The following is a 71,882-nucleotide window of genomic DNA, read 5'->3' as shown; positions in this document are numbered from 1 at the left end:
TTTCACTGTTTGACCCGTCACATTTGAACCTGTATAAAGAGACACACTGGTCAAATAATTTCACCATTGTCAATCCCAACGGTTGTGCCAGGATTGTGCCCATTGTGCTCTCCATAACTGACCCAGATCAAGTTTTTACATCGGATTACATCGAATATACAGCGCAGAAACTGGCCATTCTGCCCAACCAGTCTATGCCGGCGTTTTTACACCACTGGAGCCTCCTCCTGTCTTTCCTCATCTAAATCTATCAGCATCACCCTCTATTCCCTTCTCCCCCATTTGCTTGTCTAGCCCCCCCCCTTAAATGAATCTGTATTGTTCGCTTCAACCACTCCGTGTGGTAGTGGGTTCCACATTCTCATCACTCTTTGGGGAAAGAAGTTTCTTCTGAATTCCCTGTTCGGTTTCTTGGTGCCGATCTTATATTGATGGCCTATAGTTACGCGCTTCCCCACAAATGTTAACAGCGCACTTAGCACTGGACTGTTGCCACCATCATTTAAAATAGTAGGCAGCACAAAGTTTGCGTGCTGCCTGAATTAATTTAAACGGGTGCTGGTTAATGCGAACCCCCACCTGCGTTTTTGGGTGCTTTCAAATTTTTAGCCCAGTGATTTAACGGGAGCTTTAATTATTCAACCAATTAGAGCTGTGCTGATTAGGCCTGCGTTTCCATCGATGTGTGGAAGTAAATTACCTGTGACAACCTGGGTCTCCCCTCCTCCATCAACAACCTGGGCCTCCCCTCCTCCATCGACAACCTGGGCCTCTCCTCCTCCATCGACAACCTGGGCCTCTCCCCCTCCATCGACAACCTGGGCCTCTCCTCCTCCATCAACAACCTGGGCCTCCCCTCCTCCATCGACAACCTGGGCCTCCCCTCCTCCATCGACAACCTGGGCCTCTCCTCCTCCATCGACAACCTGGGCCTCTCCTCCTCCATCGACAACCTGGGCCTCTCCTCCTCCATCAACAACCTGGGCCTCCCCTCCTCCATCAACAACCTGGGCCTCCCCTCCTCCATCGACAACCTGGGCCTCTCCTCCTCCATCGACAACTTGGGCCTCTCCTCCTCCATCGACAACCTGGGCCTCTCCTCCTCCATCGACAACCTGGGCCTCTCCTCCTCCATCAACAACCTGGGCCTCCCCTCCTCCATCAACAACCTGGGCCTCCCCTCCTCCATCGACAACCTGGGCCTCTCCTCCTCCATCGACAACCTGGGCCTCTCCTCCTCCATCGACAACCTGGGCCTCTCCTCCTCCATCGACAACCTGGGCCTCTCCTCCTCCATCGACAACCTGGGCCTCTCCTCCTCCATCGACAACCTGGGCCTCTCCTCCTCCATCAACAACCTGGGCCTCCCCTCCTCCATCGACAACCTGGGCCTCTCCTCCTACATCGACAACCTGGGCCTCTCCTCCTCCATCGACAACCTGGGCCTCTCCTCCTCCATCGACAACCTGGGCCTCCCCTCCTCCATCGACAACCTGGGCCTCTCCCCCTCCATCGACAACCTGGGCCTCTCCTCCTCCATCGACAACCTGGGCCTCTCCTCCTCCATCGACAACCTGGGCCTCTCCTCCTCCATCGCCAACCTGGGCCTCTCCTCCTACATCGACAACCTGGGCCTCCCTTCCTCCATCGACAACCTGGGCCTCTCCTCCTCCATCGACAACCTGGGCCTCTCCTCCTCCATCGACAACCTGGGCCTCTCCTCCTCTATCAACAACCTGGGCCTCTCCTCCTCCATCGACAACCTGGGCCTCCCCTCCTCCATCAACAACCTGGGCCTCCCCTCCTCCATCGACAACCTGGGCCTCTCCTCCTCCATCGACAACCTGGGCCTCTCCTCCTCCATCAACAACCTGGGCCTCCCCTCCTCCATCGACAACCTGGGCCTCTCCTCCTCCATCGACAACCTGGGCCTCCCCTCCTCCATCAACAACCTGGGCCTCTCCTCCTCCATCGACAACCTGGGCCTCTCCTCCTCCATCGACAACCTGGGCCTCTCCTCCTCCTGCGGGGACTGGGCCTCTCCTCCTCCTGCGGGGACTGGGCCTCTCCTCCTCCTGCGGGGACTGAGCCTCTCCTCCTCCTGCGGGGACTGGGCCTCTCCTCCTCCTGCGGGGACTGGGCCTCTCCTCCTCCTGCGGGGACTGAGCCTCTCCTCCTCCTGCGGGGACTGGGCCTCTCCTCCTCCTGCGGGGACTGGGCCTCTCCCCCTCCTGCGGGGACTGGGCCTCTCCTCCTCCTGCGGGGACTGGGCCTCTCCTTCTCCTGCGGGGACCGGGCCTCTTCTTTCTCAATATCCGTTCTATCAAAACTTTTCATAATTTTAAAGACCTCTATTAGGTCCAGTTTGTGAGATCAGTGGGAGGGCTCCTCATTCACATGTTGCTGGTGGGCTAAAGTGCCACATGGGCTACTTCTTTGGTGCGCACAGGTCTTGTGTGCCCAGAATCTGGAGAGGCTGCCCACACATGGGGGGGTTGGGATGTGAAGCTCATGCCCCCAACCCCAAGACCAGCCATGGCTCCAATCCACCCTTGAGTTGTCTTTGGTGCTATAGACTAGGCCTGGAGCCCACTGTCGGAGTCCAGGTGCACCCTTGTGTTGGCCGATACACTTCATGTCTCTCGGTGTACTGGCTACCACTGGAATGCTGGGTCCTGACTGAGGCTTGTTTGTTGCCCGGGGTGTGAGTGAGGATGAGCGAATGGCGAGCCCGCTGATGACCATTTTCTACCCGAGCTTGCACAGGTTATATTCCCCACCATGGACTCGGACTCCGAACTCTGCCCTTTAACATCTACGGTTAGAAGCAACATTCTTTTTCTAATAACAAACTTCCTGACATGAAAGTTAATTTGCCCTTTTCCACTTTGACCCAGAGACCCCATTTCCCTCACTTACTCAACCCGCACACTTTAGTTTTCCGGATTTATCTTTTCTAGACCATTTACTATTCTAAATACTTCCTTTCCCAGCGAGAAAGCCCAGGTTTCTGCTGTGTTTGCTGATAATTCAGTCCCTTTCCCCAGGGATCAGTCGCGTGCAGTGCATCATGGTACTGAAAATCTCCCATGTTGCCTTGCTGACCAGAACAGGGCCCAGTGCTCAAGATATGGCGTGGCCCCAGCACGGAAACAGTGTAGCACCACATCCTCCGATTTACTGTATTGTTTTGGCCAAATAGTTCAGCATTCTATATAAGAACATAAGAACATCAGAAATTGGAGCAGGAGTAGACCACCTGGCCCCTCGAGACTGCTCCACCATTTAATAAGATCATGGCTGATCTGATCATGGACTCAGCTCCACTTCACTGCCTGTTCCCCATAACCCTTTATTCCCTTATTGACCAAAAATCTGACTATCTCCACCTTAAATATATTCAATGACCCAATCTCCACAGCTCTCTGGGGCAGAGAATTCCACAGATTTACAACCCTCTGAGAGAAGAAATTCCTCCTCATCTCAGTTATAAATGGGCGGCTCCTTATTCTGAGACTATGTCCCCTAGTTTTAGTTTCCCCAATGAGTGGAAATATCCTCTCTGCGTCCACCTTGTCGAGCCCCCTTATTATCTTACATGTTTCGATAAGATCACCTCTCATTCTTCTGAAGTCCAATGTGTCTCAGCCCAAACTACTCAACCTATCTTCATAAGTCAATCCCCTCATCTCCAGAATCAACCGAGTGAACCTTCTCTGAAGCTATGTGTGAGATGACCCATTGACAATGACATTTAGCATCGATCCTGTGATCCTGTGATGTGGGAATGTTTGAGAATGTAATATCACCGGGGCTTGCAGACCCCAATGACAACTCGCACTTTTTAACAATATTTCATTGTTATTATTACTGTTGGTATTGGTTGGGTGAAATGCACCATCAAACGTCTCAGGCTTGTGCTCTTAACTTATTCATGAATAGACTTGCTGTATATCGGGGTTTCTGGTTTCTGAGCATGATTATCATCATCATTATCATAGGTGGTGCCTCAAAACGAAGATGACTTGCTTCCACGCCAAAAAGGGATGAGTACCCAGGAGTTTCAATAAAGAATCTAATATTCCAGGTCCCGAACTACATCTTGAAGGGTGGAAGATGCCTTTGCGTGGATTTTTTTAACGTGTGGTGGCCGTTGAACACCAGCCACCACACGGGCTTGACAGAGCTAGGTCTTGGTCCACTGGCAAGGATTAACCAAGACGACTGGTGACCAGTTCTGCTGCATGGATCTAGTGCGCACACATATCGCAGTGTGGGCTGGTCCGTGCTGTCCCTGGGCCCTTGCCTCTTCTGGGCCCCGAACTGTCGCCTCTCCTGGGCCCGATCATGTCCCTCTATGATCTCTTACCGCTCCTTCCCCCCGAACTTGCCCCGACCTCGCCGCTCCTTTGCCCCGACCTCTCCGCTCCTTCGCCCCGACCTTCGCCCCGACCTCGCCGCTCCTTCACCCTGACCTCGCCGCTCCTTCGCCCCGAACTCGCCCTGACCTCACCGCTCCTTCGCCCCGACCTCGCCGCTCCTTCGCCCCGACCTCTCCTTCGCCCCGACCTCGCCCCGACCTCGCCGCTCCTTCGCCCCGACCTTGCCGCTCCTTCGCCCCGACCTCGCCCCGACCTCGCCGCTCCTTCACCCCGACCTCGCCCCGACCTCACCGCTCCTTCGCCCCGACGTTGCCGCTCCTTCGCCCCGACCTCGCCGCTCCTTCGACCCGACCTCGCCCCGACCTTGCCGCTCCTTCACCCCGACCTCGCCGCTCCTTCACCCCGACCTTGCCGCTCCTTCGCCCTGACCTCGCCCTGACCTTGCCGCTCCTTCACCCCGACCTCACTGCTCCTTCGCCCCGACCTCACCGCTCCTTCACCCCGACCTTGCCGCTCCTTCGCCCCGACCTCACCGCTCCTTCACCCCGACCTTGCCGCTCCTTCGCCCCGACCTCGCCGCTCCTTCGACCCGACCTCGCCCCGACCTTGCCGCTCCTTCGCCCCGACCTCACCGCTCCTTCACCCCGACCTTGCCGCTCCTTCGCCCCGACCTCGCTCCTCTTCTGCTGTCATCTGAAAGATGTTTGGTTCTCCTCCAGCAGATGGGATATAATCAGTATATAAGCAGACACTCTTTGCATATTATATTGCTCGTAAATGGATTTGTATGTGGTTAGGGACTACCTCCAAGTATGAACAGATTATGAGAATGAACATACCTGTCAGATCAGAAATAGGGACAAATTATTGGAAACCTAATAAACGGCTCTTGCACCCATTCTATTGGTTGCCTGCCCAGTAGTTTTGGTAGCATCTGCCACAAATCCATTCAGACATTTTTCATTTTCCAGATTGAGTAACGGGAGAATGTTATAATTGTCTCCAAATATGACTTTCATCACTATTTGAAGAAAGTTTCATTTTATGATTGTACATTCATTAATGTTTTTCTTCTTTCTTTAAATGGTCCCTCTCTCAATTATATCGCCACCTCCTCCATTTACAGGAAGAGATTTATTTCAATGGTGCATTCATTCACATACCATTTCCACACAGAAAAACTGGGTAGTGTTTCAACTTGTTTCCATGTGTGGCTTGCAAGTACATTGAAAGAATGATGTAACAATTGAAGATTCATTTATAGTTTGTTTGCCTTTATAGAATCAAAGAAATTGCAGCACAGATAGAAGCCTTTCCTTCAACATATTTAGCGATTAAACTGGAGTAATCTACTCTAATCCCAATTCCATGTCCTGTCTCTATATATAACTTTTTACATTCTTTTTCTGTGTAAAAAATTCTACCCTCCATCTAAGCATAATACCTATATTTAAGGGGGATAGAACATGTCCAGGGAATTTTAGACCAGTCACTTAACATCAGTGGTTGGAAAAGTAATGGAACCCCTATTAAAGGAGAAAATAGAAGAACATCTAGAAACCAAAAATATAATAATGAATAGTCAGCATGGATTTCAAAAGGGAAAGTCTTACTTGACCAACTTCATTGAATTTTTTGAAGAGGTAACAGAGTGAGTAGACAATAGTAATACAATAAATGTAATTTATCTGGATTTTCAAAAGGCCTTCGATAAGGTAGCCCATAATAGACTGATGAACAAGGCCAGAGAATGTGGAGTCAGGGCACAAGTAGCAGAATGATTAATACAACCTGTGGTTAATGTCTGGTTATTGGATTGATTTCTATATTCAACAATCCAACACTAGAGGGTGCCATTGCCTTGGGAACTATGGGAGTGCGGGTTACATCCTCAGAGTGACTATTTGCACTCGGTTTTTCAGTGTCCTTCTGAGCATGCGCATTGGACTCCGCTCGCTTTTTGAGCATGGGCCCTCAACTCGGGCGTGCATGCGAAGTACGACATATGAGGAAGTCGGAAGTGGGGCGCGAGACAGAGAGACAGCCGCTGGAGCTGGAGCTGGAGCTGGAGCTGCTTCTAGCTTTTGGATTATTTGGAACATTTTCGCAGCCTTTTGTGGGAGAGAAAACATCGGAGCAGTGGCAGAGAGAGAGAGAGACTGGGGAGGGGGAGAGAGAGAGAGAGAGAGAGAGAGACTGGGGAGGGAGAGAAAGAGAGACTGGTGAGGGAGGGAGAGAGCGAGAGACTGGGGAGGGAGGGAGAGAGAGAGACTGGGGAGGGAGGGAGAGAGAGAAACTGGGGAGGGAGGGAGAGAGAGACAGACTGGGGAGGGAGGGAGAGAGAGGGAGAGACTGGGGAGGGAGGGAGAGAGAGAGAGAGACTGGGGAGGGAGAGAGAGAGAGAGAGACTGGGGAGGGAGAGAGAGAGAGAGAGAGACTGGGGAGGGAGAGAGAGAGAGAGAGACTGGGGAGGGAGAGAGAGAGAGAGAGACTGGGGAGGGAGAGAGAAAGAGAGAGACTGGGGAGGGAGAGAGAGAGAGACTGGGGAGGGAGAGAGAGAGAGAGAGACTGGGGAGTGAGCGAGAGAGAGAGAGATTGGGGAGGGAGAGAGAGAGAGAGAGACTGGGGAGGGAGAGAGAGAGAGAGTCTGGGGAGGGAGAGAGAGAGAGAGGCTGGGGAGGGGGAGAGAAAGACACTGGGGAGAGAGAGAGCGAGAGAGACTGGGGAGGGAGAGGGAGATAGAGAGAGAGAGAGACTGAGGAAGGGGGGAAGAGAACGATTGGGGAGGGGGAGATAGAGACTGGGGAGGGAGAGAGAGAGAGACTGGGGAGGGAAAGAGAGAGAGAGAGAGACTGGGAAGGGAGAGGGAGAGAGAGAGATAGACTGGGGGAGGGAGAGGGAGACTGGGGGAGGGAGAGGGAGACTGGGGGAGGGAGAGGGAAACGGGGAGAGAAAGAGAGAGACTGGGGGTGGGAGTGGGAGAGAGAGAGAGACTGGGGGTGGGAGAGAGAGACTGGGGGTTGGAGAGAGAGAGAGACTGGGGGTGGGAGAGAAAGAGACTGGGGGTGGGAGAGAGAGAGACTGGGGGTGGGAGAGAGAGAGACACTGGGGGTGGGAGAGAGAGACTGGGGGTGGGAGAGAGAGAGACTGGGGAGGTGAGAGAGATATACTGGTGGAGAGAGAGAGGGAGACTGGGAGTGGGGGAAGTGAGAGAAAGACTGGGTGGGGGGAGGGAGTGAGAGCCTGACGTAGGAGAGAGACTGGGGGGTAGAGAGACAGAGACTGGGGGAGAGAGAGGGAAAGCGGGAGACTGGATCGCAGGGGAGAGTGGGTACTCAGGGAAGACGGATCACGTTCTTCCATCCAATTTTACACCCACACCCTATTTCTCAGAATGCTCAGTGCGTGTGTGACTTGGGACATCATTGGAGCGGATAAAATGCGGAGTCACGACACTGTCACTATTCACTTCATACCCAATAAACCTGTTAACAATCAGTGACCCACGTACAATACCCATCTATGGTGGGAATGGGGCAGGAACTTGGGTTGGGATGGGGCAGGAACTTGGGCTGGGATGGGGCAGCAACTTGGGTTGGGATGGGGCAGGAACTTGGTCTGGGATGGGGCAGGAACTTGGGTTGGGATGGGGCAGGAACTTGGGCTGGGATGGGGCAGCAACTTGGGTTGGGATGGGGCAGGAACTTGGGTTGGGATGGGGCAGGAACTTGGTCTGGGATGGGGGAGCTTTATCCTGTCTGGGTTCTGAAGTCAGAATGGCTTGAATTACATTTTTCAAAGTCACTCAGAACTTGGGCTGGGCAGTTCCAATTACACATTCCAGAGAAACGTCTGGGTGTGTATTATCCTCCAAAGGGACCAATCAGCAATTAGGCCATGTGATCTGTGGTGTCCCTGCACCTTACTACAAAATCACATGAAGCATGTACTGCAGACACAGTCACTGTGTGACCTGAACCTTGGCATGCGTCTCTGTCACCTGAAGTGATTCCGGCCCGTCCAGGCTGGCCGCGGGGACTGTGTATGCTGTGGACTGTCCTTATTGCTCGTCCACTGGCAGTGGTGTGGGTGACAACTTATGCTCTTCTTCAGGTTACTCCGTGTCTATGCTGAACCTTTTCTTTACTTGGTCCAAATGTTTGCGGCATATCTGCCCATTGTTTAGTCTGACCACTATGATCCTATTCCCTTCTTTGCCAATTACTGTGCCCTCAAGCCACTTGGGTCCCAAAGCATGGTTAAGAACAAATACCGGGTCATCCATTTCTATACACCTCCTACTTGAGTTTCGATCATGGAGCTCGGTTTTGGACTGGCGCTTGCCCTCAACAATGTTTGCCAGGGCTGGGTGAATGTGGGACAGCCGCGTTTTAAGTGTGCGTTTCATGAGGAGTTCCGCTGGTGGGACTCCCGTGAGTGAGTGCGGGCGGGACCTGTAGGCCAGCAGGAGGCGCAATAGGTGGTACTGAAGGGAGGGTCCTTGGATGCGTAGCATGCCCTGTTTTATGACTTGGACCGCACGTTCCACCTGGCCATTGAAAGCCGGGTTGAACAGCGCTGTCCGGACGTGTTTGATACCATTGCCTGACATAAACTCCTGGAATTCATGGCTGGTGAAACACGGGCCATTGTTGCTGACCAGGATGTTCGGCAAGCCGTGGGTCGCGAAAACCATACGCAGACTCTCCGCGGTGATGGATGTCGTGCACAAGTTTAATATGATGTACCCGATCCATTTCGACTATGCATCGACAACGATCAGGTACATTTTCCTCATGAACGGGCCCGCATAGTCTACGTGAATACGTGACCATGGTCTGGTGGGCAAGGGCCACAGGCTGAGTAGGGCCTCCCTGGGGGCATTGCCCAGCTGGACACACGTCGTGCACCTGCGAACCCAGTGTTCCAGGTCTGAGTCAATCCCTGGCCACCATACATGTGACCGAGCAATGGCCTTCATTAACACGATGCTAGGGTGCTCGCTGTGGAGTTCCCTGATGAACGCTTCCCCTCCTTTCTTGTGCATGACTACCCAGCTGCCCCATAGCAGGCAGTTGGCTTGGATGGAGAGCTCATCCATCCGTCTCTGAAACAGTCTGACCTCCTCAGGGCACGCCCCGTGTGCGGGCACCCAATCCCCAGTCAGAACACATTACTTTATCCTGGATAGGACGGTGTCTCTGTTGGTCCAGAGTTTGATCTGGTGAGCTGTGATGGGGGAGCCTGCGGTGTCAAAAGCCTCAATGGCCATGACCATCTCAGCGCTTTGCTCCGACGGCCCCTCAGTGGTGACCAGTGGGAGCCTGCTGAGCGCGTCAACGCAATTTTCGGTGCCTGGTTGGTGCCCTATGATGTAATCATACGCAGCCAGCGTGAGAGCCCATCGCTGTATGCGAACTGACGCATTGGCATTGACAGCCTTGCTGTCAGACAACAGGGATGTTAATGGCTTGTGGTCCGTTTCTAGCTCGAACCGTCTACCGAAAAGGTACTGGTGCATCTCTTTCACACCGTAAACACAAGCGAGTGCTTCCTTTTCGACCATGCCGTATCCACGCTCTGCCTGGGAGAGTGACCTGGAGGCATAAGCCACCGGTTGGAGTTGGCCATCATCATTGCCCTGCTGCAACAGACACCCAACCCCGCAGGATGATGCATCGCATGTTAAGACCAGTTTTTTACAGGGGTCATACAAAGTCAACAGTTTGTTACAACACAGCAGATTCCTCGCCTTATTGAAAGCCCGTTCTTGACAGTCCCCTCAAAGCCATTCACAACCTTTACGCAGGAGCATGCGTCGTGGCTCCAACAATGTGCTTAGGTTCGGCAGTAAGTTCCCGAAATAGTTCAAAAGTCCCAGGAATGATCACAGCTCCGACGTGTTGCCGGGCCTGGGTGCCCGGCAGATCGCCTCTGCTTTTGATTCAGTGGGCCGGATCCCGTCTGCGTCAACCCTCCTGCCAAAAAACTCGACCTCTGGGGCCAAAAACACACACTTGGTCTTTTTAAGCTGCAAGCCTACCCGATCCAGTCGGCATAGCACCTCCTCCAGGTTATGGAGGTGTTCTTCGGTGTCTCTACCCATTATGAGAATGTCGTCTTGGAATACGATTGTTCCAGGAATGGATTTGAGCAAGCTTTCCATGTTTCTTTGAAAGATAGCTGCTGCCGAACGAAAGCCAAACGGACACCTGTTGTAGATAAATAATCCCTTGTGCGTCATGATGGTGGTCAGAAGCTTGGATTCTTCAGCCAGTTCCTGAGTCATGTAGGCCGAAGTGAGATCCAACTTCATGAACAGCTTGCCACCTGCCAGCGTGGCAAAAAGGTCCTCCGCTCTCGGGAGCGGGTATTGGTCTTGCAGCGGCACTTGGTTGATGGTGGCTTTGTAGTCGCCACAAATCCTGACCAAGCCATCTGCTTTAAGGACAGGAACAATGGGGCTTGCCCAGTCACTGAATTCCACGGGCGAAATTATGCCCTCTCTGAGCAGCCTGTCCAATTCACTTTCAATTTTCTCCTGCATCACATACGGCACCGCTCTGGCTTTGTGGTGCACTGGTCTGGCGTCCGGGGTGATATGTATCACTACTTTGGTGCCCTTCAAAGTTCCGACACCGGGTTGAAACAGTGACCTGAATTTTTGAAGGACCTGTGCGCATGAACTTCGCTCCACAGATGAAATGGCGAGCACATCCCCCCATTTCCAATTCATCTCAGCTAGCCAACTCCTCCACAAAAACGCGGGGCCATTTCCCGGGATGATCCAGAATGGCAGCCGGTTCTGTGATCCATTATGTGTTGACACCAAGTTTGCACTGCCTAGCACTTGGATGATCTCTTTGGTGTACGTCCGTAGCTGCGTGTCAATGCGTTCCAGTTTGGGCCTGCTAGCTCTGTGTGGCCATAGTCTCTCAAATTGTTGGGCGCTGATAAGTGACTGGCTAGCTCCAGTATCCAGCTCCATGTGAACCGGAATGTCATTCAATAAAACTTTAATCATCATGGGTGGCGTTTTAATGTATGGGCTGTGGATGTCAGTCACATGAACCCGCTGAACTTCAGCATCGATGGTTTTTCCCCAGGCATCATTTGCATTGCAGACCCCTCATCTGGTTCCTCTGTCTCACAGATTAGCCTCGCTACAGCCTTTTTGCACATCCTGGCCAAGTGTCCACTGACATTACAAATCCTACAGGTATATTGCTGAAACCTGCAGCTTTTCGCAGTATGTCTACCCCCGCACCTCTAGCATGAGCTGAGATTGTTGTTAACAAAAGGACTGTTACTAGGCATTCCTCTCTGATTGCCCATTTGGTTGTTTCTAAGCACTCTGATGGTGGGTGTTAATGGTCCCATCGCGGGACGCATTGTTCCTCGAGATGGCGTGAATTTCTGATCCCCTTTCCATTGTCCCTGTTGCGGGCCCACCCTAGAGCCTGTTGCTGCCTGGGCGGTTTCAAAATGCCCTTGCCTGCCTGCGGGGTCCCGAGCCGCATTCACCATGTTAACTCCCTGGTCCGTTGCCACGTTGGGACCAGGGCTGCGCGCGTAAATTAGCTTGGTCTCCTCTTCCCCTGCCATGAAGGACTGAGCTATCAACGCGGTCCATTCTAAAGTCAAGTCCTTGGTATTTATGAGCTTCCCGAAAATCCCGGCATGATTAATGCCCTCAATGAAGAAATCCCTTAACACCTCCCCTCTGCAAGCATCTGTGGACTTACAGAGACAGGCCAAGCGTCGCAGGTCCGCAACAAAGTCCGAGATGTTTTGCCCTTCCCGACGCCGGTGTGTGTACAACCGGTCCCGGGCCATGTGTATGCTACTCGCCGGCTTGAGATGCTCACTGATCAGCTGGCTGAGCTCTTTGAAGGACTTGTCCGCTGGCTTTTGGGGTGCGAGCAGGTCTTTCATCAGCACATACGTCTGTGGTCCGCAGCTGGTCAGTAGATGCGCCCTCCGCTTGTCAACCACTGCCGCTCCCAGCCAGTCCTTCGTGACAATGCTCTGCTGGAGTCTCTCCATGAAGTCGTCCCAGTCCTCAGCTACACAGTAATGTTCCTGTGCTATCAGTGGTCATCCTCGTGGTTCGGTGATTCCCGTTTCTCGTTGCCCAATGTGGTGTCCCTGCACCTTGCTACAAAATCACACGAGGCATGTACTGCAGACACAGTCACTGCGTGACCTTAATCTTTATTCCCAGGACCAAGGAGTTTTAAACCTGGGTGGGACCTCCCCTTTTATACCTGGAAACCCAGATGAGGAGTGTCTCCCACAAGTTCACCCCCTGTGGTCAGGGTGTGCATTTCTAGGGTATAAGTACAGTGTAGAGGAGTTGCATAAAGTGTCCAGTTACATGAAGGTTACTGTTGCATGATGGTTATATACTACATACACACAATGCCCCATCTATGGTGGGGATGGGGCAGGAACTTGGGCTGGGATGGGGAAGGACCTTGGGCTGGGATGGGGCAGGAAATTGGACTGGGATGGAGCGGAAACTTGGGCTAGGATGGGGCAGGAACTTGGGCTTGGATGGAGCGGGAATTTGGGCTGGGATGGGGAGCTTTATCCTGTCTGGGCTCTGAAGTCAGAATGGTTTGAATTACATTTTTCAAATTCACTCAGAACTTGGGCTGGGCAGTTCCAATTACACATTACAGAGAAACGTCTGGGTGTGTCTTACACTGCAAGGGGACCAATCAACAATCAGGCCATGTGATCAAGGAGAGCCAATCAGAGCATTTTGTAGTACAAATAGCTATGTCGTGGCATAGAAACATAGAAACATGGAAAATAGGTGCAGGAGTAGGCCATTCAGCCCTTCAAGCCTGCACCACCATTCAATAAGATCATGACTGATCATTCCTTCAGTACCCCATTCCTGCTTTCTCTCCATACCCCTTGATCCCCTTAACCGCAAGAGCCATATCTAACTCCCTCTTGAATATATCCAGCCAACTGGCATCAACAACACTCTGCGGCAGGGAATTCCACAGGTTAACAACTCTCTGAGTGAAGAAGTTTCTCCTAATCTCAGTCCTAAATGGCCTACCCCTTATCGTAAGACTATGTCCCCTGGTTCTGGACTTCTCCAACATCGGGAAAATTCTTCCCGCACCTAACCTGTCCAGTCCCGTCAGAATCTTATACGTTTCTATGAGATCCCCTCACATCCTTCTCAACTCCAGTGAATAAAGGCCCAGTTGATCCAGTCTCTCCTCATATGGCAGTCCAGCCATCCCTGGAATCAGTCTGGTGAACCTTCGCTGCACTCCCTCAATAGCAAGAACGTCTTTCCTCAGACTAGGAGACCAAAACTGAACACAATATTCCAGGTGAGGCCTCACTAAGGCCCCGTACAACTGCAGTAAGACCTCCCTATTTCTATATTCAAATTTCCTAGCTATGAAGGCCAACATACCATTTGCCTTCTTTACCGCCTGCTGTACCTGCAGTGATTGATGAACCATGACACCTCGGTCTTGTTGCACCTCCCCTTTTCCTAGTCTGCCGCCATTCAGATAATATTCTGCCTTTGTGTATTTTCCCCCAAAATGGATAACCTCACAATTATCCACATTATACTGCATCTTCCATGCATTTACCCACTCACCAAACCTGTCCAAGTCACCCTGCAGCCTCTTAGCGTCCTCCTCACAGCTCACACCACCACCCAGTTTAGTGTCATCTGCAAACTTGGAGATATTACACTCTATCCCTTCATCCAAATCGTTAATGTATATTGTAAAGAGCTGGGGTCCCAGCACTGAGCTCTGCGGCACTCCACTAGTCACTGCCTGCCATTCTGAAAAGGACCCGTTTATCCCGACTCTCTGCTTCCTGTCTGCCAACCAGTTCCCTATCCACGTATATTACCCCCAATACCATGTGCTTTGATTTTGCACAACAATGTCTTGTGCGGGACCTTGTCAAAAGCCTTCTGAAAATCCAAATACATCACATCCACTGGTTCTCCCTTGTCCACTCTGCTAGTTACATTCTCAAAAAATTTCAGAAGATTCGTCAAGCATGATTTCCCTTTCATAAATCCACACTGACTTGGTCCGATCCTGTCACCGCTTTCCAAATGCGCTGCTATTTCATCCTTCATGATCGATTCCAACTTTTTCCCCCTACCGATGTCAGGCTAACCGGTCTATAATTACCCGTTTTATCTCTCCCTCCTTTTTAAAAAAGTGGTGTTACATTAGCTACCCTCCAGTCCATGGGAACTGATCCAGAGTCGATAGACTGTTGGAAAATGATCACCAATGCATCCACTATTTCTAGGGCCACTTCCTTGTGCTATCAGGCCCCGGGGATTTATCGGCCTTCAATCCCATCAATTTCCCGAACACAATTTCCCGCCTAATAAGGATATCCTTCAGTTCCTCCTTCTCACGAGACCCACTGTCAACTAATACCTTCAGAAGGTTATTTGTATCTTCCTTCGTGAAGACAGAACCAAAGTATTTGTTCAATTGTTCTGCCATTTCTTTGTTCCCCATTATAAATTCACCTGAGTCCGACTGCAAGGGACCTACGTTTGTCTTTACTAATCTTTTTCTCTTCACATATTTATAAAAGCTTTTGCAGTCAGTTTTTATATTTCCTGCAAGCCCCGTCTCATACTCTATTTTCCTCCTCTTAATTAAACCCTTCGTCCTCCTCTGTTGAATCCTAAATTTCTCCCAGTCCTCAGGTTTGTTGCTTTTTCTAGCCAATTTATATGCCTCTTCCTTGGCTTTAACACTATCCTTAATTTCCTTTGTTAGCCATGGTTGAGCCACCTTCCCAGTTTTATTTTTACTCCAGACAGGGATGCACATTTGCTGAAGTTCATCCATGTGATCTTTAAATGTTTGCCATTGCTTATCCACCGTCAACCCTTTGAGTATCATTTGCCAGTCTATTCTAACCAATTCACGCCTCATACCGTCGAAGTTACCTTTCCTTAAGTTCAGGACCCTAGTTTCTGAATTAACTTTGTCACTCTCCATCTTAATAAGGAATTCTACCATGTTATGGTCACTTTTCCCCAAGGGGCCTCACACAACAAGATTGCTAATTAGTCCCTTCTCATTACACATCACCCAGTCAAGGATGGCCAGCTCTCTGGTTGGTTCCTCTATGTATTGGTCTAGAAAACCATCCCGAATACACTCCAGGAAATCCTCCTCCACCGCATTGCTACCAGTAAGGTTAGCCCAATCAATGTGAAGATTAAAGTCGCCCATTATTACTGCTGTACCTTTATTGCACACATCCCTTATTTCATGTTAGATGCTGTCCCCGACCTCACTACTACTATTTGGTGGTCTGTACACAACTCCCACTAGCGTTTTCTGCCCTTTGGAATTAAGTAGCTCCACCCATACCGATTCCACATCATCCAGGCTAATGTCCTTCCTTACAATTGCACTGATTTCATCTCTAACCAGCAACACCACCCTGCCTCCTTTTCCTTTCTGTCTGTCCTTCCTAAATGCTGACTCCCCTTGGATGTTGAGTTCCCAGCCTTGGTCTCCCTGAAGCCATGTCTCTGTGATGCCAATCACATCATATCCGTTAACTGCTATCTACGCAGTTAATTCATCCACTTTATTCCGAATACTCCTCGCATTGAGGCACAGAGCCTTCAGGCTTGATTATACCCCTGAGGTAATAATTATACAGAGAGCTGTGAGATCCGATATATCAATGTTTGTACTCTGATGTGCGGAGGGGGAGTGATATGTCAGTGTGTTTACTCTGAGGTGGGGAGGGGGAGTGATATATCAATATTTTTACTATTCTCTTCTATTCTATTCTAACAGTGAGCCGTTTGATATCAATTAGCGAGGCTGATTGATAGATTGTTGGCCCCAATTGTGTCCTTAGTCTCCTGACCTGCCCTGGTGTTAATCACATCGATTGATCACCAGAAATATCAGGCGGAGGGAGAAGGCCAGAAGGAGGCAGTAATAGGGGGTTGGATTTCTGTGCAGTTAAATGTTCTCTCAGATGTTCCCGTTCACACACTGAGCTGTGTTTGAGGATCGGAGATATGAGCGAGTGTTGCACTAAATCCCATGGACTGTGGGACCCGGGTTAACATAATGAGACATTAATTAGAGCGATGAACAGATCACTATTATTCAAATGTGGCCCAGAATCAGAACTGAGCATCAAAACGAGAGAGCGGAGCCCCCGGACTATGGGCTGTTTGGGAGGTCAGCTTTCATTCGCTGCCAGAGGCAGAAATCTTTGTGAAAGATCGCACTTAAAGACAATGTTCAGATGTTCAGTGTTGATGCGTTTAACCAGAATCTTTAAACAGATTATTGAGGCTCAGCGGGTCTCAGATGAAACAATCTAATAACATTGAAGTGTGTGGGAGCTGTGATATATCAGCTGGTGAACACGGGCATTTCATTTCACTGGAGGGGCGGATACAGCGGGAGCAGTAGATCGCATCATGACCAGAAATGGGGGTGAACGTATTTAACCCCCGATCTCCCTGCAGCCGGCTCCTCACTGCTGCTCTTCTCTACCTTAGTGTCTGCAGCAACTCGCCAAGGCTTCTTCAACAGCACCTCCCAAACCCACTCCCTCCACCCGCACCGCACCGTGGCTGCAGTGTGTACCATCCACAGGATGCACTGCAGCAACTCGCCAAGGTTTCTTCAACAGGACCTCCCAACCCACCAACTCCACCATCTAGAAGGACAAGGGCAGCGGGCCCATGGGACATCACCACCTGCAAGTTCTCCTTTGAGTCACATACATCATCCTGACTTGGAAATATATCGGCCATTCCTTCATCGTCGCTGGGTCAAAATCCTGCAACACCGTCCCTAACAGCTCCCTCAGTACTGTCCCCCTGACAGTGCAGCACTCCCTCAGTACTGCCCCTCTGACAGTGCAGCGCTCCCTCAGTATTGCCCCTCCAACAGTGCAGCGCACCCTCAGTACTGCCCCTCCGACAGTGCAGCACTCCCTCAGTACTGTCCCTCTGACAGTGCAGTGCTCCCTCAGTACTGCCCCTCCGATTGTGCAGCACTCGCTCAGTACTGCTCTTCTGACAGTGCAGCACTCCCTCAGTATGGCCCCTCTAATAGTGCAGCGGTTCCTGATGACTGTGACATATCCTCCTGTGAATTTTGCAAATCTCTGTCACAAGTTTTAAGTTCATTTAAAAATATAATTCTTCTCACTTCTTCCCAATCTCCTTGGGATTGGAATCCTAGAGCAGGTAGATTCTGGTCGCCAGTAAATCCCAACCCTTTAAATTGAGACAAGGCTCCAGTGTTCTCACACTGTGCCTGCACTGGGAGCCTGTCCTTGTGTCCTGTTTTACATCGGCCTTTACTCCCATATTACTCCAGTGTTCCCACACTGTACCTGCACTGGGAGCCTGTCCCTGTATCCTGTTTTACATCGGCCTTTACTCCCATATTACTCCAGTGTTCCCACACTGTGCCTGCACTGGGAGCCTGACCCTGTGTCCTGTTTTACATTGGCCTTTACTCCCATATTTGTCTCCAGTATTCCCACACTGTGCCTGCACTGGGAGCCTGTCCCTGTGTCCTGTTTTACATCGGCCTTTACTCCCATATTACTCCAGGATCTCTGTCAGAGTCTCATTCAACTGAAACTGCTCCTCCGAGGAATCTCTCCCTATTCTGTGCTTTATAACTTCATCTTCAGACTGTCTCTCCCGAGACTCTTTAAAGACGGAGATTCAGTCCTCAATTGGCTCCCATCAGCCCTCCTCCCCAAGCTTTAAACTTCACTGCTCATTCCCAGAGGGAGAGTCATGGCTCAGAGTGTTGGTGCCAATCCCATTTCTAATTGATTCTACCACATCCTCCTTCCAGAAAATCTCTCCCCCAGAATCCCAAAGGAAGTGTCTGGGCCCACTGCCCCTCCCTGTGTAACCATAACCATGAACAGGACCCAGATTCTGAGAGGGGACAACCAGCCTGGGAGACATTCCAACCATTCCCATTATCAATGACCAGCTTTACTTGAAATAAGATTGCTTTTTCTCCTGATGATCCTTTTTGTCATGTATTCAACTGCCATTGTAACCCATGTATAAACTGACCCAGGTTGTACACTGTGAGAACATTGACCACTAGGTGGTGAACCTGTGGGAGACACTCCTAACCTGTTCTTGCAGGTTCAAAAGGAGAAGCTCCACCCACCTTCATCTCTTCAGTGCTGGCTAATAAAGGTTACTGGTCACAGAGTGACCTTCTCTCAAGTATGGGCCTCGTGTGCATTTATACTGTATAGTAAGGACATATTATTGGCGACGAGAAACTGGGATTTAAACCACGTGAGCATGGCCACTAGCAGCACAGACCAGAGGTACTGTGTTGGTGATGATTGGGACGATTCTATTGAGAGACTCCAGCAAAGTTTCGTCACCAAGGAATGGTTGGGAAGGATTCGGCCGACAAACACTGGACTCATCTCCTGACAGTTTGTGGATCCGGGACGTACTCCCTGATGAAGGACCTTCTAGCGCCAGAGAAGCCGGCAGTCAAAACTTTTGAAGAGCTCAGTAAGTTGATCAGGGAACACTTTAAACCGGCAAGCAGCATGCACATGGCAAGATATCGGGTTTACACGCACTGGCAGCGAGAAGGGCAAATCGTTCCAGACTTCATGGCAGACCTCCGGCGACTGGCGAGCCTATGTAAGTTCACAGATGCATGCAGAGCGGCAATGCTGCGAGACGTTTTTATTGAAGGCATCGGGCACGCTGGGGTTTTCAGGAAACTGATTGAGACCAAAGACTTGACCTTGGAAGCGGTGGCTCTGATAGCCCAGACATTTATCTCAGGGGAGGAAGAGACCAGAATGATGTTTGACAAAAATCTTGGTTTAAATGCAGCAAATGGATAGGGAGTCAACATTGTTAACATGGGACACAGTTCTCCAGGCAGGCAGTGGTAATCAGACATGCCCCAGCATGTAGGCGAATCCAAAGGGGGAATTCAACAGAGACAATGGCTAGCTGAACAGCGATTCATGCCATCGCAAGGGACAATGCGGCCACGAATGGGGCCATTAACACCTGTCAATGGTGTGCTTAAGAACAGTTACAGAGACAGTCAGAGACGATCGACTGGTAATGGATCTTTTGTTTCCAACAACGGCTCATGGAGGGTGGAGGCAAACACACAGCCAGAGCTTGCAGGTATCAGCAATATACCTGCAGAAACGGCAACATCTCTGGTCACTTGGTACGTATGTGCACGAAGCCTGTAGCCAGGTTGAAGTACAAGGTGGATGGGCCCGATGTAAGCCCGATGAGGCCAGATGAACACTGGGGGAAATCGCTGGAAGCTGAAGTTCAGCGAGTTCATGTGTAGCACATATACAGTTCATACACCAGGACGCTACCGATAATGATGAAAGTGCTCTTCAATGTCATACCAGTATCAATGGAGCTAGACACAGGGGCCAGCCAGTCCCTGATGAGTATCAAACAGTTCGACAAGTTTTGGTTGTCCAACGCCAGGAGGCCAAAATTATTGCCCATTGACGCACAGATACGGACATATACAAAGGAGATGATTCCGGTGCTAGGCAGCGCCACGGTAGTCATCACCTACAAAGGTTCGGAGAACAGATTGCCACTCTGGATTGTCCCCGGGGACGGTCCCGCACTACAAGGGAGGAGTTGGCTTGCTGTCATGAACTGGAAATGGGGCGATGTCAATGCAATTTCTTCTGTGCAGTGAGTATCATGCTCACAGATCCTGGACAAATTTAACTCATTCTTTCAACCCGGCATTGGCACTTTCATGGGGACAAAGGTAGTGATTCACATAAACCCGGATGCCATGCCAGTACACCACAAGGCCAGAGCAGTGCCGTACATGACGCGGGAAAAGATAGAAGGCGAATTGGACCGCCTGTTGAGGGAAGGCATCATCTCACCAGTCGAATTCAGTGACTGGGCAAGCCCGATTGTGCCGGTGCTCAAGGCGGATGGGTCGGTCAGGATATGTGGTGATTACAAGGCCACCATCAATCGTGTGTCACTCCGAGACCAGTACCTGCTACCGAGAGTGGAGGACCTCTTTGCGACGCTATCCGGTGGCAAATTTTTTTCAAAATTGGACCTGACCTCAGCTTACATGACCCAGGAGCTGGCGAGTGAGTCAAAGAAGCTGACCACCATCATGACACACAAGGGGTTGTTTGAGTACAACAGATGTCCGTTCGGGATTCGTTCGGCCGCCGCGATCTATCAGCGAAATAGGGAAAGCCTCCTCAAGTCAATTCCAAGGACGGTGGATTTTCAAGACGACATCCTCATCACAGGTTGCAACACTGAAGAACACCTCCACAACCTGGAGGAGGTGCTGCACAGACTGGACCGGGTAGGGCTGCGACTGAAAAAGGCGAAGTGTGTCTTCCTAGCTCCAGAGTTAGAATTCCTGGGGGTGAGGGTAGCAGCAGATGGGATCAGATCTACTGCGTCCAAAATGGAAGTGATCCAGAGAGCACCTAGACCCTGCAACAAGACGGAGCTGCGTTCATTCCTGGGGTTCCTGAACTATTTTGGTAACTTTCTTCCCAAATTGAACACGCTTTTAGAGCCGCTTCACGTGCTCCTATGCAAAGGTCGCGATTGGGTCTGGGGGGATAGCCAGGAAAGGGCTTTTGATAGAGTACGCAATTTATTATGTTCCAACAATCTGTTAACGCTATATGATCCATGTAAGAAACTTGTTTTAACGTGCGATGCGTCGTCCTATGGGGTCGGATGTGTGTTGCAGCATGTTAATGCCAAGGGTCAGTTACAGCCAGTAGCTTATGCCTCCAGAAGTCTGTCCCAGGCAGAAAGGGGCTACGGGATGGTAGAAAAGGTAGCGCTTGCATGTATATATGCAGTAAAAAAAAAAATGCACCATTACCTGTTTGGCAGGAAATTTGAGCTGGAAACAGATCACAAACTCCTCACGTCCCTTTTGGCCAACAACAAGGCCATAAATGCTAATGCATCGGCCCGCATACAGAGGTGGGCACTCACGGTAGCCGCCTATGACTATACCATTCGGCACAGAAATCTGCGCCGGTGCACTCAGCAGGCTCCCACTAGCCACCAACTGAGCATGCTGCTGAGATGGTCATGGCTGTTGAAGCTTTTGAAAGCGAAGGCTCACCCGTGACAGCCCGTCAGATCAAAGTCTGGATAAATAGAGACCCGCTACTATCTTTAGTCAAGAAATGTGTCCTCAATGGGGACTGGGCAGCCACGTACGGAGCATGCCCTGAGGAATTTAAACCATTTCACAGGCACAAGGATGAACTCTCGATTCAGGCCGATTGCCTACTATGGGAAAACTGAGTAGTCATGCCCCAGATGGGCAGAGAGGTGTTCATCAGAGAACTCCACAATGGGCACCCGGGCATTGTCATGATGATGGCAATTGCCAAGTCACACGTTTGGTGGCCAGGGATAGATGCAGACGTGGAACTTTGTGTTCGCAGGTGCAACACGTGTGCCCAGCTGGGCAATGCGCCCAGGGAAGCCCCCCTTAGCCCCTGGTCCTGGCCCGTCAAGCCATGGTCACGCATCCATGTGGACTATGCAGGTTCTTTCATGAAAAAATGTTTTTGGTTGTAGTAGACGCCTACTCCAAATGGATCAAGTGTGACATTCTCAATTCAAGCACATCTTCTGCCACGGTAAAAAGTCTACGGGTAACGTTTACCGCCCATGGTCTACTGGACGTCTTGGTCAGTGACAATGGCCCGTGCTTTACAAGCATTGAATTCCAGGACTTCATGGCAGGCAATGGTATCAACCATGTCAGAACGGCACTGTTCAAGCTGGCCTCAAAGGCCAGGCGGAATGAGCAGTAGATAATCAAACGGGGATGCTCAGAATCCAAGTGGGTTCCCTACAAAGCCGCTTATCACGCCTCCTGTTGGCCAATAGATCCCGACCACACTCGCTCACAGGGGTTCCACCCGCAGAGCTGCTAATGAAAAGGATACTCAAAACCGGGTTATCCCTTATACACACCAGCATGAAAGAAATTGTTGAGAGCAGGCACCAGCCACAATGTGACTACCATGACAGGATGCACGGGTGCGATGTATTGATGTCAATGACCCTGTCTTTCTCCTCAACTACGCTGCAGGGCCCAAATGGCTCACAGGCACTGTGATTGCCAAAGAGGGGAATAGGAATCTAGTAATTAAACTTACCAATGGACAAATCTGCCGCAAACACGTGGATCAAACAAAAAGGAGGTTCAGCAATACCAAAGAAGAAGCAGAGGAAGAACACGATGTAGACTTCACTCCACCACCGGTGACTGAACAGGCTGAGGCACCACAAACAGCAGACACTCAGTTCAGCGCCCAACAACCAGAGCCCCAACTCAGGTGCTCTGCAAGGGAGCATAAACCACAAGAGAGACTTAACCTGTGATCCCAATAAGACTTTGGGGGAGGTGATGTCATGTATTCAACTGCCATTGTAACCCATGGATAAACTGACCCAAGTTGTACACCGTGAGAACATTGACCACTAGGTGGTGAACCTGTGGGAAACACTCCTAACCTGGACTTTCAGGTACAAAAGGGGAAGCTCCACCCACCTTCATCACGTCAGTGCTGGCTAATAAAAGTTACTGTTCACAGAGTGACCTTCTCTCAAGTATGGGCCTCATGTGCATTTATACTGTATAGTAAGGACATATTACTTTTGTTTTTTGTGCTTCACACATTTGTTCATTTCAGAAACAAGGTTGGGATGTACATGGATCATTATTGTGAACAATGTGATAATTTGCTGGAACAGACTCACAGCCCAGGGACCGTCTGTCTCGGGATTCCCACTGTGAACTGGGAAAGAGTTAAAGGTCTAGCTCAGAAACTGGCAGAGTACCGGCAAATATTCACAAGGTTTGTGAAGGATAATTTCTGTTGAATATCCATTGGGATTTTTCCGATTGTTATTTTGTGTGAGTGGTAAATATCCCAGCACCAGGTCCGTTGTTGGAGAACAGAATTTACACTGAAACAAGACCTTTACATATTGAGAAGCCCAGAGCCATTGTCTTCAGTCCCCACCACAAACTCAATTCCCTGACCACCGACCCCATCGCTGACCACTGTCTGAGGCTGAACCAGACTGTCCACACCCTTGGAATCCTGTTTAACCGTGAGCTGAGCTTCCCACCCCAAATCCTTCCCACCAAGACCGTCTATATCCATCCCCGTAACATCACCCGTCTCCGCACCTGACTCAGCTCATCTGCTGCTGAAACCCTCATCCTTGCCTTTGTTATCTCTGGACTCCACTATTCCAAAGCTCCCCTGGTCGGCCTTCCATCTTTCACCCTCCGTAAACTACAGCTCATCAAAAACTCTGCTGCCCGAGTCCTAACTCGCACCAAGTCCCGTTCATCCATCACCCCTGTGCTCGCTGACTTACATTGGCAACACCTCAATGTTAACTTCTCATCCTTATTTTCACATCCCTCCATGGCATTGCCCCTCCCTATTTCTGTTAGCTCCTCCCACCCTCCAATCCTCTGAGCTCTCTGTGTTCCTCCAATTCTGGCCTCTTGTGAATCTCTAAATTATATCACCCTGCCATTGGTGGTCGTGCCTTCAGCTGCCTGGGCCCTAAGCTCTGGAATTCCCTCCCGAAACCAATCCATCTCTCTATCTCTCTCCTCCTTTAAGATGCTCCTTAAAACCTACCTCTTTGACCAAGCTTTTGGTCACCTGCCCTAATATATCGTTATGTGGCTCGGTGTCATATTTTGTCAGATTTACGCTCCTGTGAAGTGCCTTGAGACGTTTTACTACATTAAAGGTGCTATATAAATGCAAATTGATGATGTTATAGGATGGCCACTACACCAACCGTACCCCTCTGATACATCCCATGATACTGTTACCATAGTGATGAATGAAGAATTAATTGTGAGAGAGCGCAGAGTTAATTAACGATGGCCTGAATTGAGCCCAAACTCTCCAGGAATCAGTGAGTGCCTCCTGGCCTCGTGGATTGAGGCAGTGTGTTGAGGGCGGGCTCTCTGTGACTCTTCCTGTGATTATATTGATACTCAGATCTCCTGGTATTACTGGGAGCGCTAATAGTATCAATAACCTGACCCATAACCCTTACAGATTGTGTTAACACAATATCAATACTGAGAACATCAGTAACATTACACAGGCAATAAAATTACAGAGAATTACTGGATTAAGACAAGGTTAAGTCTCGCTCAATGCTCTCACTGAGTGGTCTAGTCCCATCTCTCGCAGTAATGGCCTGGTGCAGATCGAGAATTTCCAGCAGTAACGTTCAGTTATAGTGTGTGTTGGCCTCGATTTATTACAATCATTAACCATCGGATAATCCTCACTGTTTCCCAGAATTCCATGACAAATCTTTTATTTATATTATCCCAAGTACTAGACAATTATTCCCAATTACAGCATATCCCACACACTGTGCTGTATAATGAGCGATATAAACCATGCAAAACTCCCTCAGTACTGTGCCTCCGACACTGCAGCACTCCCTCAGTATTGACCCTCCAACAGTGCAGCGCTCCCTCAGTACTGCACTGGGAGTGTCAGCCTGGATTCTGTGCTTGAGTCTCTGGAGTGAGATTTGAACCCACGACCTTCTGACCCAGAGGCGAGAGTGCTGCCCACTGAGCTACGCCTGACACTGAGCTGTTGGTTGAAATTGTTTTTTCGCTGATGCATCGAATGAGGAAACGAGGTCAGTGTGGAGATTGAAGAAAGAAATGTAGCCGGGCTGGGATCATGTCCGTTTAATTTCTGTAAACCCTGGGATTATTCTATAAAGTGCTTCCTACACACAAAGGATCAGAGATTTCAGTGTTTGCAATCTGATGGGGTATTGAGATTCTCATCCTGCTTCTAGTCTCTGGATTTCAATTTTATTTCACTCCCGTTATTAAACTGTGATACAACAACAACTTTCCTTTCAACAATTCCCGGTCCAATCAACTTGATTGACCCTGGGGTCCATCACAGACCCTTGACCCCTGAGCCAAGTGATGTCCATCAGACTGACCCTTGATCCCTGGACCGAGTGGTGTCTGTCAGACTGACCCTTGGACCGAATGTGACCTCAGACTGACCCTTGGACCAAGTGGTGACCATCAGATTGACCCTTGAACTAATGGGTGTGGACTTTTCAGGGATTATATTATATTATTATTGGGGTTTGAGGTCTGGTTGGGGTTGGGATTTGGATGATTGCTGCTTATTATCCTGTGCCAGCAATGTCCTGATTTATACTTTGCTCACACTGACCCTGGATACTGAACCCACGATTAGAATCTGATTTCTTTTTACATTTAGAGAGTGGCGGAATCCTGAACTCTGCTCCCTGCAGTTACAGAAATCAATGTAACCATTTTCTAATGACGGGAGATTGGTGGAAGGAGGTCACAAGCTGCAAAACCCAAGGAGTAAAATGAGAAAGTGTGGGAGCCGCTGTGATGTGAGGTGGATATGGGGGAAAGGTCGCTGGGTTTGAATGCTGGAGCTGTCTGATCTCAGGCACATCATTAGTTTAGTGAGGGGAGAAATCTTTCTTTGACAAATACCAGGAGAAATGAAACAGAAACCACATTGCAGCATCTGAGCTCAGACAGGAGACAAAAGAGTAAAGATTGCGGTCTTCGAGACTGAACCTATTACTGAGATTTCATATTTGTGGAAAGAGGATCAGGTTTTTATAATGGTGATATCAGAAAGGATTAGATATTGGAGGGGGATTGGATCAGTCATTTTCATAAGGAATTACGTTAATTTGCAAGAAATGATAGATAGTTAACAAGAGTGAACAAGATTTAATTATTTGAGGATTAGTATTCTCAACCTATGTCCCTTGTATTGTACAGACAGACAGATTGCCCTTTCATAAATCCAATCTTATTATTATTTTCTATGTGCCCTTAATAATAGATTCTAGAATTCTCCCTGCAACTGATGCCAGGCTAACTGGACTGTAGTTCCCAGTTTTCTCTCTCCCTCCTTTCTTAAATAGTGGGGTTACATTTGCTATCTTCCAATCTGCGGGAACCATCCTATAATCTATAGAATTTTGGAAGATGATAACCAATGCATCCACTATTTCTATAGCCACCTCTTTCAAAACCCAAGGATGTAGGCCATCAGGTCCAGGGGATTTATAGGCTTTCAGTGCCATTAATTTCTCCAGTACCATTTTTTGACTAATATTAATTTCTTTCAGTTCCTCATTCTCTACTATTTCTGCTAAGTTGTTTGCGTCTTCTTCGGTGAAGACAGACAAACACAAAATATCTGTTTAATTTCTCTGCTATTTCCATATTCCACATTATAATATCTCCTATTTCAGCCTGTCAGAGAGTCACATTTACTTTCACTAATTTTTTCCTGTTTCTATACCTATACCATTTTACATATCTATAGAAGCTTTTAGTCTGTTTGTACTCTCATATTCTAATTTCTCTTTCTTTATCAATTTCTTGGTCCTCCTTTGCTGAATTCTAAAATCCTCCCAATCCTCTGGCTTGCTACTTTTTATGGCAACATTATAAGCCTCTTCCTTTGATCTAATACTATTTTTACTATTCTCATTAGCCACGGTTGAACCATATTTCCTGTGGGGTTTTGGTACCTTAAAGGAATGTATTTTTGTTATAAATTATGTATTAATTCTTTAAATGCTATCCATTGCCTGTCCACCATCATACCTTTTAATGTAATTTCCAACTTAGCCAATTCACCCCACATACCTGCGTAGTTTGCTTTATTTAGATTTAAGACCCTAGTTTCGGATTTAACTAAATCACTTTCAAACTTAGGTAAAATTCTATCATATTAGGGTCACTCTTCCCTAAAGGCCCCTTTACTACAGCTTATTAATGAACCTTTCCTCATTGCACAATACTAGATCTAAAATAGCCTGTTCTCCAGTAGGTTCCTCAACATATTTTGTATACATTCCATGAATTTGTCCTCTACACTATTACTGAAAATTTGGTTTGCCCAGTCTATATGTAGATTAAAGTTCCCCATGATTACTGTATTACCCTTATTACATGTGCTTCCAAATTCTCATGATTTATACTCTGCCCTACATTACAACTCCTGTTCGGGGGCCAAAAAACAACTCCCACCAAAGTTTTCAGCCCCATGCTATTTCTTAGCTCCAATCAAACTGATTCTATTTCTGGATTTTCGGAGCTAAGGTCCTTTCTCTCGACTGTCTTTATCCCATCCTTTATTATCAGGGCTACCCCTCCACCTTTTCCATGTTGCCTATCTCTTTTAAAAGGTAAGTATCCTGTAATATTTAGTTCCCAACCTTCGCCACTTTGCAACCACGTCTCTGGAATGGCTATTAGTTCAAAACTATTAATTTCTATCTGCGCTATTAATTCATCTATTTTATGGTGAATGCTTCACGCATTCAGATATAGTGCCTTTAGCTTTGACTTATTTATATTCTTCCCTGATGTCACCTTAAGTCACTGATGCCTTATTAACTTTGTTACTTTCTCCGTCTCTTCCTGACCCAGTCTGCTTATTTTTACCCAAAACTCTATTCTGCTCCAGTGCCTTGACATTTCTCTTGCTGCTTTTAAATTTACTCTTTCCTGAAATCTCCCATCCACCCTCCATTAGTTTAAATCCCAATTGGAGGTTCGAGAAATATTTCTATATTCAAGGACTTTCTATCTCCTGAGCACCATTTATATCAAGGCAAGGTCTTTCTTGCAAGGATGTTGGTGTTTGAGTCTAAGGCCCTTCCCCAGATGTTGCAGCAGCTGTGTCAGAGACCTGGGAGGGAGTTACAAGCTCACCCTCCCATCCAGTCAATGTTGGGCAGTGAGAGGGAGGGAAAGGGAAGATGGAATGGTTGTAACAATGAAGGAGGAAGAAGTGAGAAGTTTACAAATAAACATCGACACTGATAAAAAGGTCGCTGGAAAGTGAACATACAGAAACCCAAATACTTTCCACAGACTCTCCCTGTCCCGTGTGTCCGTGCCTGAGATTTATATTTCAGCTGACTTCAGTCAGAAATAAGAAACACATCTTTGAATTATTGATCTTTCCAACCTGTATATTTCAACTTGTTTTAACTCTCATTCGACATCCTGTCAACAGAGGCAGTAAATATTTCATTGAGGAAGTCTGTTGATATCATTGTTTGCTCAGGTTTCTTCCTGACAGTCGATGAGAAACAGGTTCGGAGAAATTTCAGAGTTTTTTTTAAAGGAAAGTTGAACTTTAGGTATGAGCTGCGGTTCAGTGGCAGCACTTCACCTCTGAGTCAGAAGGTCGTGGGTTCAAGTTGGCCCCAAAAGAATTGAGCCCATAATCCAGGCAGATACTCCCAGTGCAGTACCGAGTGAGTGATGTCATCTCATCCATGCACTGTCAGAGGGGGAAGTACTGAGGGAGTGCTGCACTGCCAAATGGAGTGAGGGAGGGAGTGAGGAAAGGAGGGAGTGGATGGACTGAGAGTGATGGAGTGTAACTGTTATATATGCAGACCATAGATATACTCTCTGTGTAGTCACTATATAGTTACATAAGATGGAGACTTGTTAACTGATGTACCAGCAATAAGGTTTATACTGTGTATAAACTATGCTGGCGCCACCAGAGGGTGCAACTGGTGGAGACCGGGGTTTCCTGCTCCTGTGGCAGAGGCTGTCCACCAGAGGGCACTGCGGTGGGAGAACTGAGGGTCACCTGCATAGGTGTGCAAGGCCCAGTATAAAAGGCTGCCCACCAAGCTTGTGCCTGACTCTGGAGTTACAAATAAAGGACCAAGGTCACTACAGTTTGAGTACAACACATTGCCTTGTGGAGTCATTTATAAGTGCATTATAGACAAAACATTAACAAGTGTGAGTGAGTGCTGCACTATCGGAGGTACCATCTTTAGGATGAAACATTAAACCGAGGCTCCGTCTGCCCTCTCAGGTGGGTGTAAAAGATCCCATTTCAAGATTTTGAAGAAGAGCGGGGGAATTATCCCCGGTGTCCTGGCCAATATTTATCCCTTGACCAACATCACGAAAACAGGTTGTCTGGTCATTATCACATTGCTGTTTGTTGAGAAAATCCTTCATTGTCTGTGAGGTGCTTTGGGCCGTCCTGAGAGGGTGAAAGGCGATGTAGAAATGCAAGTCCTTTCTTTCTTTCTTTGTCCCAAAGCTGGACATGGGCCGAGCAGCTGGCGATTACAGAATGAATATTAGCAGCTGCCTGGGCCCCGTGGGGAGTCCGAGAGTCCAGTCCCCACTGACTGCCCATTCCGTCTGGCCTCTCACATCCAGTCGGGCTGGGTGGGCTCCGGCCTTGGTTCCACTTTGCCTTTCCCAGGAGTGGGAGCGGGTGAGGGGAGCGTGTTTTACCGGCGACGCAGTAAACGCTGGATTCTCCTGCGCTCTTCGCACCTTCCCGTGAGCGGCCATGGCGCTGGAAGCCGGTCAGAGCGGCGGGCGGCCGTTAGCGGTGGTTAGCAGCGCAGTCAGCGACAGCAGCACCCGGTGTAAGGTGGGGTCCTGCGGGGATTGGGAGACACACCCTCCCACTTCCTCCCCACACTGGCCTTTCTCACACAGGAGCCCGGTGTAGGGAGCGGGGCACACACACCTCCCATTGTCCTCACACACTCCTCCGTTCTCACACCGCGTCAGAAAGTTATCACACACGCCCGCTGCAAGAGGTCAGAGAAAAGAAAGGTCAGGTCATAGAAACTCTCCCACGTTACAGATTGTTACAACTCTCTCTCACTTTTACAACAACTTGCATTTATATAGCATCTTAAATGTACTAAAACGTCCCAAGGTGCTTCACAGGTTATCAGACAAAATTTAACACCGAGATACAAAAGGAGATATTAGGACAGGGGACCAAAAGCTTGGCCCAAGAAGTAGGGTTTAAGGATTGTCTTATAGGAGGAGCGAGAGGTGGAGAGGTTCAGGGAGTGAAATCCAGAGCTTCGAGCCCAGGCAGCTGAAGGCACGGCCCCCAATGGTTGAGCGATTAGAGTCGGGGATATCCAAGAGGACAGAACTGGAGGAGCACAGAGATCGTGGAGGGTTATGCAGCTGGAGGGGGTTACAGAGATAGGGAGGGGTGTAGGGCTGGAGGGGGTTACAGAGATAGGGAGGGGTGTCGGGCTGGAGGAGGTTACAGAGATAGGGAGGGATGTAGGGCTGGAGGAGGTTACAGAGATAGGGAGGGGTGTAGAGCTGGAGGGGGGGTTACAGAGATAGGGAGGGGTGTAGGGCTGGAGGGTGTCACAGAGATAGGGAGGGGTGTAGGGCTGGAGCAGGTTACAGAGATAGGGAGGGGTGTAGGGCTGGAGCAGGTTACAGAGATAGGGAGGGGTGTAGGGCTGGAGCAGGTTACAGAGATAGGGAGGGGTGTAGAGCTGGAGGGGGTTACAGAGATAGGGAGGGGTGTAGGGCTGGAGCAGGTTACAGAGATAGGGAGGGGTGTCGGGCTGGAGGGGGTTACAGAGATAGGGAGGGGTGTAGGGCTGGAGCAGGTTACAGAGATAGGGAGGGGTGTCGGGCTGGAGGGGGTTACAGAGATAGGGAGGGGTGTAGGGCTGGAGGGAGGTTACAGAGATAGGTAGGTATGAGGCCATGGAAGGATTTGAACACAAACATGATAATTTTAAATTTGAGGCATTGCCAGACTGGGAGCCAATGAGGATCAGCGAGCACAGGGGGGATGGGTGAACGGGACTTGGTGCAAGTTAGGATGGGATTAAATATTGAGGCAGAGACTGAGGATTAAATTCTGTGTCCAATTATTCTGTCTAATTCTGGGCACATTAGGAAGGATGTCAAGGCCTTAGAGAGGGAGCAGAGAAGATTTACAGGAATGATACTGGGGATGTGGGACTTCAGTTATGTGGAGAGACTGGAAAAGCTGGGATTCTTCTCCTTCGAGCAGAGAAGGTTAAAGGGAGATTTAATAGTGGTGTTCACAATTGTGAAAGGTTTTTGATCGAGTAAATAAGTAGAAGATGTTTCCAGGAGCAGGAGGGTCAGGGACCAGAGGTCACAGGTTGAAGGTAACTGGCAAAGGACCAGAGGGGAGATGGGAAGAGTTTATTTATGCAGCGAGTTGTTGTGATCTGGAATGCGCTGCCTGAAAGGGCGGTGAGAGCAGATTCAATCGTAACTTTCAAAAGGGAATTGGATAAATATTTGAAAAGGAAAGATGTGCAGGTCTATTGGGAAAGAGCAGGGAGTGGGAGTAATTGGATCGCTCTTTCAAAGAGCCAGCACAGGCCCGATGGGCCGAATGGCCTCCTTCTGTGCTGTCTGATTCTATGACCCGCCCTCACTGAACTCCAGGCCTCCCTTTGTGAGGAGCTGTGCCACTAATTGTGTGGCAGGTGATGGGAGAGTCCAGGGGGATTCACTCACTAAAAGCCTCTGTGTTTCCCCCCACGGTATCTCTGCTATCGGATACTCTGCTGACCCTGACACCCAGAAGCCGGGGCGGAGTGAGGGGAGGGGCTGGTGCTGGAATGTTTACTTACCTCGACAGCCCCTGTGCCAGTAGTATCCGGGCAGGCACCTGTCACACTTGGGCCCTGTCGCCCCCTCCTTACAGTCACAATATCCCGTGTCATTACAGCGATGGTGGAACGAGCCATCAGGGTGACACTCACAGTCTGCAGAAACAAGACAACACACACACTGCACACGGCTGTTCCCAATAAACACAGCGACACAATCTCAGCGACAGGAATGAGTGCGAGCCGGGACAAGGGAGGCTCAGACTGTGGGGGTGAAACAAGTCTCCAACACTTTACAAACAGCTTCAATCCTCCACACACTGACTGCACACGGCCCGTGTTCCACTCCCTGGGGCGACTGCACAGAATTAACGCAGGTTAACAAGGCCAGAAAAAACAAACCAGGTTCATCAATAGAGGATAGAATGCACAAGCACAGAAGTGATGTTAAACTTGTATCGAACCTTGGTTAGACCGCACTTGGAGCACTGTGCACAGTTCTGGTCTCCGTATTATAAAAAGGACATAGAGGCACTGGAGAAGGTACAAAGTAGATTTACAAGGATGATACCAGAACTGAGACTTTGTACCTATCAGGAAAGGCTGACCAGGCTGGGGCTCTTTGCTGGGAAAGAGAAGACTGAGGGGTGACCTGATCGAGGTCTTTAAAATTGTGAAGAGGTTTGATAGGGTGGACGTAGAGAAGATGATTCCACTTGTAGGGAGTCAAAAACTTGGGTCAAAAATATAAGATCGTCATGAATAAATCCAATAGGGAATGGAGGAGAAACTTCTTTATCCAGAGAATGGAACTCACTACCAAAGGGAGTGATTGAGGCGAATAGTATCGATGCATTTAAGGGGAAGCGAGATAAACACATGAGGGCAAAAGGAATAGAAGGATATGCTGATTGGGTGAGATGAAGAGGTGTGGAAGGAGGCTCGTGTGGAGCATAAACACCGGCATGGAGCGGTTTAGCCGAATGGCCTGTTTCAGTGCTGCACATTCTGTGTAATTGTGTGTGTGGAGAATGGGAGGAGATGAGGAAATGGAGAGAGAGGATTGTTGGTGGACACTGCGGGGGAGGGGTAACATTGAGCAGAGGGAAGCGACGCTGCTACAATGCAGGATGGTCGTTTACCGAGAGTACAAACAACATACAAATTCCTGAAAAACAATGGAGACAGGGAGACGATGAGTATATCGTCAAAACACAGAGCTTTCGCTATAACTCAACAAAGCCTGGGACAGGCCTCATCGCTACGGAAAGCCTACACCAAACCCTCATTGATGGGTTGGATCAGGGCCTCATTGCTGGGGAAAGGGTGGGTTGAGGCCGAGTTGCTGGGAAAAGGTTGGTTCAGGGCCGAGTCACTGGGGAAAGGTTGGGTTGGGGCCTAGTCACTGGGGAAAGGTTGGGTCGGGGCCTGGTCGCTGGAGAAAGGTTGGGTCGGGGCCTGGTTACTGGAGAAAGGTTGGGTCGGGGCCTGGTCGCTGGGCAAAGGTTGGGTTGGGGCCTAGTCACTGGGGAAAGGTTGGGTTGGGGCCTGGTCACTGGGGAAAGGTTGGGTTGGGGCCTAGTCACTGGGGAAAGGTTGGGTTGGGGCCTAGTCACTGGGGAAAGGTTGGGTTGGGGCCTAGACACTGGGGAAAGGTTGGGTTGGGGCCTAGTCACTGGGGAAAGGTTGGGTCGGGGCCTAGTCGCTGGGGAAAGGTTGGGTTGGGGTCTAGTCACTGGGGAAAGATTGGGTCGGGGCCTGGTCGCTGGGGAAAGGTTGGATTGAGGCTGGTCACTGGGGAAAGATTGGGTCGGGGTCTAGTCGCTGGGGAAAGGTTGGGTTGGGGTCTAGTCACTGGGGAAAGGTTGGGTCGGGGTCTAGTCACTGGGGAAAGGTTGGATTGAGGCTGGTCACTGGGGAAAGGTTGGGTCAGGGTCTAGTCGCTGGGGAAAGGTTGGATTGAGGCTGGTCACTGGGGAAAGAGGAGCTGATTTCCGACGCGCTTTGCTCAGCCCTATCGAAGGTATTTTCTTTGTTTCTTTATCTTGTTTTGGGCTGAAAGCAGAAGGGTGAAAGAAGGAGAGAGCAGAGATTGTAACAGGAACTGACCTAGGCAAACGTTGTGGTGGTCCAGCTGTGCTGAAGGGTTTCGGTGGTAGCCCAGCCGACATAACTGGCAGTGTCGGCCTCTAGTGTTGTGCTTACAGCTCACGCAAATGGCGGTGGTGAGCAGCTCGAGGTAACTGCACCGGTTCGAATGGCCGAAGCATTCGCAGGCTTGCAGGGAAAAGACAGAGAGTGTAGACGGGACACAGACAGTTTGCAGACTGTGAGAGGGTCACATGCTGCAGGAATGAGAGGTGGGGAGGAAATGGCTGGAATGGGAGGGAGGGAGGGAACACTGAGGCTTTTAGCAGTGAGGGGAAAACATCAGACTCCTGGCTAGTTACGGTTTGCATTGAATCAGGCAGATGGCAATGGATGGTCCCAATCCCAGGTTTATAGAGTCTGTGCCGGGTTTTGCACAGCACTGCCAAGTTAGGGGCCTTTCAACAGTGGTTCAGTTGGCAGCACGCGCGCCTCTGAGTCCGAAGGTCATCGGTTCAAGTCCCATTCCAGAGATTTGAGCCCATAATCCAGACTGACGCTCCCAGTGCAGTACTGAGGGAGCGCTGCAGTGTCGGAGGGGCAGTTCCGAGGGAGCACTGCACTGTTGGAGGGGCAGTACTGAAGGAGTGCTGCACTGTGGGGGGGGCTGTACTAAGGGAATGCTGCACTGCCAGAGGGGCAGAACTGAGGGAGTACTGCACTGTTTGAGGGGCAGTACTGAGGGATTACTGCCCTGCCGGAGGGGCAGTCCTGAAGGAACAATATATAAATGCAAATCCTTGCTTTCTGCTGTGCTCTGAGCCAGTCGCGGTGTTTGAGAGTTCCTACCTTGCTCTGGGGTCGTGACCTCTAGTGATGAGATTCTTGGCCGTGTGCGACCGAGCTTTGGGTCAGCTGCATGTGTCAGGAGGAATCAGCAATTATTAATCCCAGCTGGAGAACATCTGTACTGTGTGCACACACATCGAGTGGACACTGTCCGGGATGGCAGGAGTGTCCGAGAGACAAGCAAACAGACATTTCCATCTCCGCTACACCGCCAATCAGACAGAAACTCACACCGAGACTCGGGAGGAGATATTAGGACAGGTGACCAAAAGCTCGGTCAAAGTGATAGGTTTTAAGGAGATTCTTAAAGGAGCAGAGAGAGATGGTGTGGAGAGGTTTAGGGAGGGAATTCCAGAGCTTCGGGTCCAGGCAGCTGGAGGCTTGGGAAGGCGTTAGGGATGGAGGAGGTTACAGAGATAGGGAGGGTTGTAGGGTGGGAGGGGGTTATAGAGATAGGGAGGGTTGTAGGATGGGAGGGGGTTACTAGATAGGGAGGGGTGTAGGGCTGGGGGGAGGTTATAGAGATAGGGAGGGGTGTAGGGTGAGAGGGATTTATTGAGATAGGGAGGGCTGCAGGGTGGGAGTGTTTACTGAGAGGGAGGGGTGTAGGGTGGGAAGGGTTGACTGAGATAGGGAGGAGTGGGGCCACGGAGGGATTTGAACGCGAGGATGAGAATTATAAATTGGAGGCGTTGCTGGACCGGGAACCAATGTCGGATCAATCAATCACTCCCCCGGGTCTACTCACTGCCCGGGCTGTCGCTCGAAGTGGATCGATGGATAATTAGTGGGAATCTGGTCCGCGGAGAGATGATTAAATGGGGTGAGGCCGTGACAGGCTGTTATTGTGGGATTTCGGTACATTCGAGTGGGTTGAGGGTTTTAAAGGCAAACTGTGTAATGCCGGATGTGATGGAGTCTCCCTGTTATTATTCAGTGTAACTGAATCCAGCCACAACTCACTCAATAATTCAGCAGAAAATGGAGATTCATCGCCAGATATTAGAACTAGTTTGTCTTTAGTTCAGTTTGTGTCGGTGATGAAGGTTTTGAGTATCGGTTCTGGCTGTACCTGGGCAGGAAAGGAGCAGGTTTGGGGTCAAAGTGTAACGTTTCATAGACCCCCAGTCTCGGTCAGTGTGGTGGGTTATGGTCACTCCCGGTCAGTGTGGGGAGTTATGGTCACTCCCGGTCAGTGTGGGGAGTTATGGTCACTCCCGGTCAGTGTGGGGAGTTATGGTCACTCCCGGTCAGTGTGGAGAGTTATGGTCACTCCCAGTAAGTGTGGTGGGTTATGGTCACTCCTGGTCAGTGTGGAGAGTTATGGTCACTCTCGGTCAGTGTGGAGAGTTATGGTCACTCCCGGTCAGTGTGGTGGGTTATGGTCACTCCCGGTCAGTGTGGTGGGTTATGGTCACTCCCGGTCAGTGTGGAGAGTTATGTTCACTCCCAGTCAGTGTGGGGAGTTATGGTCACTCTCGGTCAGTGTGGTGGGTTATGGTCACTTCCGGTCAGTGTGGAGAGTTATGGTCACTCCCTTTCAGTATGGGGAGTTATGGTCACTCCCAGTCAGTGTGGGGAGTTATGGTCGCTCCCGGTCAGTGTGGAGAGTTTTGGTCGCTCCCGGTCAGTGTGGGGTGTTATGGTCACTCTGCTCCTGGTCAGTGTGGGGAGTTATGGTCACTCCCAGTCAGTGTGGGGAGTTATGGTCACTCCCGGTCAGTGTGGAGAGTTATGGTCACTCCCGGTCAGTGTGGGGAGTTATGGTCACTCCCGGTCAGTGTGGGGAGTTATGTTCACTCCCAGTCAGTATGGGGAGTTATGGTCACTCTGCTCCTGGTCAGTCTGGGTGTTGGTTCGGGGTTGCGATATGGTGGATGGTTTGGAATGACATGGACAGCATGCGAAGGGTTAAATAAATGGGAACAAGTTGATGTAAGATCCAGGAACAAAGGGGAACAGATTGAGGCCGAGACAGTCACCCAGTTCCCATTCCTGTATCTGGGATAACGGGATTACAACAGGTCCCCATTGATCTCGGCCTCAGCCACCATATGGCTTTCTACAAATCTTCCCTCCACTTCTCACTGAACATTCTCACTGAGACAGTGTTAAGAAGCATTTTCATCTCAGCTGAGATGTGGGTCATATATATTACATCTTCCCTGCTTCATATCTGCTGCACCGCTCGAGGAGATTATACTTTACTCCATAGATGCACGGACAAGCAGACTCCTGATCCCAGCCCTGCTCACACATACACCTCCTCACACCTTCACCTGTTCACACCTTCACCTGCTCACACTCAGCCCCTGCTCATACCCAGCCCCCGCTCACACTCGGCCTCTGCTCACACCTACACCTGTTCCTCGCTCAGTGAGTGATGAGGGAGGTTTGAGGGAAGCGGATCATTCCCGATACAGAAATGGGCTCTGGGTCAGCAGGTCACAGGTCAGAGAGCATAGGTCCTACTTACGGCCACTCGCCACGGGGTCAGGGAGGCCTGGAGAGGGAAACGGAAACAGAATTATAGAGACGTCTGATTAACAATCTTTATCGATAAACACATTAACACAACCCATCACACGGAGTGTTCATCAGATCGATGTCAGTCAAACTCACGAACAAGGAACTGATGGGGGATTTGCGTGCTGCATCCTCTGAGAGCTCACACCAGCCCTGTGTGAGACCAGGTGGAGTTGCTAAAGTGCTCCCGGAAGGTGAGTGTGAGAGTAGTACGTGGGGACGCTCCCACTACGTGCGATTAGTGTGTAAGTACGCAGGGTTAATACGTAAGGCCATCAGTGGTCACACACACCCCTTCCCCATTGCCCAGTCAGCTCACTATCTGGATATTGATCTCTGGACATTCCACACACAGCAGGCCACAGATGTCCCTCACAACCTTCACTTCCTGATCTGCTTCAGATATTGATTTCACAGAGGCTTATTCTCCTCTCACCCTCCCCAGCTGTTCCCCAGATGTTCATCCAGCTGTGAACATTCCATTCTCACATCAGTCTGCACCTCACTGCTGGCTCTGTATGTGTGGGTGTCCGGAGTGAGGTTTCAGCAAATTCAACCACTGCTATTATAACCTCACCCTCCACATAAAGCCAGCGATCCCCCTCGCTCACTGACCCCGACATTATATTGATAGAGGGCTTCAAAATGAGGAAGGGTTTTGATGGAGTGAATAAGGAGAAACTGTTTGCAGGGGCAGGAGGATGGGTAACCGAAGGACACAGATTGAAGGTGATTGGCCAAGGACCCAGAGGGAGATGAGGATTATTTTTACGCAGCGAGTTGTGATCTGGAATGCGCTGCCTGAAAGGGCGGTGGGAGCAGATTCAATCATAACTTTCAAAAGGGAGTAGGATAAATACTTGAAAAGGCAACATTTGCAGGTCCATGGGGAAAGAGTGGGGAGTGGGACTAATTGGATAATCTTTCTTTCATTTTTATTTCCTTTTCTAGATTTCTTCCATTCTCTTTCTCACTTTCCTTTTCTCTCTTTTCTTCTCCCTTACTTTCCATCTCTCATTCTCAGTTACTTACTCTGCTTCTCTCTCTCCCTCTTTCTCACATTCTCTATTTCCCACTTTCTCACTTTTTGTTTGTTCTCTTTCATTCTTTATTTCTCTCTTTCTCTTTCTACACACCCCTCTCTCTCTCCCTCCGTCTCTCTTTCTCTCCCCCCTTTTTCGCTCCCTCCCTCTGCCCTGCTCTCTCTCTCTCCCCTCTTCCTCTCTCCCCTCTCCCTCTCTCTCTCTCCACCCCCCCCCCCGCCCCTCTCAGTGTGGAGCTGTGGGCACGGACCCTATCTCTGTCCCTGGCTCTGTCCAATCTCCCGCTGTGAGTCTCTGTTCCCACATGAACACAATGACAAAGATGGGTGGGTTGTATTTTGGAGTCGGTACATTGCCGGGAGTTGGGCTGAGAATGAAATGTGAAGGGAATCTGGTGCCGGCACTGGGCCGGGCCGGAGCAGCTCTGGTTACTCACAGACATTGGCCGTCCCTTTGGGGATTGGGAGGTACGAGCCCGCTCTCCACGCTCGGCCTTGAAAGCCTTTCTTGCATCTCCCGCAGTCCGGCCCCGTCGTGTTGTGCTCACACTCGCAACTCAGCTTCCCCTTCTCCCAGATACAGTTGTTGGCGTGAAGATTGCACTTACACCTGGCAAAAAACAACAGCAAGCTGGTTTCAAATAAGCTGAGCAGCCGGGTTAGACTGGGGACTGGCCGCTCCGCGAGTCCGCTCTCCCTTTTCCAGCTTCGCTCTGCAAACAGCAACATTTTTCTCCCACTTATTGCCTTTCAACACAGGCGGCGGGTCAGTTTCTGGGTGTGTTTCCGCTGATTGACGATCAGATTCTGGGCAGCAACAAGAACACGTTAGGAGAGAGTTTCTGATCAGCTCCGGCCTTCCAGGCCCCTCAAAGGAAGAGCTTGCATTTATAGAGTGCCTCTCACAAGTTATTTCTTTACAACAACACCTGCAACTGCAACAACAACTTGCATTTATAAAGCGCCTTTAACTAGTAAAACGTCCCAAGGTGCTTCACAGGAGCATAAATCAGATAAACTGACGCGAGCGACATAAGGAGATATTTGGACAGGTGACCAAAAGCTTAGTCTAAGAGGTCGGTTTTAGGAGCGTCTTAAAGGAGGAGAGAGAGGTAGAGAGGGAGATGTTCAGGGAGGGAATTCTAGAGCTCAGGGCCCAGGCAGCTGAAGGCATGGCCAACAATGGTGGGGCGAAGGGAGTGGGGGATGGACAAGAGGCCTGTGGTGGAGGAGAGCAGAGATCTCGGAGGGCTGTTCCTGGTGTTGGAGGAGAGCAGAGATCTCGGAGGGCTGTAGGGTGGGAGGTGGTTACAGAGATAGGGAGGGGGAGAGGCCATGGAGGGATTTTTAGACAAGGATGAGATTTTGTTGTTGTTGTGGTTCAGTAAATGCGATTTGAAAAGGCCCAAAGTGCTGTGACGGTCTCTGTGCCGTGAAGCGTGAGAACGCTGGTCTCGGTGACTCTGTGCTAACAGCATCGAGCCGCTGTTTAACTCACTGCGAGGGTGAAGCTTCACAATCCGCAGATTGTACGTTGCACATTCAGCAAATTGTCAGTTCTGGGCACTGTTTGCTGAACTAAGCAGATACCCAGACAGTTCCTTGGAGTCACACTAACGGCAGTGTAAACATTTTACTGCTCCTGTTCTCCAATTAGTGTCTGAAGATTGTCCTCGGCTAAAAGCTGGATCGAGCCTCCCAGAAGCTGAGTGTGGAATAATGAGGGAATGGCTCCGAGCCCTGGAGATTGTGTAATGTGAAAATGGGAACTCACCAACCCAGACTGAATATAGATCCAACACGAAGGAAGCCTTCAGTCACAATCATTCCTCAAATCAGGAAGGGCTTGGATCGAGTAAATGGGGAGCAACTGTTTCCAGTGGCAGGAGGGTCAGGGACCAGAGGTCACAGGTTGAAGGTAATTGGTAAAAGACTCAGAGGGGAGATGAGGAGAGTTTATTTACGCAGCGAGTTGTTGTGATCTGGAATGTGCTGCCTGAAAGGGCGGTGGGAGCAGATTTAATCGTAACTTTCAGAAGGGAATTGGATAAATACTCAAGGGCAAGATTTGCAGGGCTATGGGGAAAGAGCGGGGAGTGGGACGAATTGGATATCTCTTTCAAAGACCGGCACAGGCCCGATGGTCTGAATGGCCTCCCCCTGTGTTGTGTGATCCTCTCACTCTCTGAATCCTGATCAGACTGGAGCTCGGCAGTGTTGAGAGTAAAGGGACAGATTCTGCTCGCTCCGTGCTGCTCGATTGGCTGAACACTGAGCAGGAACTCGCTGACTCATCGCCAGCCAGCCAGCAGGACTGTGAAAGCTCGTTAATGGGCCCATCACCAGGGGCAGTGAGAGCTGGCACAATGCTGGTCTGTGCCCACTGTCGCAGGGCCATTCAGGGAAGCTCAAACACCCAACACAGGGGCAGCTGGCGGTGCCCAGTGGGCCGGGGGAGGGATCCCCATCTTTCGCTGTCAAACCTCCCCAGTTACCCAGCGTTCACATAGGAACAGGAGGAGGCCATTCAGCCCCTCGAGCCTGCTCCGCCATTCAATGGGATCATGGCTGATCTGTGACCTAACTCCATTCACCCGCCTTTGCACCATATCCCTCAATACCATTGGCAAATAAAATCTATTAATCTCAGATTTAAAATTAACAATTGGTCTTGCATCAACTGCGATTTGCGGAAGAGAGTTCCAAACTTCTACCACCCTTTGTGTGTAGAAGTGTTTCCTAATTTGACTCCTGAAAGATCTGGCTCTAATTTTTAGACTTTTCTCCCTACTCCTAGAATCCCCAACCAGGGAAATAGTTTCTCTCTATCTACCCTTTCAGTTCCCCTTCATATCTTAAAAACTTCAATCAAATCACCTTCTAAATTCTCGGGAACACAACCCTAGTTTGTGTAATCGCTCCTCGTAATTAGATGTTGGCCCTGATGGACTGCACTTCAGGTGTTCATTGAGATTGTGTGTCAGATGTTAACTCCGATATAGTGCCCTCCAGATGAGAACTGATAAGAGTGCCATGCCAGATGTTATCCCTGATAAAGTATCCCAGATGTAAGCTCTGATAGGGAACACCAGATATTTGCCCTGATGGAGTATCACCAAGTTGATAGACTATCCCCCAGATGGTGGCCCTGCGAATGCTCCCACATGTTGGTTCTGATACAGTGCCCCCAGATGTTGACACTGAGCTCCCCCAGATGTTGACCCTGTGAGTGCCCTCCCAGATGTTGGTCGCGTGAGTTACCCCCAGATGGTGACCATGAATGCCCCAGATGTTGGCCCTGTAAGTGCCCCCCCAGATGTTGTCCCAATGAGTTAACCCCAGATGTAGTCCCTGTGAGTTACCCCCAGATGTTGGTCCTGAGTGCCCCAGATGTTGGCCATGTGAGTGCCCCCAGATGTTGTCCCTGTGAGTACCCCAGATGTTGGCCGTGTGAGTGCCCCCAGATGTTGTCCCTGTGAGTGCCCCCAGAACGTGGCCGTGTGATTGCCCCAGATGTTGTTCCTGTGAGTGCCCCAGATGTTGGCCTGACACGGCACCCCCCGGGTGTGAAGTGTGGGGTCTGCGACTCTGGCCAGAAGGGGCAAGGAGCTCTCACCGGCCACGAATGTCCAGGTTGGAGATGGCGTAGAAGTATTTGGAGAGGTTGTGCTGGTTAACACTGGTGGCCCCAGTGGCCGGCCGGAGCAGCCTGACCCGCAGGTCGGTCAGGGTGAAGAAGTCCCTCAGCTCCTTGGTGGTGTCCAGCTGGCCGTACAGCGAGGCCATGTCCTGGAGACGGGGCCCCCCGAACAGGGCAAAACGCTCCTGGATCTCAAAGCGGACCATCTTGTCCACCTTCCACACGTAGCCCCTGGAATACTCCTCCGTGCAGATGATGTCCAGCATCGAGGCCGGGCTCAGATCCCGGGCGCTTCTCGGCTCCATCCCGACGGAGGTGAGGCAGTCGGCCGCGTAGAACTGGTAGGGTTGCCACGTCCGGCCGTGGTCCAGAGACTTCTCCAGGACCATCTGCTCCGGCCGGCCTGACTCGAAGGTGATGACTATGTCCTCGGTCAGCTCAATGGTCTTGCCCCAGGACAGAGTGATGTTGATCAGGAGGGGCTCGGGGAAACTCCTCCAGGAGACACTTTGCCAAAAGGTGTTGGGAATCCGCCCCTCGTCATCCAGCATCAGCTCGGGCGGGTGTGCGAGCTCGCGCGTGTGAGCATCACACTCGTTGTTGCACATGTACGGGTTCTCCTGGAAACAGAGACGGAACAACATGGGTTAGATACAGAGTAAAGCTCCCTCTACACTGTCCCATCAAACACTCCCAGGGCAGGTACAGCACGGGTTAGATACAGAGTAAAGCTCCCTCTACACTGTCCCATCAAACACTCCCAGGGCAGGTACAACACGGGTTAGAGACAGAATAAAGCTCTGCACTGTCCCATCAAACACTCCCAGGGCAGGTACAGTACAGGTTTGATACAGAGTAAAGCTCCCTCTACACTGTCCCATCAAACATTCCCAGGGCAGGTACAGTACAGGTTAGATACAGAGTAAAGCTCCCTCTACACTGTCCAATCAAACACTCCCAGGATAGGTACAGCACGGGTTAAATAAAACCACAGGTCTGGACGGAACACTTTGTGCTTTTTAAATGAATCTGGGGAAGAAATAGCAGAGGCACATATTTATTAATTAGTTAGAAAAAGGTGTCATACCCGAGGACTGGAAGATAGCTAACGTAATACTTATATTTAAGAAGGGAGATAGAACATGTCCAGAGAACTGTAAACCTGTCAACTTAATATCGGTGGTAGGAGAAATAATGGAATCCTTACTAAAGGAGAATATAGAAGAACATTTAGAGAGCAAAAGTATAATAATGAATAGTCAGCATGGAGTTCAAAAGGGAAAGTCTTGCTTGACCAACCTCATTGCATTCTCTGAAGAGGTAACAGAGAGAGCAGACAAGGGTAATACAGTAGATATAATTTATCCAGATTTCCAAAAGAGCTTCGATAAGGGACCACATAATAGACTAATGAATAAGGTCAGAGAATGCAGAGTCAGGGAGCCAGTAGCAGAATGGATAGCTCGCTGGCTTCAGGACATAAAGCAGAGAGTAGGGGTAAAGGGCAGCTATTCAGAATGTCAGAAGGTAGAAAGTGGGATCTCCTCATCTCCCCTCTGGTACTTTCACCAATCACCTTCAATCTGTGCCCTCTGGTTACCGACCCTCCTGCCACTGGAAACAGTGTCTCCTTATTGACTCAATCAAAAACCCTTCATGATTTTGAACACCTGTATTAAATCTCCCCTTAACCTTCTCTGCTCTGAGGAGAAAATCGCAGCTTCTCCAGAGTCTCCACATAACTGAAGTCCCTCATCCCTGGGACCATTCCAGTAAATCTCGTCTGCTCCTTCTCAAAGGCCTTGACATCCTTCCTAAAGTGTGGTGCCCAGAATTAGACACAATTCTCCCGCTGGGCTCTGCCTCCACCACCCTTTCAGGCAGTGCATTCCAGATCCTAACCACTCACTGCGCAAAAACAATTTTCCTCATGTCGCCTTTGGTTCTTTTGTCAATCACCTTAAATATGTGTCCTCTGGTTCTCGAGCCTTCCGTCAATGGGAACAGTTTCTCTCTATCTACTCTGTCTAAACCCCTCATGACCATGAACACCTGTATTAAATCTCCCCTTAACCTTCTCTGCTGTAAGGAGAACAATCCCAGCTTCTCCAGTCTCTCCCTGGAACTGAAACCCCCATCCCTGGGACCAGGAACGAGCCCCAGCCTGTTCAGCCTTTCCCCAAAATTAGATCCTCTCAGTTCCCCAATCATTCTTGGGAATCGTTATGAGCAAAATAAAATGGACTGTAAAGAGACCAGGGAGCTGATATTTGGACAGATTTCTGACATGACGACATTTTGGACGTTTTCTTTGTTTAGATTTTCCAAAGTTCATGTTCAGTGAAAGAATCTCCGACCTCCGACCTTCAGAGATGGGAAATGAGTCTCACTGCAGCTGTCTGTTTGGGTTAGAGAGAGAGAGAGAAACGACGAGAGTTTTGTGAGCGGAATGATTGACGGGAACTTGTCTTTTTATCGTCTATTGTTAAAACAATCCCTTATTTGTGCTCAGGCCTTACCCCTGGGCTCTGTGTGTCGGACCCTCGCCCAGCCTGTGGGCCTAATGATGCTTTACCTCAGGCTGGTTTGTGAGGGAGCAGTCGGAGGTGGCAGGGCTCCCTCGGGGTCACTTCAGGTCATTGACCTTCCGCGGTGAAGCAGCGATGGACACAGTGGCAGCTCCACATGTTGTGATCTGGAATGCGCTGCCTGAAAGGGCGATGGCAGCAGATTCAATCGGGAATTGGAGAAATACCTGTAGGGGAAAGATTTACAGGGCTGTGGGGAAAGAGCGGGGAGTGGGGTTAATTGGGTAACACTTTCAAAGAGCCGACACAGGCACGATGGGCCGAATGGACTCCTTCTGTGCTGTATCATTCTATGATGCTGTGATTCTCAGTCGGGACACTGTGTGACTCGAGGGGAACTTGGAGGTGATGGTGTTCCCAGGCATCTGCTGCCCTCATCCTTCTAGATGCTAGAGGTGGCGGGTTTGGGAGGTGCTGCTGAAGAAGCCTTGGCGAGTTGCTGCAGTGCATCCTGTGGATCGGACACACTGCGACTCTACCTGACATCGGCAACACAGAATCAGCCCGACATCCTTTTCCAAATAATCAGACAGCTCACCTGTAACATCCTCATCCCCAGCAAGTAGCTGTTGCAGCAATCAATAAAACTAATGTGTGTGATAAAGATGGAGAGCGCGGCAATATACAGAGATCATAGAAATTAATGAATCTACAACCGTCACAGCATCGACTAAAGGCAGTGACTAAAGCCGCATATTGGATTGGTTATTTTTAATACTCGATGTAGAAGGAATGGGGTAACATTAGTACCACAATCCTAAAGCTGTGTAATGAATAAAGGAACGGTGCAGATGTGACGTGCTCCTGAATTGCCGTGTCCTCGGGACATAATTAACAGCACCGTGCCCCAGCGCTACAACTGACCTCCGACTGCTCCGTCACTGTGTGTCCCAGGCCGTGGTCTTTGTTGGTGAAGGCACCATAAATGTTCAGGCTCAGGTCACCAGCCATGCCCGGCCCATCCAAACCTCACTCACCTTCTGGTTCCCTACTCAGCCTCACCCCTCCTCACACTACCCTTTCATAAGACTTCAGCCTCATCCCTAATCTGAGGCCCTTCTCACCTCATCCCACCGTTCACACATGCACTGTGAGCAGCCACGCAGATTCAAATGCACGTTTACACACATCCACACAGCAGCAACTATTCAACTATGGAAGACACATGTGGCACACGATGAGCTGCACACTCACTCACACCTTCTTGTGCTTCTTACTGCAGGTGAAACTAGCTCAAACAGGAGAGAGCAGCAGTGCACCGGTGGAGGGGAGCCTGACATAGAAGCCCTCAGTGACATGGAGGAGCGAGTGTCCATCCCCATGGGCACACCAGTTGGTGCGGTAGTGGCCGGAGTAGCAGTGCCCCCTGTGGACCGTGACGGTATGTGAATGCCCTTTGGCATTTCTGTGAGATCCTTGACCCTTGACAGCAAACGCCGTCCACTTCGACTGACGGGGAAGATGATGAGGAAGGTGAGGAAAGTGTGGTGCCTATGAGGGACCCTCATCAGTTGCACCGAGTGGGGACACCACCTTGGTGGAAGAGCCAACATTCCTGGGCTTTGAAGAGCCTGAGGCTCCTGAATCCAGTAGCCTGTAGCAGCGCCCAGAGCGAGGGGAAGCTCGGGGGCCATCTCCCCGGACAGTGAGTCGACCCATCAATCCTGCTCAGAGACAGTCAGACGTGGACCTGGACTTGGAGGCTATGTCCAGAGAGTCCATGCAAATGCACTGCGAGCCAATGGGTGTATTAGAGAAGGTCCCGCAGAGCATGGGTACACTTGCCCTGAGGTTGGGGGAGACCGCCTCAAGCATTGTCCCTGCCTCTCAGCAGTTCAATGAACCCATCCTTGCCCATTTACAGAGGGAGATGGACTCAACCAGCGACAGTGGAGTCGCAGAGGGGAGAGCGCGTGCCATGGTTGATGTGGCAGCAGCTATCGCATCACAGACCCAAGCCACGCAAGGTCTTTGTGATGTGATACTGTCAATGATTGTGGCAACAACTCTCAGAACGCTGCGTTTGAGACTCAGGCTGTCCTGAGTCACTCGCAGAGTGATGCCATGCAAACACTGACTGCTGCCATCCTCTCTGTTCCCCACAGTCCAACTGGGAGGTAACGGTGCCGAAGCAGGCCAGTAATCTGCGCTCCCGCATGTTGCTCCAGATGTTGAGGCTCCGCCCTGGGGGAGTGGCAGTGGGCCATGGGAAATGGAACGTGTTGTCTTTGCACAAGATGACAGCATTCTGGCTCCCACCGCTGCCACTCTGCCTTTGCACCTGCCGCGGTCTACACACCAGCCAACCTAGACTGCTGCCGCCGATGCTGAGGTGGTGCAGTCTGCAGCCGGGCCTTCCAGGCCCAGAGCTGGTCCAATGTATCCTACTAGGCCATCTGTAGTGTCTGTATTAAACACACAGCAGCCCTCAAGCAGCCTTGCTGCAGGCACTGAGGCAACATTGAGGAGGAGCAGGAGGTGTGGGAGGGGGTTAAGGTAAGGGGTAGCAAATGCCAGAGCTAGTCTCAATAAAAACTTTGGCCACAATGGACAGAAGGCCTCATCCTGCAAATATGTTTGTCACGATCTGGTTGCAGTTTTTGAGGCCTGCTATTGTTGTAAGTGTATGTGCCTAATATGGCACATGGATACTGTTGTGGAATGACAAATGGCAGGGGCCTGTGTACAGATATTGTTGAGGTTGATTGTATGTTATGGTGTTTCAAGGGGCTGTTGTTAAATGTTTATTAGTTGCTGGTCAGGGGTTGTGTTGTGTTGTTGGAGAACCGATGTATGATGAGCCGCTGACATGTGGCCCTTGTATCGGGAGCAGTGCCACGGTGTCTCCTCCGTGGCTGCTGCACCTCCTCCTCTGGCTGGCCAGTCGGGGCCTCGCCAGGCTCCTGTTCCTCTTTCTCCTCCTCCTGAGTTGGGGCTGCACTCCCCACTGGCAAGGCCTGGGCCCTCATGATGGCCAAGTTGTGCAACATGCAGCACACCACAATGAATAGCGACACCTGTTGAGGGAAGTATTGAAGGCTGCCTCCAGAGTGGTCCAGGCTTCGGAAAAGCTGATTGAGCACCCCTATTGTCTGCTCGATGTTGTTGTGAGTGGCCATATCTTGGATCTTTGGATCCAGACCGCTCAAAATGGAGGAGAAGCATCCGAGAAGGCGACGAACACATCGAGTCTCTTTGCTGGGAGGATGCGGAAGCCAAGTACAAACAGCAGAAGGAGCGTACGACAACCCAAGCACCCCACCCACCCGTCCCTCTAACCACCATCTACCCCACCTGTGACAGAGACTGTGGATCTCACATTGGTCTCATCAGTCACCTGACAACTCATTTTAATGTGGAAGCAAGTCATCCTCAACTCCGGGGGACTGCCTAAGAAGAAGAGAAGAATTAAACCTCACCATACAGCCCAGGGAGAGCGAGATACAACGGGCTCCTGCTGTGTGTGGCTGCATCAACGCAGGAAGGGAAGATACTTCAATATAAGGATTATGTATTACAGAAACTGCTCCTGCAACACTGGAGCATAAACGGAGCATCTTATGAATCATTGTTCCTTCTACAAATCCACTCATTCCTTGACATTTATTTCAGGCTTTAAGTGTTGCTGTCTCGGATTTACACTGTGTGGTGTGACGAAGAGCCTGTCGTTATCACTAACTAAACCACTCGCTATCAGCACGGTTCAGTCCCCTGGTTAATGATGTTAATTAGTGTATTATTGAGTACAGAAGTTAGTAGCTCCATAAAGTGTAATCCCGCAGATTGCTGTCACTTCCCATCACCCAGTAATCAGGCCCTTTGTTGGAGTTAATGTTTGAGCAGAGTTGCTCAGTTAACAGCATTTAGTGGGCCAGTACTGAGCTGAAAGATTACGTCAGATTACATATAGGATTACATATAGGATTACATAGAATATACGGCAGGGAAACAGGCCATTCGGCCCAACCAGTCCATGCCGGTGTTTCTGCTCCACTCGAGCCTCCTCCCGTCTTTCCTCATCTAAATCTATCCACAACCCTCTATTCCCGTCTCCCTCATACGCTTGTCTAGCATCTCTTAATGCATCTACACTATTCGCTTTAACCACTCCCTGTTGGAGCATGTTCCACATTCTCACCACTCTTTGGGTACAGACGTTTCTTCTGAATTCCCTATTGGATTTCTTGGTTTTCTCTGTATCAACTCTATCAAGGTTGGCATGCAGGTACGCAGGTACGGATAAGAAAGCAAATGGCATGTTGGCCTGCATAGCGAGGAGATTTGAGTACAGGGGCAGGGAGGTGTTGCTACAATTGTACAGGGCCTTGGTGAGGCCACACCTGGAGTATTGTGCACAGTTTTGGTCTCCTAACTTGAGGAAGGACATTCTTGCTATTGAGGGAGTGCAGCGAAGGTGCACCAGACTGATTCCCGGGATGGCGGGGACTGACCTATCAAGAAAGACTGGATCAACTGGGCTTGTATTCACTGGAGTTCAGAAGAATGAGAGGGGACCTCATAGAAACGTTTAAAATTCTGATGGGTTTAGACAGGTTAGATGCAGGAAGAACGTTCCCAATGTTGGGGAAGTCCAGAACCAGGGGTCACAGTCGAAGGATAAGAGGTAAGCCATTTAGGACCGAGATGAGGAGAAACTTCTTCACCCAGAGAGTGGTGAACCTGTGGAATTCTCTACCACAGAAAGTTGTTGAGGCCAATTCACTAAATATATTCAAAAAGGAGTTAGATGAAGTCCTTACTACTAGGGGGATCAAGGGGTATGGCAAGAAAGCAGGAATGGGGTACTGAAGTTGCATGTTCAGCCATGAACTCATTGAATGGCGGTGCAGGCTCGAAGGGCCGAATAGCCTACTCCTGCACCTATTTTCTATGTTTCTATGTTTCTATCAAAACCTTGCATAATTTCAAAGATCTTCATTAGATCACCCCTCAGCATTCTCCTTTCAAGAGAAAAGTGACCCAGCCTGGTCATCCTTTCCTAATATGTATACCCTCTCATTTCTGGTATCATCCATCTCCCCACGGCCCACAGTGGGTCAGGGAGAGGGTCCATCTCCCCACGGCCCACAGTGGGTCAGGGAGAGGGTCCTCTCCCCACGGCCCACAGTGGGTCAGGGAGAGGGTCCTCTCCCCACGGCCCACATTGGGTCAGGGAGAGGGTCCTTTCCCCACGGCCCACAGTGGATCAGGGAGAGGGTACATCTCCCCACGGCCCACAGTGGGTCAGGGAGAGAGTCCTCTCCCCACGGCCCACAGTGGGTCAGGGAGAGGGTCCATCTCCCCATGGCCCACAGTGGGTCAGGGAGAGGGTCCTCTCCCCACGGCCCACAGTGGGTCAGGGAGAGGTTCCTCTCCCCACAGCCCACAGTGGGTCAGGGAGAGGTTCCTCTCCCCACAGCCCACAGTGGGTCAGGGAGAGGGTCCATCTCCCCACGGCCCACAGTGGGTCAGGGAGAGGGTCCATCTCCCCACGGCCCACAGTGGGTCAGGGAGAGGTTCCTCTCCCCACGGCCCACAGTGGGTCAGGGAGAGGTTCCTCTCCCCACGGCCCACAGTGGGTCAGGGAGAGGTTCCTCTCCCCACAGCCCACAGTGGGTCAGGGAGAGAGTCCTCTCCCCACGGCCCACAGTGGGTCAGGGAGAGGGTCCATCTCCCCACAGCCCACAGTGGGTCAGGGAGAGGGTCCATCTCCCCACGGCCCACAGTGGGTCAGGGAGAGGATCCATCTCCCCACGGCCCACAGTGGGTCAGGGAGAGGGTCCATCTCCCCACGGCCCACAGTGGGTCAGGGAGAGGGTCCTCTCCCCACGGCACACAGTGGGTCAGGGAGAGGGTCCTCTCCCCACGGCCCACAGCTCAGGGAGAGGGTCCTCTCCCCACGGCCCACAGTGGGTCAGGGAGAGGGTCCTCTCCCCACGGCACACAGTGGGTCAGGGAGAGGGTCCTCTCCCCACGGCCCACAGCTCAGGGAGAGGGTCCTCTCCCCACGGCACACAGTGGGTCAGGGAGAGGGTCCTCTCCCCACGGCCCACAGTGGGTCAGGGAGAGGGTCCATCTCCCCACGGCCCACAATGGGTCAGGGAGAGGTTCCTCTCCCCACGGCCCACAGTGGGTCAGGGAGAGGTTCCTCTCCCCACGGCCCACAGTGGGTCAGGGAGAGGTTCCTCTCCCCACGGCCCACAGTGGGTCAGGGAGAGGTTCCTCTCCCCACAGCCCACAGTGGGTCAGGGAGAGGTTCCTCTCCCCACGGCCCACAGTGGGTCAGGGAGAGGGTCCTCTCCCCACGGCCCACAGTGGGTCAGGGAGAGGGTCCATCCCCCCACGGCCCACAGCTCAGGGAGATTGCCGTGAAATCCAACTGGTTCAGTAATGTCCTTTAGGGAAGGAAACCTGCCTCTGTAACCTGCCCGGGCCTATATGTGACTCCAGGCCCACACCAACGTGGTTGACTATTAATGACCCTCTGAAGTGGCCGAGCGAGACACTCAGTTTGTATCAAACCCGCTTCCAGAGGATCAAGAAGGCGGCCCACCCCCACCTTCTCAGGGCACCAGGGGATGGGCAATAAATGCCGGCCGTATCAGCGATGCCCAAATCCCCAGAATTAATTTAATAAAGGAACGGCGGTTTTAAGTCAACATCTTGCCAGGGAGCTCAATAGGATTCTACACTTTGGAATTTAATTATAAAGAACGTGAGCCGGCAGAAATGAATGTTTGTTCAAGTTAATGAAACCCAGAACTCTGCACCTGGTGTTTGTGTCTAAACATTTCAGCAATGAGAAGACCAGAGGGAGGTTTCAGAGAAAGAAACCAGACTGGGGAAAGATTGAGAATCTGCAGCAAATCTTCAACCAGCTGTGGTGTAATCCCACATTATTGACCGGCCTGTGTCGATCGGCCCTTATAGACAGGGTCAGGGGTCAGTCAGTCAGTGCCACAACAACAGTAAATTATTCTTCAAACATTCTCCTGTCTGAGCTGCTAAAGTGAGTGGAACATTGTCAGACAGCAGCGCAGTGAGGGAGCTCTGATCCAGGAATCAAGAGACTGGGAAAGTTTAATGTGCAGCCGGTTTACTGGGGACAGTGGGCAGTGAGTGAGATATTGGGCAGGCGGAGGATTCATGGGGATAAAGTCTATGGCCTCAGGTTTATTCCACTTCCTGTAGGCCTCTCCCAAACCCTCGATTTCCCATCTGAGTAATAAAGGTTTAGTCCCAGACCCAATAGAATGGACTGCGATATTACAAAGAGAATGTTTGGCTCGTTCTGACTGAAATCCCATCTGCTGCTCGCATCTGCTGAAAATAAACTCCCTTAAAACCAGGGGAAATATCACAGAATCTCACAGCACGGAAGGCCATTCGGCCCATCGTGCCTGTACCCACTCTTTGAGGAGCTGTTTGAACCTGCTTCAACTAAACTCCCTTAAAACAGGGAAAAATATACTTGATAAATTTGAGAAAAAGGATAAATTTGCAAGGCTATGGGGAAAGAGCAGGGAGTGGGACTAATTGGATCGCTCTCTCAAAGAGCCGGCACAGGCACGATGGGCCAATAGCATCCTGCTGTGCTGTGAGATTGTGTGAACAGCTGGCAGGGGAACGGATACAGATGTTAACAATCCCGAGAGGAAACTCTTTTTGGAGTTTATCTGAAAAACATAAAACATTAAACCGTGCCACCCGACCTGGATGACACACCAGACATTTACAAGGCCCTTTTTTTTCTTTTTTGTGGGGTTTTTTTGTGTTTTTCTTTTTTTTTTTTGGGCACTAAAATCACATTGATCAGACACAATCTCCAGGCACCAGTTTACAATCAGTTCAAACTCAGCTTACAGAAATTACCCAGAAACTCCACGTTAACATTCACCAGCTGTCACCACTCGCTGGGATTTCCAGAATTGGTGATCGGATTCAGAAATAATTAGCTGTCAGACTTTTACCCGAGCAAGGCACAGACTGTGTTTCTACAGAAGTGGTGACGATTCTCCCTTTAATTCGACTGTTCGAGCTAACCTCATAACACAGTCCCTCACCCCCTCACCCCTGGTCACACTGTGTCACTGTGCCCCGCGTCCCATTTCTTACTCCCCTCACCCCCGGTCACACTGTGTCCCTGTGCCCCATGTCCCATCTCTCTCTCCCCTCACCCCTGGTCACACTGTGTCACTGTGTCCCGTGTCCCATCTCTCTCTCCCCTCACCCCCGGTCACACTGTGTCCCTGTGCCCCATGTCCCATCTCGCCCCTACAATGGTCCACAAGTGGAAGGCAATAATCATCTCCAACAAGCCAGAGTCCAACTACCTCTCCATGACATTCAACGGCGTTACCATTGTCGGATCCCTCACTATCAGCATCCTGGGGATCACCATTGACCAGAAACTTAACTGGACCAGCCACATAAATACTGTGGTACAAGAGCAGGTCAGAGGCGAGTATTCTGCGGCGACTGTCTCACCTCCTGACTCCCCAAAGCCTTTCCACCACCTACAAGGCACAAGTCAGGCGGGTGATGGAATACTCTCCAATTGCCTGGATGACTGCAGCTCCAACAATACGCAAGAAGCTTCACACCATCCCGGACAAAGCAGCCCATCCACCACCTTAAACATTCTCTCCCTCCACCACCGGCGTACCGTGGCTGCAGTGTTTACCATCTACAAGATGCACTGCAGCAACTCACCAAGACTTCTTCGGCAGCACCTCACAAACCCATGGCCTCCATGGGAACACCACCACCTCCACGTTCCCCTCCAAGTTACACCGCATCCTGATTGGGAAATATATTCAATGTTCCTTCATTGTCACTGGGTCAAAATCCTGAACTCCCTTCCTAATAGCACTGTGGGAGTACCTTCACCACACGGACTGCAGCGGTTCAAGAAGATGGTTCATCACCACCTTCGCAAGGGCAATTAGGAATGGGCAATAAATGCCGGCCTTGCCAGCGACGCCCACATCCCAGGAACAAATAAAAAACTGAAGGATGTGCCTGGGACTGAGTCTCCCAGCAGGACCGGCAGTATCTCCCTCTGCCCAGTCTCAAAGCCCATGGAGGGATTGGAAGTGCGGTTCTGTGGATTACTGTTCCAGTCACAGAAGCCCTGCACCACCGTGCCCCGGTACATTCGATCACAACAGTTTATGACCAGGAATTCGTGTCTTTGCACCAAGGTTACAGCCACAGTCTGAATACATTCTCACCCTGGAGTCTTTCCGTCTCACTCACAGTCAACACACAATCAGGGAACACAAGTTCAGGAGTCGGGACACATCGGGAAAGAAGGAGCGAGTACACCTGTCAAAAACTGTTACATATTAAAAAATGCAAACTATGAGATAACGGCCGATAAATTCAGCCGCGTTTTTATCGGTGAAAGAAAAATGATTGCGATTTCAAAAAGTCCTTCATTGTCTGTGAAGCACTTTGGGACGTCCTGAGGTGTGAAACTGAGACAGTAACATCTAGTGTGGTCTCACTGGGTCCGGGCCCTGTTTCACACACAGCTCCCACAGTGGGATATGGGACAGATGGAAGATTTACCTCAAAGACTCGTAATATTTTTACAACAGATTACTAATTGAGCTGGAGAATAATGCCCTCTGATGAACTGCATGTTCTGCAATAAATTATACATTTTCAATTATTGCTGAAACGTACGGCTGATTATTAAACCAGGCGTTTCCCCTCGAACAATGATGTAGGAACCAATTATCCTGAGGAGATGATTCACTCAACAAGAGCATCATTAATATTTAGAAACAGGCTTGAATTTACATCTCAAGGACATATTCCCCACTGGGGATATTGGGCAGGGCTCAGACAAAATGGGACATATTCCCCACTGGGGATATTGGGCAGGGGTCAGACACAGGGGTCAGGAGCTCCAGGGAGTGTTTATAAACATTCGAACTCCCTCCTCACATCTATTACCGTGTCTAATTTTACAAACACTGCCACCCCTTATGGTGAGTCACTGGGAAGCAGCGAGTTTTGTGGTTTTCGTGTCCTGACCTTTCCTGTTCAGCCCAGCAGTTTTACATCTCCTCACAGTTCCACGAAATGCAACTTATCAGATTGTTATTCCATCCCCATATCTCCTCCTTCACCAAGCCCGCCTACTTTCACCTCCGTGATATCGTCTGTCTCTGCCACTGGCTCAGAGCTGTCCAGTTAGTCCCACTCTCCTACTCCTTCCCCATAGCCCTGTACATTTCTCCTTTCCCAGTATTTATCCAATTCCCTTTTGAATGTTATTCTTGAATCTCCTTCCACCTCCCTTTCAGGCAGCACATTCCTGATCATAAAAACTCGCTGCATTAAAACATTCTCCTCATCTCCCCCCTTGGCTTTTTTGCCAATTATCTGAAATCTGTGTCCTCTGGTTACTGGCCCTCCTGCCATATGAAACAGTGTCTCCTTATTTACTCTTTCAAAACCCTTCATGATTTTAAACACCTCATCAAATCTCCCCTTAACCTTCTCTGCTCTGAGGAGAACAATCCCAGCTTCTCCAGTCTCTTCACATAACTGAAGTCCCTCATCCCTGGAAACATTCCAGTAAATCTCCTCTGCACCCTCTCCAAGGCCTTGTCATCCTTCCTAAAGTGTGGTGCCCAGAATTGGACACAATACTCCAGCTGGGGCCTAACCAATGATATATAAAGGTTCACCATGACTCCCTTGCTTTTGCACTCGATGCCTCTGTTAATGAAGCAAATGTAGGAGTTTGGATGGAATTCACTTTGATAAAGGCCGTTCAGTGAGCGTCCATTCACAGCGCGACACACAACAGAGGCTGTCTCAGAAAGGCTTCTACTCACCAGCGTGCAGTACATCTCGGGGGTCTCTCCACACGTACTGTCGGAGGGATCCAAGCTGACCTTCAGTGACCTGGTGAGCAGGGTGACCTCGGGCTGGCAGGCCATGTAATCCCAACTCATGGCCTGGTCCCAGTGAAGCTGGGCCTTACACAGGTCGTAGTGACCCCAGGACGGGAAGTGCTGCGCGGCGAGAGACAGGGCTGCCCAAAGGGCCTGAAGGGGCAACAAACCGGACAGACGCATTGCTCCGACTGGACCACGCTCAGAGAGGGGCCATCTCGGTCCGTCTGTGGATGATTCAGTGAGTCCCCGCTCCGACTGGACGTGCTCACAGAGGGGCGATCTCGGTGCGTGCAAATGTTACAGGTGTTGGGATTGCGGATGTTTTCCCAGTGTTGGTGCCGGTGTTCCAGGTATCGGGATTCCAGCTGTTTTCCCAGTGTTGGTGAAGATCTTTTAGGTGTTGAGCTTTCAGCTATTTTCCCGGTGTTGATGCAGATGTTCCAGGTGTCAGGATTCCAACTGTTTTCCCAGTGTTGTACAAATGTTCCAGGTGTTGGGATCCCAGCTGTTTCCCAGTGTCGGTACAGATGTTCCATGTGTTGGGATTCCAGCTGTTTTCCCAGTGCTGGTACAGATGTTCTGGGTGTTGGGATTACAGCTGTTTTCCCAGTGTTGGTACAGATGTTCCAGGTGTTGGGATCCCAACTGTTTTCCCCCCAGCTGCCCGCTGTATCAGACAGATGCTCTGAAGGCTGATCAGTCAGTATTGGGACCCAATGTGATGATTATCTCCTGACCAGAGTCTGTTTCCCATCGATCATCTCTTCCTTCTCCCATCAGTTCCCTGTGAGGAGAGAAATAAAATCAATGCATTTCGGAACAGGTGCTGCTCCTGACCTTCGACCCCCACCCTCCAACACCGCCTCCCATTAGCTGCAGCGTTACACAGAAATAATCACCAGTTGGGAATCACTGCAGCAAATAGGAGGTGGCTAACTTTTGTTAATATACCAAATGAGACAAATGAACAATTATCCTATTTTAGTGATGTTGGTTGAGGGATAAATATTGCTCAGGATACTGGGGAGAACTCCCCTGTTCTTCTTTGAAATAAAGCCAGGGGATCTTTGATGTGAAGCTGAGAGGGCAGACGGGGCCTCAATTTACCGCCTTGTTCGACAGTGCAGTGCTCCCTCAAGACTGCCCTCAGAAAGTGCAGCATTCCCTCAGTACTGTCCCTCCGAAAGTGCAACACTCCCTCAGTACTGCCCCTCCAAGGGTTCAGCACTCTCTCAGTACTGCCTCTGTGACATTGCTTCAGTCCTTCAGTACTGCCCCTCCGATACTGCAGCACTCCCTCAGTACTGCCCCTCCAACAGTGGTGCACTCCCTCAGTACTGCCCCTCCGACAGTGCAGCACTCCCTCAGTACTGCCCCTCCGACAGTGCAGCACTCCCTCAGTACAGCCCCTCCGACAGTGCAGCACTCCCTCAGTACTGCCCCTCCAACAGTGGTGCACTCCCTCAGTACTGCCCCTCCAACAGTGGTGCACTCCCTCTGTACTGCCCCTCCGACATTGCAGCGCTCCCTCAGTACTGCCCCTCCAACAGTGCAGCACTCCCTCAGTACTGCCCCTTCGATTGTGCAGCGCTCTCTCAGTACTGCCCCTCCGACAGTGCAGCACTCCCTCAGTACTGCCCCTTCGATAGTGCAGCGCTCTCTCAGTACTGCACTGGGAGTGTCAACCTGGATGCTGGGCTCGAGTCTCTGGAGTGGGATTGAGTCAGCTCCTTCAGCAAAATCTATTCTCCTTCCTCCATTATCGCACCTCAATCTCAGAGCTCTCACTGGAAAAGCAAAATTATTCTACTTCTTAGTGCAATCAAGCAGACGCAGCATGGATTCATGAAGGGGAAATCATGTTTAACTAATTTACCAGAATTCTTTGGGGATATAACGAGCATGGTGGATAGAGGTGTACCGATGGATGTGGTGTATTTAGATTTTCAAAAGGCATTCGATAAGGTGCCACACAAAAGATTACTGCAGAAGATAAAGGTACGCAGAGTCAGAGGAAATGTATTAGCATGGATAGAGAATTGGCTGGCTAACAGAAAGCAGAGAGTCGGGATAAATGGGTCCTTTTCGGGTTGGAAATCGGTGGTTAGTGGTGTGCCACAGGGATCGGTGTTGGGACCACAACTGTTTAAAATATACATAGATGACCTGGAAGAGGGGACAGAGTGTAGTGTAACAAAATTTGCAGATGGCACTAAGATTAGTGGGAAAGTGGGTTGTGTAGAGGACACAGAGAGGCTGCAAAGAGATTTAGATAGGTTAAGCAAATGGGCTAAGGTTTGGCAGATGGAATACAATGTCGGAAAGTGTGAGGTCATCCACCTTGGGAAAAAAAACAGTATAAGGGAATATTATTTGAATGGGGAGAAATGACAACATGCTGCGGTGCAGAGGGACCTGGGGGTCCTTGTGCATGAATCCCAAAAAGTTAGTTTGCAGGTGCAGCAGGTAATCAGGAAAGCAAATGGAATGTTGGCCTTCATTGCGAGAAGGATGGAGCACAAAAGCAGGGAGGTCCTTCTGCAACTGTATAGGGTATTGGTGAGGCCGCACCTAGAGTACTGCGTGCAGTTTTGGTCACCTTACTTAAGGAAGGATATACTAGCTTTGGAGGGGGTACAGAGACAATTCACTAGGCTGATTCCGGAGATGAGGTTACCTTCTGATGATAGATTGAGTAGACTGGGTCTTTACTTGTTGGAGTTCAGAAGGATGAGGGGTGATCTTATAGAAACATTTAAAATAATGAAAGGGATAGACAAGATAGAGGCAGAGAGGTTGTTTCCACTGGTCGGGGAGACTAGAACTAGGGGGCACAGCCTCAAAATACGGGGGAGCCAATTTAAAACCGAGTTGAGAAGGAACATCTTCTCCCAGAGGGTTGTGAATCTGAGGAATTCTCTGCCCAAGGAAGCAGTTGAGGCTAGCTCATTGAATGTATTCAAGTCACAGATAGATAGATTTTTAACCAATAAGGGAATTAAGGGTTACGGGGAGCAGGCGGGTAAGTGGAGCTGAGTCCACGGCCAGATCAGCCATGATCTTGTTGAATGGCGGAGCAGGCTCGAGGGGCTAGATGGCCTACTCCTGTTCCTAATTCTTATGTTATGTTCTTACACTTTAAAAAGTTGCCCCTTTAAACACTGACAGATTCTGTGTTTGGTGACCCTCCCACGGCCTGTTTTATGACACAAGGTGTTACTCTGGGCTGTGACTGATATACAGACTAGTAACGGGGATATTTATAATCTTTTTTCTACAATGAATTCAATGAGCTTTTACAAACTGCTCCACCGCGAGCAGGAATAGTCTCTGAATGTCTCACTTCCTCCCCCGTAATGCTGTTCCACTTCAGCTCAAGCATCACAATCCACAGTCACCTTCTGGGCCTGACGTCACTCCTCCTGCTCAAACCCCAACACACGCTCACCATCTCCAGTCACACCCCCAACACACACTCACCATCTCCAGTCACACCCCCAACACACACTCACCATCTCCAGTCACAACCCCAACACACACTCACCGTCTCCAGTCACGCTGATTTACGCTCCTGTGAAGCGCCTTGAGATATTTTACTGGGTTGAGGCGCTATATAAATGCAAGTTGTTATACAATGCGTTCCTTCATTGTACAGATTGCTGCAGCGCTCCGATACAATGCACAGCTCTCCTGTACAATGCCTGCAATCCTCAGCTACAATACACTCTTATCCAATGGAAGATTGCTGCTCGAGAATGCACACAGAATCGTCCTCTCCAATTCTCCAGCCCTCCGATACAATCCACACAGGAACCAGTCTGATCCCCGCGCCAAGCCGCCAATCGCTGTTGGAAACAGCAAGGCGATCCCGGGAGATCCCGGGACAGAGTCTGACTCACTCTGGGGGAGATCAGCGAGCTTCGGGCGCGGCGAAGTCCCGGAGCCAGCTCCGCATTGCTCAGCAACAAGTCCAGGAGCCTCCTCAATGGACCAGAGGAGTTTAGCACAGAATCCGCACTCAAGGGGAGGGAAAGAGAGAGAAGGGGAGAGGGAGAGGGAGGGGGAAACAGAGGGAGGTAGAGAGAGGGAAAGGGGGGGAAAGAGGGAGGGAGAGGGAGGGGGGAAAGAGGGAGGGAGAGGGAGGGGTGAAAGAGGGAGGGAGAGTGAGAGGGGAAAGAGGGAGAGGGAGGGGGGAAAGAGGGAGGGGGAAAGAGGGAGGGAGAGGGAGAGAGAGTTCGGGAGAGGGATGGAAAGAGAGGGAGGGAGATGGCGAGAGAGGGAGGGAGGGAGAGGGAGCGAGAGAGGGAGGGAAAGAGAGAGGAGAGATTGAGGGAGAGGGAGAGATTGAGAGAGAGAGAGAGAGGGAAAGAGAGAGAGAGGAGAGATTGAGCGAGAGGGAGGGAGAGAGCGAGAGGGAGCGAGAGAGGGAGGGAAAGAGAGAGGAGAGATTGAGGGAGAGGGAGAGATTGATGGAGAGAGAAAGGGAGAGAGGGAGAGAGAGGGAGGGAAAGAGAGACGAGAGAGATTGATGGAGAGGAAGCGAGAGATTGAGGGAGAGGGGAGAGGGAGAGAGAGAGAAAGGGAGAGGGGAGGGAAAGAGGATGAGGGAGAAAGAGAGTGAGAAAGGGAGAGAGAGTAGAGAGATTGAGGGAGAGGGATATTGAAGGAGCGAGAGATGGAGAAAGAGCGGGAGTGGGGAGAGAGGGATGGGAACAAAAGAGAAAGACACAGAAGTGAGGAAAGGGAGTGAGAAATCGAAAGAGAAAATTTGACTGAGAGAGAGAGAAACAGAGAAAGAGAAAAGGGGAAAGAAAACGAGAGAGAGAGAGAAATCGCGATCCCGAGACTCACAGAGAGAGAAAACTGAAATCTCAATCCAGGGGCTCAGACTGGGAACGTCGCCCCAGCTCAGCATTCCGCGCGGTCCTAAAGCCCGCCAAGTTCCACTGTCCAATTACTTGGCTGCCCCAATCAAAACGAATCGGATATTCAGCTCGGTTGTGAGCTGGGAAAAGTGTTCTGCTGTTATTTAAATATAAAAATCCACATGAAATGCGGTAATGAGAGATTTAATAATATGGGGGAGGGGAGCTGACAGGGAGCTGTCCCTGTCCAGCCCATTCCCCATCCCATAATATCTCTCTGCCCCTGTCCAGCCCATTCCCCATCTCATAATATACCTGTCCAGCCCATTCCCCATCCCATAATATCCCTGTCCAGCCCATTCCCCATCCCATAATATCCCCCTGCCCCTGTTCGGCCCATTCCCCATCCCATAATATCCCTCTGTCCCTGTCCAGCCCATTCCCCATCCCATAATATCCCTCTGTCCCTGTCCAGCCCATTCCCCATCCCATAATATATCTCTGCCCCTGTCCAACCCATTCCCCATCCCATAATATCCCCCTGCCTCTGTCCGGCCCAATCCCCATCCCATAATATCCCTCTGTCCCTGTCCAGCCCATTCCCAATCCCATAATATCCCTCTGTCCCTGTCCAGCCCATTCCCCATCCCATAATATCCCACTGTCCCTGTCCAGTCCACTCCCCATCCCATAATATACCTCTGCCCCTGTCCAGCCCACTCCCCATCCTATAATATCCATCTGTCCCTGTCCAGCCCATTCCCCATCCCATAATATACCTCTGCCCCTGTTCAGCCCATTCCCCATCCCATATCTCTCTGCCCCTGTCCAGCCATTCCCCATCCCATAATGTCCCTGTGCCGGGCCCTTGGACCTTCTGAACCATTACCCACCCCTCCTGATCTGGGACCATCCGCAGATTTCCCGCTCCGAAGCCTCAGAGACTCGCCGAATAAACTTCTGTCCTTCAGGCATCTCAATTGTTGCAGCGGCAACTCCTCAGCCCGTCAATCCGGATCAGAGCGTCGCCACACACCCAGATCGAGCTGCTTCGGATCGCTGGCTGGACCATCGACTCGATCAGACCCTCGGCCGTGCGGTTAGATACGGTGAAAGGAATTCTCTCCCAAACTCTGCTCCACACTGTTCCCCCAAGGAACAATGTACAACAATCAATGTGTCCGTTTGATAAACCCCAGGACAACACAAGCAATAGCTCGCGATTTATTGGTATTTAGAGAGACTTCGGTAAACTGATCCTTAGATTAGATTCAAAAGATATTTGAGGACAAAGAAATCGATCCAAATATAAACAGAGCTTCAAAATTCCATACTCTGCTGTCACTGAAATAAAACTGGGATCTATGCAACGCCTCGATTTTACAATTCTCATCCTTCCAGGGCCACGCCCCTCCCAATCTCTGTAACCCTCTCCAGCCCTACACCCCTCCCTATCTCTGTAACCACTCCCATCATACACCCCTCCCTATCTCTGTAACCCCATCCAGTCCTACACCCCTCCCTATCTCTGTAACCACTCCCATCATACACCCCTCCCTATCTCTGTAACCCCATCCAGCCCTACACCCCTCCCTTTCTCTGTAACCTCCTCCATGTTACCTGTGAAAAAAATTCCGGGTCGCGCGACCTTTTCAAAATACCGTGCATGTGCAGCCGTGCACCTTCCAGGGGAATGTGGGACTGTGCTGGGATACTGGGCTGTGTCCCACAGGGGAATGGGGGACTGTGCTGAGATACTGGGCTGTGACCCACAGAGGAATGGTGAACTTGCTGGGATGCTGGGCTGTGTCCCACAGGGGACTAGGAGACTGTGCTGGGATACTGGGCTGTGACCCACAGGGGACTAGGAGACTGTGCTGGGATACTGGGCTGTGTCCCACAGGGGAATGGGGGACTGTGCTGGGATACTGGGCTGTGTCCCACAGAGGAATGGGAGACTGTGCTGGGATACTGGGCTGTGTCCCACAGGGGAATGGGGGACTGTGCCGGGATACTGGGCTGTGTCCCACAGGAGAATGCAGTGTGAGAGGATTAAACACTTACAGTGACAGTTCCATTCTGCAGTCAGTGATCGAGAGTAACCAGGTTACCATCAATCTGCAGTCAGTGATCGAGAGTAACCAGGTTACCATCAATCTGCGGAGCTCCAGTCACAAGCCAAGCTCTCAAGCAATGAATATTTGCTGATAAAGGAATGAATTATTTATGGTCTGGGACTGAATAAAGTCACATTGCATTTTTATCACATGAGAATCTGGAGTTTTTTTCATTCATTTTATGTTCCTGAAGGTTGAAGGATGTTGGTGCTGGGACAGAAACATATCCCCATTTCATTACCCAGTGTCGGCATCAAACATTCCCAGGGCAGGTACAGCACGGGTTAGATACAGAGTAAAGTTCCCTCCACACTGTCCCATTAAACACTCCCAGGGCAGGTACAGCACGGGTTAGATACAGAGTAAAGTTCCCTCTACACTGTCCCATTAAACACTCACAGGGCAGGTACAGCACGGGTTAGATACAGAATAAAGCTCATTCTACACTGTCCCATCAAACACTCCCAGGGAAAGTACAGTACGAATAGATACAGAGTAAAACTCTCTCTACACTGTCCCATCAAATACTCCCAGGGAAAGTACAGTACAGATACAGAGTAAAACTTCCTCTACACTGTCCCATCAAACACTCCCAGGGCAGGTACAGCACGGGTTACATGGAGAGTATGGTGAAACAGGCTCGAGGGGCTGAGTGGCCTCCTCCTGTTGCTATGTAACTAGGGATGGGCAGTAATGCCAGCCTGGCCAGCGACATCCACATCCTGAGAATGAATTAACGATGATTGTCTGTTGATTTCCCACTACACACACCGTGATTTCCCTGAATCACTCCGTGTGATATTAGTCCCAATTCCCCAACTCCCAGCTCTGCTCATTTCACATGATTTACAGCACTACACTAAGAACATAAGAACAAAAGAAATAGGAGCAGGAATAGACCATTTGGCCCCTCGATCCTGCTCCGCCATTTAATAAGATCATGACTGAATTGATCATGGACTCAGCTCACTTCCCTGCCCGCTCCCCATAACCCTTTATTCCCTTATCGTCAAAAATCTGTCTATCTCAACCTTAAATATATTCAATGATTCAGCCTCTACTGCTCTCTGGGGCAGAGAATTCCACAGATTTACAACCCTCTGAGAGAAGAAATTTCTCCTCATCTCAGTTTTAAATGGGCGGCCCCTTATTCTGAAAATATGCCTCCTAGTTTTAGTTTCCCTATGAGTGGAAACATCCTCACTGCATCCACCTTGTCGAGCCCCCTCATTATCTTATATGTTTCGGTAAGATCACCTCTCATTCTTCTGAACTCCAATGAGCATAGTCCTGACCTACTCAACCTATCTTCATAAATGAACCCCCTCATCTCTGGAATCAACCTAGTGAACCTTCTCTGAACTGCCTCCAACGCAAGTATATCCTTCCTTAAATACGGAGACCAAAACTATACGCAGTACTCCAGGTGTGACCTCACCAATACCCTGTATAGTTGTAGCAGGATATCTCTGCTTTTATACTCCATCCCCCTTGCAATAAAGGCCAATGTGTAAAGGGCGAGATAAATGAGCAAAGCTCGATGTAATTCGATCCTCGATGGACAGCCCGATCTAGCAAAATAAAACTAGGAGAATTGAGAAACGTGACGGGAAACATCAGCTGAGGCCGAGACTCGGGGGCAGAGCGGAATCTGAAATCTGCCGTCATTTATTGTCTGTCCCCAGGGAACAAAGGCAGTCGTTTCACTCTGAGCGAGAACCAGGTCTGAAACCCTCCAGCTCTGGGCCGCAGTAAAGAAAGAAAGGACTTGCATTTCTATAGCGCCTTTCACCACCTCAGGACGTCCAAAAGTGCCTCACAGACAATGAAGTATTTTTGAAGTGTAGTCACTGTTGTAATCTAGGAAATGTGGCAGCCAATCTGCACACTTTAAGATCTTCATCAAGAATGCAGTGAGATCTTATACATTTAACTGAAAAGACAGATGGGACCTCGGTTTAACATCTTATCTCAATGACGGCACCTCTCAGTATTCTCTCAAAACTGCCTCTCCAACAGTGCAGCGTTCCCTCAGTACTGCCCCTCCAACAGTACAATGCTCCCTAAGTACTGCCCCTCCAACAGTGCAGCTCTCCTTCAGTACTGCTCCTCTGACAGTGCAGCTCTCCCTCGGTACTGCCCCTCTGACAGTGCAGTGCTCCCGCAGTACTGCCCTGCTGAATCGAGCACTCCCTTAGTACTGCCCCTCCGACAGTACAGCGCTCCCTTAATACTGCCCTTATGAATCCAGCACTTCCTCAGTACTGACCCTCCTATAGTGCAGCTGGGAGTATTGCACTGGGAGTGTCAGCATTAATTATGGGATCTGGAGTGGGACTTTAACCCACGACCTTCTGACTCAGAGGCGAGGGTGCTGCCCACTGAGCCATGGCTGATATCTAATTAGTGCCAAACTCACTATTTCCACCACCGGCGCACCATGGTTGCAGAGTGTACCATCTACAAACGCACTGTAGCAACTCGCCAAGGCTTTTTCCCTTCAAACACTCCCTCCCTCACAGCCCTGTGAGAGAACCTTCACCACACGGACCGCAGTGGTTTAAGAAGGTTCACCACCACCTTCTCAAGAGCGACTTGGGATGGGCAATAAATGCCGGCCTTGCCAGCGACGCCCACATGCAGAGAATGAATGAAATGGTTCTCCCTCCTGCCTGCCCTCTGTCTCTGTCCTGCTGTGGGTGTCAGGAACAAACCATCGATTTTCTCCACAATTGCAGAGAATGTCAATGAATGAAATGACTGCCCTGATCTCAGCATCCCAGCAACATCAGTCACTGCTCCTACAGCACAGTTTACATTGAATTAAAAGGTTGGTGTTTAATTGTAAATTTTTTTTTTTAATGTTTTATTCATTGCCAATCTTTCCAATTCTTTGTCAGATCAACTTGTCAGATCATAAACGCCAAAGGTCACCTTACGCCCAAACAAAGATCACTCTGCGCCAATGATTTTGCTCTTAGCCAAAAGGCCTAGAGCCAAGGCTGCACCGTTCCTGGAAGTACTGCAATACCAGGTTCGTGCATGGAGTTGAATGGGACGTCCCCCACCCATCTCCATGGAGGTGGACGGGGCAAGCCCCCCACCCACCTCCTATTTCCAAAAAGCATAGGAGAACCACCTTCCTGATCCAGGGAGAACCACTTTCTGGTCATGGTTACTCCCCTGTCAGGTCAGTTACGCATGATCTTAGCCAAAAGGCCGAGAAGGGGGCAGGTTGCTAGCGCTGTTGGGGAGGGTTTCAACTAATTAGGCTGGGGATGGGCAACAGGATGTATCATTAGTCATGGAGGCCGGGTCATTGAATATATTAAAGGTGGAGAGAGACAGATTTTGAACGACAAGGGAGTGAAGGGTTATGGGGAGTGGGCAGGGAAGTGGAGCTAATTCCAAGATCAGATCAGCCATGATCTTATTAAATGGCGGAGCAGGCAAGAGGGGCCAGTGGCCTACTCCTGCTCCTATTTCTTATATTAGAAAGGAGAAACAAGGTGCACGAAGGATTGGGGAGACAGATAGCACTAGAGTAAGAAATAGTACGATATTCGGTAGGGTCAGACTAAGAAAGAACACAAGAAGGTGTAAGAGCGGTTTACAGTGCATGTGTGTGAATGCATGAAGTGTGGTAAATGAGGTTGGTGAGCTGCAAGCACAAATAGACAGATGGGAATATGATGTTGTGGCGATAACAGAGATCTGGCTCAATAAAGGGCTGGATTGGGTATTAAATATTCCTGGAAATAAGGTGTTCAGGAAAGAAAGGGAAGGAAAGAAAGGAGGTGGGGTGGCAGTATTGATTAAGGAGATTATTACAGTGCTGGAAGAGAGGATGTCTTGAAGGGGTCAAGGACAGAATCTATTTGGTTAGAGTTGAGAAACAATCGAGGTGCCATTAAACTACTAGGTGTATTCTATAAGTCACCAACTAGTGGGAAGGATATAGAGCAGCAAATCTGCAGGGAAATTACAGAGAGGTGCAAGAACTATAGAGTACTGATAGTAGGGGACTTCAACTATCCTAATATAGGTGGGATAGTAATAGTGTAAAGGGCAGAGAGGGCGAAGAATTTCTGAAGTGTGTTCAGGAGAACTTTCTTGAACAGTACGTTTCTGGCCCAATGAGGAAGGAGACATTGCTGGATCTGGTTCTGGGAATGAGGTGGGTCAAGTAGAGCAAGTGGCAGTAGGGGAGGATATAGGGAACAGTGATCATAGTATCATAAGGTTTAGATAGGGAGCAATCTAGAGTAAAAATACTTAATTGGAAGAAAGCCAATTTCAGTGGGTTAAGAATGGATCTTGTTATGTCCAGAATAGAGTAATGTGATTGAGTACTGTCGACGTGAGTAAGTGTGACCAAAGTCTCTTTATTCTAACTTCAGAGTGTTGGAACAGCATGGGAGGCCTGCTTATATACAGTGCTCCCAAGGGATGCTGGGATCCCTTGGAACTCCAACAGACATGCCCTCTGGTGGCGGTAGAATGCTGGTTACACAGGGTTGCATATATAACATCACTCCCTCCCAAAGTCAATAGTACACTTATTTACAGGGTGAGACGATCTGGGGCTTTTCGCTCTCTCGTTAATCACCTCGGTACAAATGCAGGTGCAGGTGAGTTGGTTGGTTCTTCACTGGGCTGCTGCGTAGCTAATCTTTCTGGGCTGCAGAGGGTGATGAGTTCAGCTTCATGGTCAACCGTGATGTCGGTTGCCACTTGTGTGTGCGTCGGAGGGTCGAAATTGGTGGTGTCCTCTTCAGGATGCTCATGGCTTTCTGTGAATCGCAGTTTGGTTTAGTCCAAGTGCTTTCTTCAAGTTAGTCCATTTGCGACTTTGACCTGAAACACCCTACTCCCTTCTTTGGCCACGAGAGTGCCAGCAAGCGATTTTGGACCATGTCCATAGTTGAGTACAAATACAGGGTCATTGACTTCAATATGGCATGACAAACTTGCGCGATCATGGTACATGCTTCGTTGATGCCGCCTGCCCTCGACATGATCATGGAGATCAGGATGGACTAGAGAGAGCCTTGTGTTGAGTGCCCTTTTCATGAGCAGTTCGGCATGGGGAACCCCGGTGAGAGAGTGGCGTCTGGTAGCTGAGCAGGACTTGGGACAGGCGGGTCTGCAGGAAGCCTTCCGACACGTGTTTCAAGCTTTGCTTGATGGTTTGGACTGCCCGTTCTGGCTGGTGATTGGATGCGGGCTTGAACGGGGCAGATGTGACAAGCTTGATCCCATTGCAGGTCATGAATTCCTTGAATTCAGCGCTGGTGAAGCACGGCCCATTGTCGCTGACAAGGACATCAGGCAGGCCGTGTGTGGAAAACATGGCTCGTAGGTTTTCGATGGTGGCAGTGGACGTGCTTTCAGATATTATTACACACTCAATCCACTTTGAATAAGCATCCACAACAACCAGGAACATTTTGCCTAGAAACGGGCCAGCGAAGTCAACGTGGATCCTAGACCACGGTTTGGAGGGCCGTGACCACAAACTTAGCGGTGCCTCCCTGGGTGCATTGCTTAGTTGAGAGCAAGTGTTGCATTGGCGCACGCAATACTCCAAATCTGAGTCAATGCCAGGCCACCACACATGGGATCTGGCTATTGTTTTCATCATTACTATGCCAGGGTGGGTACTGTGTAGGTCGCGTATAAATGTTTCCCTGCCTTTCTTGGGCTAAACCACGCGATTACCCCACAAAAGACAGTCCGCCTGTATGGACATTTCGTCTTTACTCCGCTGGAACGGCTGGATCTCTTCATGCATCTCCACTGGGACGCCGGACCAGCTCCCATGGACAAGGGACAGGAAAGGATCCTGGCTGGTCCAGCTCCTGATCTGGTGGGCCGTAACGGGTGACTATTCATTTTCAAATGCATCGATCACCAAGAGCGAGTCTGCAGGCTGTGCCATTTCCACACCGGTGATGGGCAATGGTAGCCGACTGAGGGCGTCAGCGCTGTTCTCTGTGCCTGGCCTGTGGCGAATTATATAGCTATATGTAGACAGCTTGAGTGCCCATCTTTGGATGCTAGCACAGGCATTGGTATTGATACCTTTGCTCTCTGAGAATAGCTATATGAGTGGCTTATGGTCAGTTTTTAACTCAAATTTAAACCCAGATACTGATGCATTTTTTTTACCCCGTAAACGCATGCTGGAGCTTCTTTTTCAATCATGCTACAGGCCGTTTCGGCCTTGGACAAGCTCCTGGATGCATAAGCGACCGATTGCAATGTTCCCAATTCGTTTGCTTGTAACACACACCCGACCCTGTACGAAGACACATCTCAAGCTAGCATTAACGTTTACAAGGATCATGCAGGACAAGCAGTTTGTTCGAACATAACAGATTTCGGGCTTTCTCAAAGGCTGTCTCTTGTGATTTCCCCCATACCCAGCCATGTCCCTTGCGTAGCAACACGTGTCGGGGTTCGAGCAAGATGCTTAACCTGGTTAGGAAATTACCCAAATAATTGAGGAGTCCCAGGAACGACTGCAACTCCGTCACATTCTTTGTTCTCGGCGTGTTCTTGATGGCCTCCATCTTGGCGTTAGTGGGTATGATGCCATCTACCGCAATTCTTCTCCCTAAGAACTCGACCTCTGTCGCCAGGAAAACATACTTCGAGCGTTTAAACCTGAGTCGCACACGATCTAGCCGAATTAGAACCTCTTCCAGGTTCTGCAAGTGCTCGATGGTGTCCCAACCTGTGATCAGTATGTTGTCCTGAAAAACCACGGTGAGCGGAACTGACTTTAGCAGATTCTCCATGTTCCTTTGAAAAATAGCCGCTGCCAATCGAATTTCAAACAGGCATCTATTGTCGATGAACAGACCTTTGTGCGTGTTGATGCAGGTGAGGCCTTTCAAAGATTCCGCCAGTTCCTGCGTCATGTAGGCCGAGGTCAGGTCCAACTTGGTGAACACCTTTCCTCCTGCCAGCGTCGCAAATAGGTCATCTGCCTTGGGTAGTGGGTACTGGTCCTGTGGCGAAAAACAGTTAATCGTTTATTTATAGTCCCCGCAAATTCTGACCGTGCCATCGCCCTTGAGAACCGGAACAATCGGACTGACCAACTCGTTGAACTCCACCGGCGCGATGATGCTCTCTCGTTGCAGCCTGTCTAGCTCGATCTCCACTTTCTCTCGCATCACAGATGGCACTGCCCGTGCCTTGTGGTGGATGGGTCATGTACCGGGAATCAAGTGGATCTGCACCTGTGACCCGAGAAACTTCCGATTCCTGGCTCAAACAATGACAGAAACTTGCTCAGAACCTGGGCACATGAGGCGTCGTCGATGGACGAAAGCGCTCGGATGTCGTTCCAGTTCCAGCGGATTTTTCCCAGCCAGCTTCTGCCGAATAGTGTGGGGCCAGCTCCTGGTACTATCCAGAGTGGTAGTTCGTGCACTGCTCCATCATAGGAGACTTTTACTGCTGTACTGCCAATTACAGGGATCAGCTCTTTCGTGTAAGTTCTCAGCTTGGTGTGAATGGGACTCAGCTTGGGCCTGTGTGCCTTGTTGCACCACAGCCTGTCGAAGGCCTTTTTGCTCATTGTGGACTGACGAGCACCCATGTCCATTTCCACGGATACTGGAATTCCATTTAGTTCAACTTTTAACATGATCGGTGGACATTTCGTGGTGAAGGTATGTACCCCATACACTTCTGCCTCCTCGGTTTGAGTCTCTAGTTCAGTTTGATCTGCCATGGATCGGTCTTCCTCTGCAACGTGGTGGCTTGCAGAGTTTGCAGCTCGGCTGCACATTCGCTGAAGGTGTCCCATTGTTCCACAGCCTTTGCACGCATCGTGTTTGAAGCAGCATTGATGGGTTCGATGATCACCTCCGCAGCGCCAACAAGGTGTTAACTGACGCGCATTAACGCTTGATAGTTGTGTCTGAGACATCTGAGGTCATGCAGCTGCAGGCGTGTACATTCTGCCATATGCATTCCTGCCTGAAAACGACGTTACTTTGTGTACAGTACTTGCCGAAACATCTTTATGTTGCAAAATTTGTTTGGTGTTCTGTCTGGTGGACATAAATGCCTGGGCTATTGTTATGGCTTTGCTCAGGTTCGGTGTTTGAACAGTCAATAGTTTGCGAAGGATAACCACATGGCCAATGCCAAGCACAAAAAAGTCTCTTAGCATTTGCTCCAAGAATCCATCAAATTTGCAATGTCCCACAAGGCGCCTTAGTTCGGCAACGTAGCTCACCACTTCCTGGCCTTCAGACAGTTGACAAATCGATACCTTGCCATCAGAATGCTCTCCTTCGGATTTACATACTCCCGGACCAGCGTGCACAGTTCTTCATACAATTTGGTTGTTGGTTTCACCACAGCAAGAAGATTCTTCATGAGGCCATAGATTGTTGCCCCGCAGACGGTGAGGAGTATCGCCCTTCGTTTGGCAGCATTCTCATTCCCTTCCAGCTCATTGGCCACGAAGTATTGGTCGAATCACTCCACGAAGGTCTCCCAATCGTCCTCTTCTGAGAATTTCTCCAGTATACCAAAAGTTCTCCGCATTTTCGCATGATGGTGCGTTATCTCGTCGCCAGTTGTTATGTCCAGAATAGAGTAATGTGATTGAGTACTGTAGACATGAGTAAGTGTGACCTTAATCTCTTTATTCTAATTCCAGAATGTTGGTACAGCATGGGAGGCCTGCTTGTATACAGTGCTCCCAAGGGATGCTGGGATCCCTTAGGACTCCAACAGATATGCCCTCTGGTGGCGGTAGAATGCTGGTTACATAGGGTTGCATTCATAATAGATATGGTCCGTGTAAATTGCAATGTGTGGACACATGGCTGATGACATTTAATGCATAAAAGTGTGGAGTGATACATTTTGGCAGGAAGAACGATGAGAGGCAATATAAACTATAGGGTACAATTTTAAATGGGAGAGACCTGGGGGTATATGTCGACAAACCATTGAAAGTGGCAGGGCAGGTTGAGAAAGCCGTTGAAAAAGCATAAGAGATCCTGGGCTTCATCAATAGATGCATAGAATACAAAACCAAGGAAGTGATGATGGATGTTCCAGATACTTAAATTGGGAACTAAATATTCCAGGATACTTAATTTTTAGAAGAGATAGGGAAAATGGAAAAGAAGGATGGAGAGCCCTGATAATAAATGGAAAAATACATTGAATCATACATAGAAAATAGGTGCAGAAGTAGGCCATTCAGTCCTTCGAGCCTGCACCACCATTCAATAAGATCATGGCTGATCAT

At 50.0% G+C, this 71,882-nt stretch overlaps 1 protein-coding gene and 1 pseudogene across 1 annotated transcript; both read right to left on the bottom strand.

Moving 5' to 3' along the window:
- Window positions 1-29,911: 29,911 nt before the first annotated feature.
- On the bottom strand, window positions 29,912-56,231 carry LOC139266960 (netrin-G1-like). The gene is made up of 7 exons (XM_070884597.1): window positions 55,552-56,231; window positions 42,087-42,730; window positions 38,904-39,080; window positions 37,805-37,824; window positions 34,075-34,242; window positions 31,987-32,121; window positions 29,912-30,141 (listed from the first exon to the last, which is right to left on the bottom strand). The coding sequence occupies exons 1-7, from the start codon at window positions 55,792-55,794 to the stop codon at window positions 29,912-29,914; spliced, it is 1,617 nt and encodes a 538-aa protein (XP_070740698.1). The 5' UTR covers window positions 55,795-56,231.
- A 9,362-nt stretch (window positions 56,232-65,593) lies between these two features.
- On the bottom strand, window positions 65,594-65,827 carry LOC139267548 (U2 spliceosomal RNA; annotated as a pseudogene).
- Window positions 65,828-71,882: the final 6,055 nt, after the last annotated feature.

The sequence above is a fragment of the Pristiophorus japonicus genome, chromosome 7 (assembly GCF_044704955.1).
Source record: "Pristiophorus japonicus isolate sPriJap1 chromosome 7, sPriJap1.hap1, whole genome shotgun sequence".
Taxonomy (NCBI): domain Eukaryota; kingdom Metazoa; phylum Chordata; class Chondrichthyes; family Pristiophoridae; genus Pristiophorus; species Pristiophorus japonicus.
The sequence above is the reverse complement of the archived record's forward strand: the minus strand, read 5'-3'. Positions and strand labels throughout refer to the sequence as shown.

Coding starts and splice junctions, on each gene's coding strand:
- LOC139266960 (XM_070884597.1), bottom strand. CDS start 55,794: ATGCGTCTGTCCGGTTTGTTGCCCCTTCAGGCCCTTTGGGCAGCCCTG. Junction 39,081..42,086: donor AACCTGGACATTCGTGGCCG/GTGAGAGCTCCT, acceptor GTTTTTTGCCAG/GTGTAAGTGCAATCTTCACG. Junction 37,825..38,903: donor GGGACGGCCAATGTCTGTGA/GTAACCAGAGCT, acceptor CAATATCTGAAG/CAGATCAGGAAGTGAAGGTT.